General features: G+C 40.4%; 1 protein-coding gene across 1 annotated transcript; it reads left to right on the forward strand.

Annotated features, from left to right (window-relative positions):
- Positions 1-1738: 1738 nt before the first annotated feature.
- On the forward strand, positions 1739-45622 carry TXLNB (taxilin beta). Its single transcript, XM_036097897.2, has 10 exons — positions 1739-1870; positions 4135-4578; positions 12717-12808; positions 17240-17410; positions 24818-25012; positions 26834-26953; positions 30889-30963; positions 37018-37110; positions 43095-43190; positions 44435-45622. Exons 2-10 carry the CDS (start codon positions 4149-4151, stop codon positions 45230-45232), a joined length of 2070 nt encoding a protein of 689 aa, XP_035953790.1. The 5' UTR covers positions 1739-1870; positions 4135-4148; the 3' UTR covers positions 45233-45622.
- The last annotated feature ends 26467 nt before the right edge of the window (positions 45623-72089 follow it).

Here is a 72089-nt window from a genome sequence, read left to right on the forward strand (position 1 = left end):
TTCATTTTGTAGGGTTTTTAAAATAATATATACTTAAAATTTGTATCATATAATAACTATAAGCAGCAGAAGTTTATATCTATTTTTACATTAGTACATATTGGTAAAAATGATAATATAATAACTTATTTCAATCATGGTAAGTTCTTTTTTTTCCTTTAAATTAATTTCAACATTAAATTAAATTTGAGAAGAACTGACTTACTTTTTGTATTCACTGAGAGATCTAACTACACCAGTTTAATGCAGTCCAGTATGCCACCCATTTGTGGCCCTCACCAAGGACATATTAATTTAGAAAGAAGTACTTTTTCTCTCACCCATTTTAATTTACCAACTTTATCATCAAATGATGCAGTAACAGCCTATTGTTGAGAACACTTATCTATATATAACTTATGCCTCCCCTGAACTCAGAGAAAGGCATGAGAAAATGTTTGGGGGCAGAATATTTTAGTTTTCCTTTACTACTGTAGCAATTTACCATGAATCTAATAGCTTTAAAACAACACAAATTTATTATTTTACAGTTTTGGAGGTAAGAACTCCACAATGAGTTTCACTGAGCTAAAATCAGTTGTCAGCAGAATTGCATTCATTTCCCAAATCCCTTGGTTTGTGGCCCCACATCACTCTGACCTCTTTTGGAGTCCTTTTCTGACTCTGACCCTCCTGCTTCCCTCTTTTATTTTTAAGGACCCTTGTGATTACACAGGGCCCACCCAGATAATTCTGGATAATCCCCCCATCTCAAGATCCTTAATTTAATCAAATATGCAAAATCTCAACGTCTCTTTCATCTTGTAAAGTAATGTATTACCAGTTCCTGGGATTAGGATGTGGACGTCTTTCTGGTGGCACTATTCTGCATACCACAATGGGTATCATTATGCCCAGCCAGTCCCAAGAGCAGGAAATCTGATGGACAAACCTGCCTTGGAAAAGTGTGGGAACATGTTTTCTAGAAAGAGAAGGAAAAGGGCATGGATATAAGGTAAGAGAAAGGGGCATTTTGTGGTGAATGAAGAGAAGATTCTTTTTCTGAGGAGGATTAAGGAGCAAGTTGAAGACGTAAGAAGGGTGCAAAAACTTGGAAAAGCAGTTGGTGGAAAAGGCTCCAACTCAGAAAGAAAAAGTGACTGCCTCCCCAAGGGCTGATCTGAGATGTGAAGTTGGTAACATGCTTAAGATGTGGGATCTGAGGCCAATTATGCCAATTACCATGTCCGTGAAGATGCCATCAAACTCAGTGCCAAGACAGCCACCTCCATTTGTATTTCAAATTTTACAAACAAACCAATGACATCAGAATTCAAGTAGTTCTCCCACCTCCTTTTTGTTATGCCGTTGGAATTTCCCCCCATGATTCCTACGAGAAATCTGACGCTAATTAGACTAGCATAAGAAGGGGAAAAAAGATGAATCATGGACCACACTGGAAACAAACTAAGGAATAAGAAAATATGATCTCTGCCCAAAAGAATAACGGTGAAAAATTGCGTTAACAGAGGGGCTTATAGAGAGAGTTTAAATTTTTTAAAGGATAAAACATGGAGAGTCTGATATCTATCAGCTGTTTCTCTTTCCCCAGACACTTGCCCCAGAGACAGCTACTGAAACTTGGGTGTATTTCTCTCTTGCTGTGTCATACACTGTTCCTTTCCCTCCCCACCCCCTCCCTGCTCTCCTGCCGCCTGGGTGCCTGTGTGCGTGTGTGTGTGTGTGTGTGTGTGTGTGTGTGTGTGTGTGTGTGGTTTCTCTCTCCCTTGAAAGAACACAGCTGCCTGTCTCCTGTTGTCGCCGCTCCTCTGACTAGCTTTTTGCAGCCTCTTGCCTCTCCTTCTCTTTCTGCTTAGCTCCTTGTCTTCTGGTAAGTGCGACAAACACTCCCCCAAGCCCTGTGAGAAGGTGTAGGATGCGGTTTGTGGTGTTTGAAACTTGCAACTTTGAGATTGCTGCTGAACTGTGGAAGAACTTTCCATTGTTTTATTTATAATTGAAATGTGTTACTCAGGAAGGGATGTGTGTGATAATCTGCTGGGTTCCCCATACAAGTGAAAAATTCTCAGAGGAGCAAAAAAAAAAAAAAAAGGCAATAAAGTGTATTAAGAAGATAAAATTTAGAAATAATTTCTTGCTGTCAATTCAAACGGAAAGGAACAACTTAAAAGTAGTGAAGTTCTTTGACTTTTTTTCCCCTCTTGTTGATTTATCTTGAGGCTACTTTTAGGAATTGAGTTGTCTTGTGGTTTACAATGACTCAGTTATTCTGTTTTAAAGTAAATGTGGGCTTTGAGTTTAAAGGATATCCGTGGAATTAATATTAAAAACATCAATGGCTGTGGCCTCTGAGGAATGAAGAATAAATCAAATACAACCCAACTTTTGTGTTTAGACTAACCGTACTAAAACTCCTGTGAAAAGTCAGTTTTAAATTCATTGCTTTGAATTTGGGGTTTAACTTTAGATTTTATTCCTTCCTCAGAAGGCTCCCTAACACTTTAAAACCCACATATGTATTTAAGCCAGTACATGTTTACTGCTTTTAGTTCTGATTTTAAAAGGATTCTCTTCCCTTGATTTTTGAAGAAGAAGTGCTAAATGTCATGGCTCCTTTTAGAAGAGCTTAAAATAACTTCTGGCTGGACAGCAGGTGCCATGTATCTTTCTCAGAGTTTAGGGGAGGCATAAGTTATATATAGATGAGTGTGCCCAACAAGTAGGGGTCAGGATAAAGAAATGCCAGTGATGAAAACAATAAGGCTGTTTACTGCATCATTTGATAATAAAGTCGGTGCATTAAAGTGGGTAAGAGAAAAAAAGTACTTCCTTCGAAGTGAACGAGTACTTGATGAGGGCCATCAGTGGGCGGCACTGGCTGTAGGCTGAATTTTCCGTTCTTACTGTGGTCCAAGCACTTGACATCCCCTGCCATGAGAACAAGAGAAAGAAGCTGTGCAGTGCATGGAACAGTATGTTTTTGTTTTTCCTCTTGGGCCACCACAACAGCAAAACTTGTGCATTATGAGAACCCCGTCATATTTTTATGCTGTTAATTAGCAGCATTGCCATTAGATACCATTGACAAATAAAATGCACCATCGCTTAAAAGCCTAAGTCAACTCTATTGCAACCCAAGAAATGGAGATAGCCAGAAATCCTGGTATTCTTTGACTGAGCTTGTACTTCAGCCCCTATTTCCAAAGAGGCCATATTATATGTGGATTATTTCCCAAGTTCATTCCCTTCCTATTCATTAAACATTACTATTTCTTAAAAATTACAAAGTTATCCTAGAGCTTCTTGACTGAGAAAAAAAGGGTTGTAATCTGTTTTTTTTTCCTAAAAGAAAGTCAGTTTTTATATTGGAACAAAAAAGTATTATTGAAATTCAAGAAATTATTATTATGACCATCACCATGGTTCCAAACTAGTTTGTTGGTTAATTTGTACCTTCCTCCATTCTCCGTTTTATTCCAAAAATGAAGCTAGTTTGAAACTCAGAAAATGTATCTTGCTGATGGATAATTATGTGTTGCTCATCTGAGAAAAGGAAAATACCTGAAAAGCAAGAAAGTATTTCCTGTATATAGTATAATAATTCATTTATATCAATGTACTCATATTTATCAAATCTTCACTTATGAATTAGAATAGAGTTTAGGACTGCTGTTGTTATGAGTGATTTTAGTAAGTTCAGTTGCTCTCGTATTAAATGTTTTCACTTAGAAAAAAAATAACAGCACTTTAAACATTTTAAATATAGACATCTATGTACTTCCAATGACCATAAATCTACATAGAATAATGTAAGAGAATGGTAACAGAAGTTGGCTTAAGCAATATGACAAATATAACATGAAAAACAATATCTTGAATTACTCCATTAATGTCAATCATAGGAATTTCTACTGGAATTTAAAGACCAAAACCAAAAATACGCTAATGTTATGACTCGCTTTGGAAAAATGGCTTTCCACTGTTTCTACCTAATTAATTGAAATATCAATGGTTTGTGAAAATACATTCATGCTATGTTAGAAACTGTAATTAGTAGGTGCCCTTTTGGGGATATCCTTACATTTTACATATAACTGGGTTAACTATATAAAATTTGACTATGCTTACCACTAGATACTACTCCCAGTATGGAGACGAATCACTCTGTACAGCACTCAGGAGAAACCCAGTCAACACCTCCAGGGGAAAGTTCATCATTACCCAATCAAAATGGCTTGGAGAAGCAAGATGATAAGGATTCCTCAACCCCACTTCAAGCACCAGAGGGGAAGACAGGTGTGCAGTCTGAACAGGGAGCTCATGATATCTCTGAGGAGTTGAATCGACAATTAGAAGACATAATTAATACCTATGGGTCTGCTACTGAAAAAGAGGGTCCCACCAAGACAAAGGAGCAGCCTGAGAACATAGAACCACCCGACAATGAGGATGGGGACTGTGATGAGGCCACTGAAGAGACAGAGAGAGAACCCATGGCTTCTGGAGAGCCAACCACAGCCAAAGAGCCTGTCAGCAATAAAGAGCAAAAGTTGGAAAAGAAAATCCTAAAAGGATTAGGCAAGTAGATATGTTCTAATGCATGACTTTTCTTTGATGATTCCTAAAAAGGGGCACTTCCTCCAACCTTTACTAAAAGCCACATCTTATTTTTGGATTACTGTAATAGCTTCCTTCAGGGTCTCCCTACACTTTCCTTGCTATACTTGTGTTTAGCCGCTTCCCCTCAAAAGAGAGAAAGTGAACTTTTCAACATGTTACTCACTTACCCTGTCTCCCCAATGGTTTCCCACTGCTCTTAGGACAAAGACTAAAATTCTTAACATGGTCTTTCAGGCCCTAATGGTCTAACCCAAACCAGTCTCTCTAGCTTTATCTCCTATCACTCTACCCCACAATATCTCCTTCCTGAACTCCCTATCCCTATCACCACCACTACTACTACTGCCTAATTGCTCATCATTCTGATCTTCTCTATCAGTTTTTTGAACATAGCATACTCCATCCCCCACAAAGGCCACATACATCCTATTTTCTCTACCTAGAAATCCTTAAAGTTCAGCCCTTTGGGCACTTAACATTTAGCTTACAATTCAAATGGCATTTTCTTAGCCCAACCCTAGATAAGGTCTTCTTGTTTTCTGTTTCTGTTGTACCGTGTATCTTTCCTTCTTTGCATTTAGCAGCTTTTGAGACTGTACATTTACTTTTTGTGATTATTTGGTTAATGCATGTCTTCTTTTAGCTCTTTCAGATCAAGAACAGGGACTGTGTGTGTATTCAGACATCACTGGATGCCTAGTGTCTAAGATAGTGGATGACACCTGCTAGGTGCTCAATAAATATTTGTTATAAAGACGAATGAACAAGGGAATGAAAGGAAAATTACTTAAAGCAAAGCTAGTGGAATCTGGATTTAAGCAAAATATAAATATAGAGACGGTTTTTTTTTAAGATTTTATTTATTTGACAAAGAGACAGAGAGAGGAAACATAAGCAAGGAGAGTGGGAGAGTGGGAGAAGGAGAAGAAGAAGAGGGATCAGGACCTGAGCCAAAGGCAGACGCTTAATGACTGAGCCACGCAGGTGCCCCTAGAGATGGTTTGTATATAAAATGATTGTCAATTAGATCACTGAGTAGTATGTTCTATTACTATATAAAATATTTTTTATTTCACAAAACTTTAAAAATGTATCAATTATAGAATGTCAAAAATTGCACAGAATAATTTTACTCTCATTAGTTTATTGATTCAGCAAATATTTATTAATGCCTCAACTTTATGAGGTACTGTGCTAGGTACATAAAGATAAATAAGTCAGCAAGGCCCTTTGGTTAAGTAGCTCTAAATATGGAGAGAAAAACAGACATGTAATCTAACTGTTATATAGGATAAGTGCTAAGAACAGGCATGGGAAACTTGTTAGGAGACCATGAGGGATTCTACACCAAAAATGGCTGTTAAAGAAGGATGAGAGAGTTATTTTTTTAGCTACTAGTGAAAGCATGTTACTGTACATAGGAGAGCCCCTCTGCCTGTCTTCCTTGGTGAATTTCACTATGACACTCAGTACAAATACCACCTCCTATATGGTACATTCCCAGACATGCCCAGCTAGAGTTAGCATCACCTTCCTTACCTCTCCAACAAATTTTCTGCATCAATCATTTGTTTATACACCTGCCTCCCAAGGGAGGTGGAGAATCTATCAGGGACAGCTATAATGTCTTATTCATTTCTGGAAGATAGTGTGGCAAAGTGAAAGATCATGGGCACTGGAGTCAGAACTGTGTTCAGATTCCAATAACAAGCTATCTATAAATCCCAAAATATGTCTCTGATGGCATGGGATATCACTATGGTACTTAAAACCCATTGCAGGCAATGCTTTCAAGAAGGGCTAGAAGACACATTTAAATAGGACACATGATTCACCCAACATAAAGAATAAAATAACCCAAATAATACTTTAAATATATCTACCAAGTTGCAAAGTGCAAGACTGGAATCACTCAAGTGTTTTGGATCTTTGGGAAAGAGAATAAAGTTGCTCTGTGTTCAAAAGCTGTTTTTCCTTATTTATCCAAGACATCTCAGAAATGTCCCTTTGTATTAGTCATTGTTAAACTTCCCATAAGACAGTACATAATCACAGCGTGGAGGGTTATGATTTCAAGTGTTCCTAACCCAGAAAGTTCTTTTGCTTTATCACTCTACAACTATTTATACAGAGGAATGTGTTATGTGTTGTATTGGGATATGAAAAAATTAGGGGTAAAATTAAAGATGACCAATTATGGTTTCTTCTCTGTCTTCCATGAGTTATTTCAAAATCTATAGTAACCATCTAATCACCAAATAATCAAAATAATTGTAGAGAAAGAAAACATTCCACAACTCTAATTCTGCCACTATCTCCAAGTTACCAGATTTCAACTGAATGTTTGATCAGAACCAATGACTGTGAAGCCGGGTGCCCACTTGTGTCCACCCTAACTACATGTATGTGAATGCTGACCCTCCCATGCCATTCCTCCAAACACCATCAGCATATTCTTCTAAGCACTATAATGTTTCAGCTACATTATGGGACTTAAACACTTTTAGGCTAATCTAAATATGCAACCACCATTTTAAACATGATTTCAGCTGTCTGCAAGTAGCTTTAGCAGGCTACTTAGCTGTTTATTGTCTAGACCAGTAGTTTTCAAACTTAACTGTGCATTAGAATCAAATACAGAATTTATGAAAAATGCTGTTCCTGAGTATAGAAATTCAGAATTGGGAGGACTGGAGTGGAGCCAAAGTACCAAGGGTGATTCTGATACAGATAGATTGTGGAAGCAATGATTTTGTTGTTTCAGAAAGTTCTTCCTCCATCCTTTTGAAGAAAAAGTGAAGTGCTGGCTGTGGTCTTCTGTAGAATCTATTTGGACCTTTTATAGAATTTTAGTAAATCATTTGACCAGTACCTGAAAATATATCCTTAGATTTTGCTTAGGTACTTGATCAAAGACAAGTCTTTCATTATTGCATGTTTATCAGATAATATCTGCTTTATTGGTATTTTTGAGATGCTGAAATGTTCTGGCTCTCTAACCCAAAATTTTCCATAGTATATACTTTGGGATATTTGAGATTTCAGACAAAGTTAAAGTTCCCTTACTGCCAGAATTCTCTGACCTTTAATATATACAATGAAAATCTGCAGTAGAGACGGGCATAGTTTACAACATTTCCTGGACTTACTGGACCAAAGACACCCTTCTTTCATAGAACACCTTTGATTATTTGGGAAATGTCTCTACAACCCAAGTGCCCAGGACTTGTTTTTCCTTTAGAGACTGCATATCCTCCCACAATCGACACACTATACACCAGAACAGTTGGAGGAACATTTTTAAATCTCTTTAGTTGATAGAGTCACTTTCCCCTTGGCATCTGAATTGAAAGAAACAAAAACAGATTCCCCAATAGACAGCACCCTGACACATCCTGTCAACATCTAAAGTAACCCCCTTATCTCCCCCACCCCATCCTCCAGACTCACAAATGTCTTATTAATCACTTCTCTGCCAACAGTACGTGGGCTGCACCAGCACCCCATAGTAATAAGCACAGAACAATGATAAAATATAATATACATTCTGACATTCAGGTTGATAACTGATTGAGTAGGAAATCAGAGGTTTGAAGCATAAGCCTGGGAGGAAAACAAAGCTGATCCACAGGTCCAGTCTGAGTTCAGAATACATCTAGTCAGCCCACTAATTTTATAGACAGGGAAATTGAAGCTTAGAGAGTTTAAGAGTCTACAAAAAAGGTTACTCAACTAGTTGATGCGATCGTGAGATTAGTCATAAAGAAAGCAAGGGGGCAGAACTGAAGTCACTAATATTGCAGGATTGAAGAGACATACAAACTAACTGGTATATTGGTTAAGGAGCATTTACCATAGCTCAGTTAATGGTTTGTCTTTAGTTACAGGTGACTTTCATTTGTACCTTCAGAGGACCTTGACTAGGACAGTGGATTCTGAAATGTCTTTAGAAAGCCATTTACTTACTCTTCCTTAGAATGGGCACTTTCCCAGATGATTTGTTTCTCCATTTTAGCTTGATTGCTAGTTTCACTGTGAAAGGGGGATAAACTGTTGCCTGGATACAGATGCTAAATTTTTGGAAGAGATGGTAGGAGACCAGAAGAATTCAGGGAAAAGAGGAATCAACAGAGACTGCAAGGTTCATGAGTAGAGTCACAGGGAAGCTAGATTTTAGGCCATGTCCTAAACAGAGAGAGAGGTTTAAAAATAGGTCAAATGGGAGAGAAAACTATAACTTGAGCAAAATGATTAGCACTCTCTTCTGATCAGAATTAAGAATAGATGTATTCATTTCCTACCGTTCTTCCTGGTATTTTTCTTTTTCACTAAGGTTTTGCTTTATTTTGTTTTCTCTGGAATAATCTCCTCATCATTAGACTCTTGAAGGTTGTTTTTTTTTTTTCCTTTTAAGAAAGTTTTCTTTATAGTTATAGCCAAGAAATTGCTAATAGTTCAAACATATCATCAACTGACCTAATAAGAAGTCCAGGTCCTCTCCCCAACTGAGTGAGAGGCCAAAGTTCCAAGTACATATACCAAGGTGACTAAAACACAGAAGATATAAAATGTTGGTCAAATAAAAACAATACAGAGTAGGCAGTATTTTCAAAACTGATAAGCCATTAAAACCAAGCAAAACAAACAAAAACCAGACTATGAGAGGTGACAATGAGGGATAAGAGAATCTTGATAAATTTTAAAAGTCTGTTGTTTTTTTTTCCCCAAAACATATTGGGAAGACAAAGATACCATCCAAACATTGTTAATATTGTTGTTGTCTAAATCAAGCTAAAAATGGTTAAAATTATTCCAGTCATGGAATCAACAAATCCTAAATGCTAAACTCAGAACCCATTTAGTCAACTTAATAATTTTATAGACAGGGAAATTTAGGCCCAGAGAGTTGAAGACTCTATAAAAAAGTCACTCAATTAGTCAGGGACACAGTCTGTTCTAGAACCCAGGGTCTAGTCCTTATCCTTAGTCCAGTGTGAATTTAACTACACTGTCCTTTTTATCAACATACACAAATCTTATTTCTCTCAAAAGATACCTATAGATACGCAGGAATTATTTGTATCATAGTCACTATTTTTAAATTGTGTTAGAAAACAAAATTAACATTGAAATATGAATCTGGGTCTAACATTTGAAACAGAACATTCACGATCTTTCCCAGCTTTAAGCTTCTGCCATAACACATGGAAATCAGGAAGGGGAAAGAGAGTCACACTTGTGTGTCCAAGACCAAATTTTAGCCCCAAATTTCTAGAAGATAATTTTGGAAGAGAAAAAGCCAGGTTTTAGACACTCATCGAATCCACATAAACTTAGTATAAACAGTTATCACTATGCTAAAAGTTTAAGAAAAATCCCAGTCCTCATTTATATAGCTGATTTCATTATCTCAATTTAAATGTTTTAATTTCTTTGATGTAAAAATCATTCCTTTGTATTACAATACTCCCTCAGTCTACAGCTGTGCCATTGGCCATAGCCATGTGTGACATGGCTGTTCTTGTTGCTCAGGTGGTCCTACCTCCTTGTAGACTTACTACTAACTGACTATTTTGTGGAGGGATGGCCATATGCCCTTCATGTGCCTTCTCCAGCTTTAATGGGGACTTCAGGTCTGTCCCTTGCTTTCTTTATGACTAATCTCACAATCACACTGCTTTGGAATGACACATTGGGGAAAAGGCAGGTCATTCCCTCCCAATAAAATGTCCCTAAAAAAAGTCAGCTTGTCTCTTCTGTCTGACACTATCACCAAATGACCCCATTTCTGTAGAACTGTAATTACAGCCTTTATTAGAAGATGAGCAATCTCTGTCTATTCCTCTTCTCCTCCATAATCCCACACAGCATTCTAGTCCAGCAAACCAATGGAAGTTTAAAAATTAAGCTCCCTGATGTCACAAATTTATTCATTCTGTACATGCTTATCTCCAATTTCCTGGGTTTTTGTGTTGTTGTTGTTGAAGGGCAAAATCATTTTTGAAGGATAAATTGATGCTTCTGAATGTTGACCTTCTACACAAAATAACAAGGCATGAGAGCAGAAAGATACCTCAGTGAGTGTGCCCCAAACAAAACAGAACAAAATGAAACCCTCTTCTCACAGTTAAAGAAAATAAAAAAGAAAGAAGGTACTTTGTGTGGAGAGAAAAAGAGACCCATTGGACTCACCCAAATGTTTCTATCTCCCCCAAATGAGACACATAATGGTTTTATGTGACCATACCCCTACCGAGAGGTATCCTGAGCATATACTCAGAGGCACAGGTGAGAGTAAGACCTGTCTGTCCTCCAGTCAATCACAGAGTTGTCTTCAGGACAGTGTTCATTTAATTTACGTGCTACTAGTGGGCACAGGTTGGCTTTGCTTTGTTCCACTATTACTGACATTTACTGAGAACTTGCCATGGACCAAACATGATCTGGGTCCTGGGCCAAATCTGATCCACAACGATCTCTTTCTTCTAATAGACGACACTCACTCGGGACAACAGTCTTCATGTGGGACCCTTTCCCAGACTGAAGACAAGGGTGAAGGGATGTCACATCCTTCCCTGTTGCTCGAGAAATAGCTCTGAGCACAGGCACAGGAGAGGTGGGGCAGCACGATAAGCCACAGGCCACAATTGGAGAGCTGGCGGGCACTTCTCACACCCACCTTCTCCCCGTCGTAAGCCATGTCTCTAATCCGAACTGACTCACTGGGCAGAGATGGACAAAACCAGCTGTTAGGAATGAGGTCATGTTTTTTAAGAAAAAGTTTCCTTTTATTTCTCTGGGTTTCCTGGCATCCAAATTCCACATGGGAATGAAGTGATTTAGAGCAAGTAGACAAACCTTGGATCCAAGCCTTGGCTCTGCCAGTACGAATTATGTAACTTTGGCCTTCACTGGGCCTTAGATTTTTAATCTATAAAATTAACCAGTTGTCTGGATACTCTTTAAAGTCCTTCTAGACCTAAAATTCTTTGATGCCATTAGAGTTACCAGATTTAGCAAATAAAAATACAGGATGCCAAGGGGAATTTGAACTTCAGTAAACAATGCAAAAATTTTTTTAGTATAAGCATGTCCCATGTCGTATATTTCATATGGTAAGCCTAATTCCATGATTTATCTGCCTCCCCAGGATAAAAGCAAATATTCTGGCAAAAAGGAAATGCCTGTTCTTGGGGAAAGGTTGTCGAAGTTGTTAATATTCTTACATAGATTTACATCAGGAAACGTGGCCTCTACTGTGTGGCTTGACCTTCCTATTCTAATTAGACAGAGTGGCTGTCACTCTGTTCCACCTTGATCAGACTCTTTGAAAAGATATCATCAGTGGTACATGCAGGCCCCAGGGTCCCTCTCGTCCCCACCAACACTCAGCCCAATGGCTACTTGAAAACAAGATTTCCAGGCCCACAAAAAGGCAAACGGGGAGGCTGAGCTGAAGAAGACAAAAGGAAGAACAATGAGGAAAGAGAAGAATCTGAGATTCACTATCAAATAATCATGAACAGATGAGTCTTAAAATGTAGCATAAACTCCAAGTGGGGTCAGAGAAGGAGACTGCCAACAAAGATTAAGGCCTGGGTGGGAAGAAGGAAGGGCCAGGAAGGCTGAACCCATTGTCACAGAGATACAAAAAGGCCTGTGGGGAAGGCCCTCTGTGTCTTGGCTTGGTTTTCCTTCTATGTTGATTTTATTCTCTGCTAGGTAGGAAATATGAGCAGAACATTCCCACCCAAACTTCATGGAACGCATTCATGCACAGAAACAAGACAGTTGGTTCCCCCCAAAAAGAGAAAAAAGGTACTAAAAGAACAAAACCAAAACCCAAAAATGGCAGACTAAACTGTCAAATTTCAGTGCTTTGGGCTGGAATTCTAGAACCGCATGCGTCAATGTTGGCAGTTTGGTGGGCGTCAGAAGTTTTGATTGGCTGCTCTGCTTCTTTTCTTTTAAATTAATCAATGCGGGGAAGGGGTGATATATAAAGTCAGCATTTTTTATTCTTTTGACTATTTTCAAAAGATTTAAAACATTTTTCTAAATGTCTTTATGGTTTTTGTTTTTGTTTTTTTTTTAAGGCAAAGAAGCCAACCTGCTAATGCAAAATCTGAACAAGTTGCAAACACCTGAAGAAAAACTTGATTTTTTATTCAAGAAGTATGCTGAATTGGTAAGATCTCTGATTAGCTTTTTGTGTCCGAAAGATTCAGGCTCTGGTTAGAGCTGAGAAAAGGCCATTCGTTTTTCAGGTACCTCATTAGAGACCATAGCTGGTTACTTCACACAAGCCAAAGCGAGAATCCATAAAAGCAGAATTTTTTTAAAGGAAAAAGAAACAGAAAAACTGAGGAAAAACAGCACAACAAAGAAAGAGGATAGAGTTGGAGTCTATTCTGCCTTCAGTTATATGTGTAATTTGGGGAATGGAAGAGAGAATTAGAGATCATTGAAAATTGTGGATATTTTAAAGTTCTTTTGGGTTTGTAATAAAACAGAAATATACTCGACCTAAAGGCAAACTTTCATTCAGTTCTTATGCCTAGGTGTTTTGAGGGGTCCCCTCAGGAAGGCAGTTGGATGAGTTTATCCTACCCTCGGCTTGTGACACCTTCTCATTTGGTCTTGAAAACTCTATTTGTTCATTCATTCATTCATTCATTCAACCATTCCTTTGTTCTCTTTGATCTACATTCTTCTCCCCACCCCCCACTGTGGTGGTGTTTGATGTGGATTGCTTTGTGCCTAGTTCTAGGTCCTCGCCAGGCAGGATCCCTCTGGATAAGGCCAGTGGGAGGCAGGGAAGCCACTCAGAGACATCAGAGAGTCCGTGAAGGGCACTGCCTCCCCGCCAGTACTCCCACAACGGGTCAGCTGGGAAAAAGAGGAGGGTTCAGTGAGGCCAGCCTCTCTGCCACAGGACTGCCTTCTGAGGTCTGGGCCACTACTCCCCAGGGTGTGCCACCCGCCGCTGGGATGTGACACCCTCTGCCGTGAGGCTAGCCAACGTGCTTCTCCTTCCCATCTTCTTCCTTTTTTTTTTTTTTTTTTCAGATTTTATTTATTTATTTGTCAGAGAGAGAAGCACAGGCAGGGGAAGCGGCATGCAGAGGGAGAAGCATGCTGAGCAGGGAGCCGGTTGCAGGACTCGATCCCAGGACCCTGGGATCATGACCTGAGCCGAAGGCAGACTAAGCCACCCAGGCATCCCTCTGCTTGCTTTCTTTAAAAAATATGTTTTCACTCACTTATTTCTTTTGGACAAGCAGTGACAGGAGTATGACACTAAGTTCACACAGCAAAACGCTTCCTCCAGGCGGCGGGTTGAAGGCAGATTTACGTTGCCGCTAACGAAGTTTCATTCAGAGCCTCTCACCGGCATGGGCCCCTCTGAGGCCCTGGACGCAATTCTCTTTTCTTAATTTTGGGTTTTTTTGTGGGTTTTGTTTTTAAAAGAGGGCCTCCAAAACTGAACGAGCTTCAGGTGCACAAACCCCTCATCTTATCCCTACTGATGGAGTTTAACAAGTGACTTATTTTCTTTCTTTTTCTCTCTAACTCTCGTCCTGTGGTCCCCATTCGTCCCTTTCTTCCTGTCACGTTGCCGCATCTTCTTGGGCTGAACTGTCCTGCAATAGACCCGGAGGGACTCTGAAACCCTGAGTCACTGGCTGGTTGTTTAACTCTGCCAATACTTTTTAATTGTTTTTTAATCACATAAACCCCACATCACGATGATATGAGAAATGCTGCAGACACAAGCAAACACATCTCTAATCCCATAACCTAAAACACAAACTTTGATTTATCCGTCTTCATTCCCATTCATTCTGCTATGTATGCAGAGATACTTTTTATAACAATTACTTCCATAAGGTACATATATAATTTGGTATCCAGTTCTGTTGGCTCATACGACAGACATTTGCCCATGTAGTTTAGAGTCTTTATAATTATATTTTGTAATAGTTATGTCATTTTCCAGGAAGTGGCCATTATCTCCTGGGTCTCTAATATGGGAACATTAGGTTCTGTCCACTGTTTGCTTTACCAAATAACTGCTGCACTGAACATCGTCGTGCATTAGATCTGTTCCTTCTCCTTCATTTTATGATCTATGATCCCAATCCAAAATGGGGATTACTGAATCAAACAGTATGAATGCCTTTTGTTTGTTTAGGGGTTTTTTAAATGGTCATAGCACTTTCTAAAAGAATGGTAGAAATTTATATAGCGAGTATCAGTGTATCAACTTGTTTTTTCGTAGCTTGCTTAATGTTAGCTATTAACCGTCCATGAGCAATTTCAACGCCATAAAATAAGTAGGTTTCAAAAATATTTTTCCCAAAAGTAAGGCCCCCATTCTCACTGACATGTCCATCCTTGTTCTCTTCTGTATTTTCCACATTGTTATCCCTTCGATTTACCTCCTTCTACCAAAGCCATTCATGTTTCGTTTCTAGTGCCATGCTCCATACTTGGCTGGACTGGGCAGCATTCCAGCCTCGTCCGGAAAGCCACGTGGGGTGCTGCAGCCCACAGCAGCAAACCAGAGAAGCATCACTTCTCCCGTCTGTCTGAGATTTTCTTCCTGGGCCACAGCTGTTCACCCTAGGAAATCCCTCCACCTACTCACCCTCCCAGTCAGGAGTCACCCGACAGAGGTTATCTTTCCAGAGAGCCTACTCAACTCAAGCGTTACTTACTATACTTTGGCATTTATATCATGTCCTATAATAAACTTTAAAACCCAAAAGATCATTCTATAAAAAATGAATAGGAGAAAATTGGCCAAAAACCCATTACATTTCCTTTTCAGAAAGGAAAAATTATGAATAATTTCAATCTTTTACCTGGGGACTAAAACCTATTTCATTGCTCACTGATTTGGACATTAATATAGAAGGTGTCCGACGTGTAAGTATTACCATAGAATAAATCATCAAATTCAAAGCTGTGAATCAAACTGTCACTCTAGCTAACTCACCCTTGCAGATTCTGAATCCTGTAATATTACCTACTATTGTTTTCATTAACAAATAAGGATACATTTATTAATAAAGATACCACATGACCTGGAAGAAATAGTTTTTCTAAGTTTACTCAGTTTTAATGTAGTTACAACAAATCACTAATACTATTCTGATTTAGTAATTGGCATTAATTTTACTTTTTTAACTTAATAATAAAAAAGAGAGAGCAAGAAAAAGAGCAGATAAAAATCCAATATGCCTGTCACAATAGTATAGAAGTGCCATGGTGTCTAAGTGCATCGTTAAATCACTAAGCCAGGAAGTATCTGACTGAAGTTGACTCAGTTGCAATATGTTTGTTTTCATTCATTAAGCAACCATATATGTATTCATAAGCCTGAAGTATTTGAATAAAATTAGCCATGCTCTTAAAAAAATTGTCAGAAAGTTAAGGGCTTTTATTTAGAGCAAAGCAAGATAGACCTAGCTAAATGTGAAACGTATATGACTTTGCAGTAAAACTAGAACATTACATCGTTGATAAGCAAGCAACTTCCAACTTATGAAACACATGTAAAGTATCTTCCTCCTGGCACTCAGGTAGACCCACATGGGGCAATGCTCCCTCATCAGGGCCAATAGTCGATGTATGTCTGGAGATATTATGGATGTTACGATTGTGGGAGGTGATCCTGGCATCCAGTAGGTCAGGGACCTACATCCAGTAGGTAGGCTAAACAGCCTGTGATGCCCAAGATAGCCCTCCACAGCAAGAAATTATGTGGCCCAATATTCTAAGTGCTAAGGTTGAGAAACCCTGACATATGATTTACTCTTCAAAAGATAAAGTCTAAATCATAATGGCAATAACAATAATAACAATATCTAAATTTCAGAAAAAGATAATAGATCATTCAAAATCCAAATATACTCTCTCTTAATGATTTATTGGCCATAAGCATGGAGGCTGGGGGTGGTCAGAGGGCAGGGCATGTTACAGATACTTGCCATTCACGCTGCTGAATTGTGCAGCAGCTACCTCTGAAGCTCTGGTGGAAAATCACCAATGGTAGGTAGTCGAGAGGTCCTTTCTCTCTTCTCTCCCTGTTTCACAAACCACAGACTTCATCCTCCATTTACCAGGAGGTTGTTTTATGCTTTCCTAATTTTAAAAGAATAGTTGCTATAAGATTGTTTTGAGAAAGAACTGTGAGCACAAAATATACACCAAGCAGACACACCGTTGACCATTGCACCAATGCAAGGCATTATCGTGAATTCTGACAGCCTACAGATTCCAAGACATGCCCTTCTCTATTGACCAGTATCACTAGAGAGATTCAAGAGAAAGAAAATGATTTCTAGACCACCAAAAAGAAGATCAGAGTAAGAAGGGATCATTATAATGATAAGGAAAAACCTATAAATGATATGCTCTAAAAGCCATATCTACAAGTATCACAAAGTCCCATTTGTTAAGTTTATTTGATTGCAGAGGGGCGGTGACAATAGCAAAAAATGATTCCAACAACCACAGAGTGATCTTTAGGTATTTCCTGTTTTGCTGCTTTTCTAGCAACTCAAAAGCAATTCCTGCCATTTTCTTTTATGTTTGCACCTCTCGTGTCTAGCTGGATGAACATCGCACTGAGCAAAAGAAGTTAAAGCTCTTACAAAAGAAACAGGTACAAATCCAAAAAGAAAAGGACCAGTTACAAAGTGAACACAGCAGAGCTATCCTTGCTCGAAGCAAACTGGAGAGTCTATGCCGAGAGTTGCAGAGACACAACAAGACACTGAAGGTATGTATCACCACACTCTGAATAACACACTTTCTGGCATGCTGCATAGACAAAGGCTTCTGCCACTCATGGAAAGAGCGTGAGTTTCTGACCTCCAGTAAATTATTTTAATTCCCCAAGCCTGTTTCCTCGTCCCTAAAATGGGGATTACACCTACTTCACCATGTGGCCAGGGAGAAATTAAATGAGGTCATATATGTAGAGTGCTCCGTGGTACCTGACACAGAGCAGGCTCCCAATAAAATGTGTGCCATCCCCCTTGCTTTTTTATTACCTTGAGTTTGTTTTCTTTTTCAAGATAAGACTCAGTTCTACTCTTTAAAATACGAATTTGTAAAAATTCAACAGTTTTTGTATTATAATGAAATCTGCAGGACACGAGAAAAATGGACACAAAGCTAACAGCAAGATTGAGAACCAAAATGTCAATAGTCAGCTGAAAAAGAAGCTGCTTGAAAAAACACTGAAGCTCTTCAGACTTAATCATTCAATCTAAAAATAATAGACGATCACTCCATTCAGTCTGCATGGGTTTCATTAATTACAGCATAAGCCTATAGCAGTATGCCTAATTTGATTACACACAGACACTAGCTCCATTCAATGAAGCAAGATGCAGGCTCTCCAAGAGAATACTGCAGGCATCCACAATCCCCTTTCCAGCCGAAGATCTTAAAGCTTTTGACAAACAATAATTAATTAGACACCAATATTTCTGTGAGATAGTTATTATTACATACGTTTAAAAGGAGATCCTTTAAGAGGCAGAGAGATTAAGATCACTGCTGAGTTTGCACAACAGACTTGGGAAGAAAGCTGGAAGAGAACCATGGCTCTTCATATTCCAGACTGGTTTCAGATATCTGGGAAATGGAAGGCCAGCAGGATGAACTATAACTCTCAGATCACAAGTTGTAGGAGAAGGGCTTCTGGCATGTCTTCAATCATTGCACTAGCGACAATCAGAAATGCCGGTTAAATGGGGGCCTGGGGATGGGAGCAGTATTCGACGTACATACTCAAGTAAACAGCACTGTTTGTTTCCATAAGTAGTGATATATTGTAAGGAGATAAAAACTAAGTCCGATATAGTGGAAAGATTATCAACGAAGATGTTTAAAGAATGGGATGGAACGCCTGGGTGGCTCAGTCGGTTAACTCTGAATTTTGGCTCAGGTGGTGATCTCAGGGTCATGAGATCCAGCCCTGTGTGGGGCTGCAGGCTGGGCATGAAGCCTACTTAAGATTCTCTCTCTCGGGGCGCCTGGGTGGCTCAGTTGTTAAGCGTCTGCCTTCGGCTCAGGTCACGATCCCAGGGTCCTGGGATCGAGCCCCGCATCGGGCTCCCTGCTCGGCGGGAAGCCTGCTTCTCCCTCTCCCACTCCCCCTGCTTGTGTTCCCTCTCTCGCTGTGTCTCTCTCTGTCAAATAAATAAATAAAATCTTTAAAAAAAAAAAAAGATTCTCTCTCTCCCCCTGCCCCTCCCCCCCTAAAATAAATAAAGAAATAAATAAAATAAAGAATGGGATGATGTAGCTTGTGCTCTTTGGATAGCATCCAAAGACAGAATGATGGAAGTGGCAGGAGACCCTATGAGTATAGCCACACAGCCTCACTAATGGCCTCCAGTTATGGACAATGAAGTTAAGTATCATTATTGTGCCAGGACTTGTGCTAAATGCGCTAAATAACATGTTATTTAATCTTCACAACAACCTTGCAAGGGTTAATAGCTCCATTTTATTGCTGAATAAACTGAGACTCAGCAATCCAAATCAGTTGTCCAAGGTCATGCATATATTATCAAAATCAGGCTTCAAATTCAAAACATTTTTCCGGCTTCCTCCTCAGTTTTTCTTTAACCCATGGATTATTTAGAAGTGTTGCTTAATTTTTATAGCCCATCATACATGGTCTATCTTGACAAACATGCTATACACACTTGGAAAGAAGGTGTGTTCTTCAAATGTTAGGTATAATTTTGCATAAGCAACAATTAGCCCTAGATCATTTAGGTTTTTACTGAATTTTTGTCTAGTTGTTCTGTCAATTGTTGAGGAAATCTCCTAGTATAATTTAAAATCTAGTATAATTGGGGAACGGTCTACTTCTTTTAATTATGTAGATGTTTGCTTCGTGTATTTTGAAGTATTAATTTGACAGGTATACACATTTGTGATTGTTATGTCTCTTTGATAAATTGTGTTATCACTATGAAATGTCCTTTGGTAATAATCTTTACTTGATGTCTACATTATCTGATATCAATAAAGCCCCTCCAGTTTTCTTATTCTTATTGTTTGCATGGCATATCTCTTTCCATCCTTATTTCCAAACCTGGGCCTTTATATTTAAAGTGAGCCTCTTGTAGACAGTATATAGTTAGACCTTACTTATTTTCATTCTTATGATATCTATCTGTTAGAGTACTAGTCCATTAACATACAGTGTAATTATCAGTGTGGTTGGATATGCTTCTACTATTTTATTATTTATTCACTATTTGCCATCTCTGTTTTCTGGTCCTCTGTTCTTTTCCCACTTTCCTTTGCATTATTTGAATATTTTAAAAATTCCATTCTAATTTATCTCTTGGTTATACTTCTTTGTATTTTCAGTGGTTGTGCTGTAATTACTTAAACATTCTTAACTTTCCAGTCTACCTGGAGTTAATACCGTCTCACTTTATGTAATGTGTAGAAACACTGCAACCTAAATAGGTCCATTTACTGACCCCTCCCTTCAAACTATAATTGTTATATGTATTACATTTACATACATTTATAAAGCCCATGAGGCAATGTTATAATTTTTACTTTAAATGATCCTATTACATTTCTTTAAAAATTAAAGGCAAAAACTGTCTTCTTTATTTACCCAGATATTTACCATTTCTGACACTTTTTATTCCTCCTGAACCTTCAACTTTCTGTCTGGTGTCATTCCCTTCAGCTTGAAGAACTCCCTTTAGTATTTCTTATACTAGTCTGCTGGCAATTAATTCTCTTATTTCTTTTTTTTTAATCATTAAAATGTCTTTATTTTGCTTTTATTTTTGAAGGCTATAGTCATTGGATATAAAATTCTGGGTTGGCAAGGGTTATTTTTTTCTTTCTCTCTCTCAGCCTTTTATAGGTTCTGCATTCTGTAATCTAACCTCCACAATTTCTGATGAAAATCAACAATAATTTGAATTGTTGTCCCCCAGTATGCAATATGCCATTTAACTCTGGCTACTTTCAAGGTTTTTCTACTGATCTTTGGTTTTCAGAATTTTGACTTCTTTATATTTAGCTGCAGTTTTCTTCATACTTATCCTATTTGGGATTGGCTGAGTTTCTTGTATCTGTAATTTATGTCTTTCACCAATTTTGGTAAAGTTTCAACCATTTTTCTTCAAGTATTTTTTATGTCTCATTCTCTCTCCTTTCCTTCTAAGATTCTAACTTCATGTGTGTTAGGCCTTTTTTTCTTAAGATTTTATTTATTCGTTTATTTATTCAGAGAGAGAACAAGCAGGGGGGAGGGGCAGAGGGAGAAGCAGACTCCCCACTTAGCAGGGAGCCCTAAGCTCAGGGCTTGATCCCAGGACCCTGGGGACTTAACCAACTGAGCCACCCAGACACCCCTGTTAGACCTTTTGCTATTGTCCCATAGGTCCTTTGGTCTCTCATATGTTCTTCACCAATCTTTTTTCTTCTATCTTCAGATTAGATCATTTATATTGGTTTAGCTTCACATTCACTGATTCTTTTCTCTGTCATCTCCATTCTGCTCTAAGTCCACCCAGTGATCTGTAAATTTCATATTTTGTTACTTTAACTCCAGAATTTCCATTTGGTTCTTTCTTATAGATTTTTTTTCTCTCTTGAGATTTCCTATCTTTTCATTCATTAAGATAATACTTTCCTTTATAATCATTAAGCATACTTATAATACCTATTTTAAATTCTCATTTGCTAATTCCACATCTGGGTCAATATGGAATAGGCCTTCTCTGATTATCTTTCCTTATGAGAATGGGTCACATTTTCTTAATTCTTCATACATCAAGTCACTGTAGACTGTATCCTGGATTTTGCAGCTGTTGTGTTGTGGAGCATATGGATTCTACTATACTCCTTGAGAATGTTGTTTTGTTGTTGTTGTTGTTGTTGTTTGTTTTGTTTTTTTTTAATTTGAGAGAGAGAGAATGAGAGACAGAGAGCATGAGAGGGAGGAGGGTCAGAGTTCGGAGAAGCAGACTCCCTGCTGAGCAGGGAGCCCGATGCGGGACTCGATCCTGGGACTCCAGGATCATGACCTGAGCCGAAGGCAGTCGCTTAACCAACTGAGCCACCCAGGCGCCCAAGAATGTTGTTTTTATCATTCTTTTTAAGAAGGCATTTAACTCGATTAGAGTCAAATTGCAAATCCCCTCTCTTGGGCAGCAGCTCAAACTCAGTTCATTTCTTTTTTCTCAATTAGGCTGCTTTGAGCCTGCCCTGCATGTGTGGTTCAGGGTCAGCCAAAGATTTGGGCAGAATTTATCCACAGAATTTAGGGCTCTTTCTCTCCCTCTCTTTTTTGGGAATCTCCCCTCATCTTCCAGGAGCTATAGCTGCCCAGAACCCTTCATTCTTCACATCAGAAAAATGGTAGGTAGGTTTTCTATGAGAGTTTTACCCAACCCATGCAGCTGATAATTTCAGTCTTCATTCAAGCTAAAAGCTAGGAAAAAAGAGAGAGAGAGAGAGAGAAACTTACAGTATACCATTCCCTTTTTACAGGTGTCAACTTCCCTCTAGAATTTGCTTGATTCTATCTCCAGTTCTCCAGTGTTTTTAAGTAGTTGTTCTTGCATTTTGTCCACACCTTATACTTATTATCTGTAGAAGGGTCAAAGTGGTATGAGTGGTATTAGTAAAACAACCTAAGTATATCTGCATCTAAAATCCATGTGCTAGGAGCTTGGGAAGATATAGAAAAAGAATGCGTGCCAGGCTCTTCCACCAAAAAAAAACTTAACTATTACTATTCTTTATTAAAATTGATTCTTCAGTGAGTCAAAAAAAAAAAAAAACCCACAAAAGCTCACAATTTAGGATAATTTAGAAAAAGACCAGTGAAGGTCTGAGACATGGGTTTATTTCAACAAAATACTCATATATTTGAAGCAATAAATGTGAACTTCAAACTATACTGAGAAAGAACTTGCCAGTAAGAGATGGGTAAGTGTTTCAGGGAATATGATTTTAGTAAATGAATAAGTAAGATTTGTTATCAGAATATCACAGAATTTTAACATGGAAAGGACTATAAGACTCACCTAGTCCATGTTACTCATGTCTGTATGTAAATTAATAATTTATTGATTCACTGAATAAACATTTCCTGAATATTTATGAATCGTGGGCCAGGCACAGCACCAGTTCTAAGATGCACAGTGCTGCTTGCACAGCCCATTTTCTTAGTTATTTCAGACTTTGCCATTCAATCTTATTTGCATTATTAATTTCCATTTTGAATAATGTGCTTGATAAGGAAATTTTTTTCTCTGACATCATCCAAATGATTCCAAATTCTTTACCAATAGAATCAAATGTTATAAGACTTTGCTAGATGTCTTTTTCTCTCATTGAGAAACAACGTACTGTGAAGTGCAAAATGCTACTTTGTAGGCCAGGATTCAGCACTATGATGGTTTGACCTGTGTTTAAACCATGCTGACACCTACACCTTCTTTCTGTAGCCAGTTGCCAGTGACAAGTTCAAACCTGCTGACTATCCTGGGATGGTTCTTTCATTTACTCATTCATTCATGGATGGAATAGTTATAAATGCAAATGGCATTCAGATCATGGTCCATAGTTCTACAGCTAGGAACCTGTTGACTTCTAAGCTAAGCTGAAGCAGCAAGGAGACAATCACTATCATATGTATATTCAGTGACTCTTAGCAGATGGTTATAATCATGCTTAGTGAAATATATATAAAGTGAGTGTTAGCATACAAAGATCAGGGAAATAACATCTCAGTTAATGTCTTCAGATTAGGAAGCGTCGCTATTTCCTACAATACCCCTAAGAAATGGTTTTATGACTTAATTATGATTCAGATAGCAGGAGTTTTATTGGAGTAGGAGAATATGTTAATATTGTAGAGGAAAGAGGATACCTAATGATAAATTAATGTATTTTCAGAGCATAATTCTTAGCATCAGTTTTTATTTTGATCACATTATTCTACTATCATAATAAGGATTTGCACAATTACTTCTATTTAAATCATTATTTCTTTTTAAAAATCCTGTTACATAATTTGATCACAGGAGGCAACTAAATTAAGTATAATTTTACTTGCCAAGCATGAAGCAAGCTTTCATAATAATAATTAATCAGAACTGAAAGGCATCCTAAAATGTCTATATCATTTTTCAGCAGTGTCTCTATCTTTGGTATGATATAGCAAGATTAAACCCTTTGATTCTAAATGAATGAGAGGAATCATCACAAAGCAAATAATTCTCAATATAGATATGGGGGAAATTTGGGCACATTGTTGGTAGTTAGCAATGAAGGGAGTGTTTTGATTTAGGAGAAAAGAGAACAGAAATGATATAAAAGTTAATTTCCAATTCTTGAATGTTAACAAAGTGGAAGAGGGAGAAATTAGATGTTTCATTTCAGAGTTAAAGTAAATTTGGAACTTAAAATTGCTTTCAGATTCAAACTTTATATTGAACATTTCAATTACCCTGTGTGACATGTGGGCTGATTGTTCTTTCAGAAATAAAATATACAGCAAATTTTCTAAGATTTCTTTTTACATTCTTGAATTGCTATCATTGATCTATAGCTATCTTCGTTTCCTTTTCAAGCTTGTTGATGAAAGTTCTTCTTACTAAGAAAAAGTTTATATTGTGATCACTTATATTTACTAAACTTGGGTAATACAATTACGTGGTTAACATGCCATAGTTTTTTTTTTTTTTTTAATAGAGGAATATAAGATCTATTATTCTTCTTTCTCTGCCAAACCAAGGAAACACAGGATCTGTCTCATCCATCAGTAAAGCTGAGTGGCATTTTTTCCAGGCCACAGCCAAGAGATCAAAACCCTGTTACTGCATGTTTGTTAGAAAGTGGTAGTGTATGCACTCAGTGGGAGACGACCCGTCATCTTTAAAACAAGCCTATTCATCACCAACTATCAATTTCAAGGCCTTCATTGCACCTGCTCTGAGTAACTGTGTATTTACAACTGAAACTTTTGCTCATACATTTATTTTGGGGCTGAGCAAGGTTAGCTCCAGAGAACTGAGAAAAAAATATCCTACTTAACCCTGCACACTGATCTCCTTTCATTGACCTAACCCTGAGTTGCACGTAAACCAGCCTAACAAAAGACTTTGCTTTTTATACACAGGAGGAAACCCTTCAGCGGGCACGAGAGGAAGAAGAGAAAAGGAAGGATATCACAAGTCATTTCCAGACCACTCTGACGGATATCCAGGCCCAGATTGAACAGCAGAGTGAGCGAAATATGAAGCTGTGTCAGGAGAATACAGAGCTTGCAGAGAAACTGAAAAGCATCATTGACCAGTATGAGCTTAGAGAGGAGGTGAGAACCACATCAAACAACTTAGGGGCACTATATATAGATCCAGATCTGGGCTGTGAAGGTGGGGGACTTGATTAATAAGAAAGTTATGGCCAGCCCTCTCAATTGATTAATATTTAGGATTGGATTTCTTTTACTAGCCAAAATAAAAACAGGTGGTATTGCAAAAGACCTGGCTGAAAGCCATATGGGATTTCTTTGAAACTGGAATCATTGCAAAGCAAAGGCAATAAATAGGAAGTAGTAGGCCGTGAGCACGTTATCCTTGAAAATAGTATTTCTCAGCTTTTTAAAAACACTTTCTACAGAACTAGGAAATATCTCATAGACTCCCTCTTAAGAATCATCATGTCAACTAAATGAACCATCTGTGTTCTATATGCCCCGCAAACCAATAATAGTATTAATAATATAATAATTATAATATTAATGGTATTATTTATTCAGTGCTGAGTTTATGCCAGGAAAGGTGCTGAGTACTGTACTTTACATACAATATGTCACTTCATTGTTTCAACAATCTTATGCATTCGATAATACCATATCCACATTATATGGGTGGGAAGCAGAGGCTGAGATTAAATCACTTACCCATAGTCACAAAAGCCAAAAGAGTTTTGCTTTTAATATTTTACATTAGGGACACTATGAGGATCTTTTATAATTCCAAAATTATATCTTAATATTTAATATATTTTTAAGACTCCAAAAGCCCTCTCAGGGTTTTTATATATCATAATTTACCCCATCCCACCCAAATTTTAAATGTCTGCCTTAAATGTCACAGAACATAATCAGAGTGGCTCTGTTGGCAACATGCTAAGATTTTATCAAGAGAAAAACTGAGCCAATAGCACACGGAAGCAGCAGTTAGGTAAATCAAGACACCCCTCACAGTAAGCCAAAATGCCATAGTATCATTTTATCTTGTCACCAAGATCAATCGTACTCCAGAGTGGAGGTTCAGGCAAAAGCAAAAGGGAAGAAGCTTAAAAAAAAAAAAATGTCCATACTCTTCAGAGAGAGACCAGATAAGAATGGCCTGGTAGACCAGTTGTACATTCTTGAGATTGGTTCTAGATAAGCCCCAAGGCTAGAATCCCATAGGTCCTCTTGCCGATGGGGCCACCTAATGACCAAGAAATTCTCTATGCTGAAGTAGAATTCAAAGCTTCTCTTCACTAAGCTAGTTGAAAGGTCAAAAGATGTAGAGGAGGCAGGAGCACATTTGCATATCAATTCATCAGTGACCCTTGGCCTTTGTTTTGCCCACCAGAGCTACAGAGTTGAAGTAGGGGGGCGTTCTCCCCTGAGTCCCAGACCCTGGGCCACAGGTTGGTCCCCCAGAGCTGCCTCACAACCCTTGAGACAAGAATGTGGAAGAGAATTCACTATGATAAATTGTATGAATATGATTAAAAGCAGTTTTAGACTCATAGAAATCACCAGAATACTGAGTGATGGTGCTGTAGCCCTTGCAATATACATCAGTCTGCCATCTAGCATAATAAGTAGCATCATATCTGGTAGTTACTAAGTTTAGACCACAAAGTTGGGAGCTTCTGGAGCTAACATTACTGAACTCTGGCACCTCTACCTTTTGCAGCCACTACTTTGTATAATGCCAAATGCAGGGGACTTCATCAATTTATGACTTTTATACAAAGTCATAAGTGATGCCAGTGCATTTATTCTCCCTGCTGCCCTTTTCTTTAAATCTCAAAACCTGGAGAACATGTGTGTTGATATTACTTTTTTATCTTACATTTCTCAGCACCAATAATAAGTCAAGCTTGATATGTGCCATTTCTTTTCCCTTAGCATCTGGACAAAATATTTAAACACAGAGAACTGCAACAGAAGCTGGTAGATGCAAAACTGGAACAGGCCCAAGAAATGATGAAGGAAGCCGAGGAGCGACACAAACGCGAGAAGGAATATGTACTTATCAGTGTGCTTGTCTGGTCTGCCTGGGGGTCAGAGAACCTCTGAGAAAGTTGCTTTTGATCAGAATCACAGAACACTAAACTGATGGAGGGATCCTGAGCTTCCCTAGAGAACCACATTGGCCAGCCCATAGAAGGCACTATACCTACATGGTTTTTGACATAAAATAGTCACACATCCATTCAACAGACCTTTTTCAAACACCTGTCTTATGCTAAGCAGCATCCTAGGTGCTGGGGGATAGCAGTGAGCAAGACCAAGAAGGCCATGTCGCAGCACAGAGACTAGAATCTAACTAAGAAAAGACAGACAATAAGCAAGCAAACAAAGAAGGAAAATTTCAGATAATAATCAGTGCTATTAGGGAAATAAGGAGGAACTGAAACGGGGCAGAAGGAGGGGGCTACTGTAGACGGGGTGACCAGGGGCCAAATTGCACAGCTTTGTAGGCTTGGAAAGTAGTTTGGATTTTATCCTAAAGATACTGAGAAAGTCCTGGTAGTTTTAGCTAAGGAAGTGACATGATCTGCCTGGCATCTGTAACAGATGAATTTGGCTCCTGGGTGCAAAATGAACTGAAGAGGGACAAGGAGGCTACTGCAGCAGTCTGGGGGAGGCATGATGGTGGCTTGGGTTGGGGACGTGGCAGTGGACCAGGGGAGCTAGACATGGATAGAAGTTACCTTTTCAGGCAAAACCAACAGTCAGTGCTCTGAACTTAAGATGGTGACAGTGAGGAAAGGGAAGAGTCAGAAACGATTTCTGAGTTTGGGTTTTAAGAAACTGAGTGGTGGCTCTTAATGACATCTCATTAACCCCAAACATTCCAAAAACAGCTGTAGGGCCATTCTCTGTATGCGAGAACTGAGGCTTATAGAAGATCTGTGACTTGTTTAAGGTCACACATGGCTTAGTGACCAAGATGTGTTGGCTCCACTACCAACACATCACATCTCCAGTGTGTCTGTCTCCAAAGCCTAAGCTCTGTGATTGTACATCACACTCAGAGGTGGGTTTCAGAGGCGTGAATCAAAGTGTGTGTCTGCTGCTGGGGAGAGATTTAAAACTCAATCAGTGGACCAATCATTCAAATTTGGCCATTTAACAATTGATCACGCACTCTGCAATTACCTAAAATCAGACTAGAATCATTTCAATTTGTTAGAATAGTAATTTAATCATAACTTCGGTTTCCAAACATGGCAACAAAAGGACAAATTTTGGAGAACATAACCTGATGGACATTGGATAATCTCAAGTAAGAAGTCCACGGGCTCTTAATAAAAAAGATTAAGTTGGGGCGCCTGGGTGGCTCAGTCAGTTAAGTGTCTGCTTTCCATTCAGGTCATGATCCCAGGGTCCTTGGATCGAGTCCCGCATCAGACTCCCTGCTCAGCAGAGAGTCTGCTTCTCCCTCTCCCTCTGTGATCTCTCTTGCTCTCACTCTCACTCAAATAAATAAATAAAATATTTAAAAAAAGAAAAGATTAAGTTGTTAAATCCATCTACAACCTAGCTCTCAAAATAAGAAATAAAGCATTTAATTATTATTCAGAATCCAAGAAGACGGATACTCTACCTTTGGCACAATTATCCTCTTAAGCAAACTATGCTCCCTTCAGGATAGCAGGACCTTTGATATATAACATCAGACATGACAGAATAACTAGGCAGAGCTTCATTTGAAAGAGACGAGGGGCAGTTTTGAGGTGACCCAGCCTTAGCCAGAAACTAGTGTGCTGCCCTATTTTCCTACCCTCGTTTAGCAAAGCAGCAGATTTGAGTCTGAGCCCAAAAAAGTAGCTCCCTCAGTCCTTCAAAGCTGGCCACCTACCCGGGTTCCAGCTGTGATGCTTCTTATTGAAAGTGGTGAAATATCAAGTCAGAGCTGGAGGGTTCCCTCATCCCAAGCAGAACAGACAGCCACCTTCCTCCCACTTGGTCAGGGAACCACCCATCACCACTGGGCTCCTCAGCCTGCTCAGTGGAGCAGGGGCTCAGATGGCCAGAGGGGAGCCCACAGGTCTTGTACTCCACAGCTGCCTCAGCCCTCCATGGGATGGGTTGACTGCACTCCTATAACAATGAACCTTCCCTGCTTGCTGGGAGGCATAGAGGAACAGACATAACCCACTTTACAAATAGAGAGGTTGAGCCACGAGAAAAAGATAAACTTGAATATGAAAAAAGATGCCTCCAAGTTTTTTTAAATGATGACTTTATTGTCTTTTGTTCTGATTACAAAAAGGGGACATTTTTAAAAACAGGAGCAAAGAAAAAGAAAATATAAATCAGCCTATCTTGAAGATAGGCTGATTACTTCTTAAGCTGATGGCCACCTAATTGACTAGCCAGATTAATCCATGATGTCCACCATTCTCTCTGAAAACACACTAAAGATGCCCACAACCTGTTAAATCCTGTGGCTAGACAGCCACTCGAATGTCTATACATGGTTTCCCAAGTTAAGTAAGATGGCACTGACCAAGAATCAGCTTTGTTTTTGTATTATGAAAACCACCAGAATGACACAGAAACTGATGAAATGTAAGTGTGAAAAGAAAGAGCTGTTTCTATGAAAACTATGCTTAATGCTTTGAAAGACTAAATGTAGGCAAATAGCATAAACCAATTGTCAAGTTAGATGGGAGTAGCTGTAAAAGACTGGGAGAAAGCTCTACAACTCCAGAGAATTATCCAATCAAGCTTCTTTGCAAATATCTTTAGGTCTGCAGGTTCTAGTACTATTATTTAAAAAAGTTAAAAAAAAGGATTATAAATCTTATGTGGCACATTATGGACATAATTTTTATAAAAACAGAACAAAATAACAAAAAGCTCCTCTGAATTCCAATCAGAAGACCCATGCCCAAAACAAAGATCATAGCCCTCTATCAAAGCCAATAAATAAACATGCATCTTAAATTAAAATAACGTTTTATTTTTATAAAGATTTTATTTATTTATTTATTTATTTATTTATTTATTTATTGGAGAGAGAGAGCACAAGCAGAGGGAGGGGCAGAGGGAGAAAGAGGAAGCAGACTCCCTGCTGAGTGCAGAGCCCAACTCAGGGCTCCATCTCACAACCCTGAGATCATGATCTGAGCCAAAATCAAAAGTCGGGTACTTAACTGACTGAGCCACCCAGGTGCCCCAAAAATAACATGTCTTACATACGGGTGTGTGATTTTTATGCCTAGAAACAATGTTTTCAATTTAACCTATCAGCTCTCAGTTCTGACTGTCTTTGATATGAGGGCCTTAGTTGTATTTGAAAAGCTGCCTCGTGGAAGAGGGATAAGACTTATTGTGTAAATCTTCTATAAGATTTGGAATAATAGGTCAAATTTCTAACCCAGTGTTTCTCAAAATGTAATCCATGGAACACCAACATCCAAGCTGTCTTGGGGATTTGCTCTCACTATAGACTTTAATCACACTCTGTACTTCCTAGTTTACATTCTTTGAAAGGGATCTGCATTTTAACATTCTAGCAGATTCTGATGCATGTGATGGTGGAGATCCGTGGTCTAGGAGAATAACTTTGAGTTACTATAAAGGAACAGCTGCTCACAACAATGATCCAGGTGGGGTTGTTCTGGAGATGTTCAAGCAGATGCTGAATGATGGTTGAGCAGGACTGCTAGAGAAGGTTCCAGAGTTTGGTGGGAGGTTAAATTTTATGTGATTCATACTTGAGTTGCAGATTATTTTTTCTCTTTTTTATCGATTAGAACCACAAACTTTTAGTGGCGAATCCAACTGTTCAGCTGTTTTCTTAGCTTTCCTAGATACTTTGCGAAGTTCCCAAAAAATTACTTAAGAGGGTTAGTTAGCAAGTCATTAAGTCTTACACACAAATTATTGCCACATGGTGATGTAAAGGGCAATTTGACAGTCTTTCCATGCATTCTCTCTCCTGACAGTTGCTGAACCAGGCAGCAGAGTGGAAACTTCAGGCCAAAGTGCTGAAGGAACAAGAGACAGTCCTGCAGGCTCAGGTGAAGTTGGGGCGGGGGGTGCGGGGGGGGGCAACAATGCATGGGGTGTGCTCTCCTCGCTGTTTCCACCATCTAGAATATCCTTGCTTGTCTGATATTATTTATAACATAAGGAAATTAGAAAACTAAAGCCAGCGCCAAAGTTTTCATGCTGTCAGAGGTCAGCCTTGTCGGTGGTTAATGACTAGAAACAGCGGACAAGGAGGGAACAATTTTGATTTGGCTTTGTGATGTCATGTGTGTGCTCTGAGGAGACCGCAAGAATCCATATTTCAGACTCAAGAATAAAGGCTCAGGCAACAGATGACTGTATCCATCTTTCCCGTGCCCTTGGGGCTCTGCTCCTTCCGGCAAACGTTCCCTGTGGTGTTCCGGGTGAGCATCCCAAGGCTGAGCTGTAGAGGGGCGCTAGCTCCCATGCTGGGAGTCCCAGTGCTACAGGGACTGTAAGTCACAGAGAGCACATAAACTCACAGAAGGTGAGGAAATCACAAGCCTTCCAAGCTGGGCAGCGGTAATTTCAGATTTGGGTAATTCACTTGTAAATGTTTATGTGCGGACTGCTATATGCTTATTCAGAATAAAAAACAAAACCAAAAAACTTGTTCACTACATGAATGAACACGTTCAATGAATACTTGTTCATTTTTAAAGAGACAGATAAGAAAAATAAGAAACTTAAAATCACAAATCATTATCACTGCAGACAAAAATACAGATAACATTTCCATATCTAAACTTCCTAAAGCAGACTTTTCCAATGTGTGAACTGAATGCAATGATAATTGTTTTCCCTCAGTAATATAAAATAACCTATCAAAATCATTTTTAAATACTCACTACATAGGAGTTTGAAGCATAATGTTTCTTACTGTTAATAAAACTAAAGGATCCAGAGTTAAAAGACTAAACTCTAGAGTTACAACTCAAGATCATCCTCTAGGTCATCACAGAGCCACCACATCATGGCTGTGGGGTAGGTGGTAGGCAGTGGTCGCTCTCTAACCAGAGGCGGGCGGGAGGAGAGGAGGTGTGACCTCACAGTCTTGGAGACAGTCCAGAGAATCAGGACAGGGCTGCTGGCCCCATCTCTGCCCCATTCACAGCACAGAGCCTTGAGGGGTACAATAGACAACATTTGAAGCTATTCATTGTTCACATTGTTTGTGACAAGCAATGTCTACTCCTCTATACTAAGTGGTGATAATGAACTTGAGAAGGGTATATTAATACCTTAGACTCTGGGCTAGAGAGTCATGTCTTCAGCTGGCATCAGAATCTAGGCCTTTAAAGACCTGTGGAATAAAACATAAAGGTGTGATCCAATATCCCACCAATACCCCCTTAAATTCGAAAAAGCATCTACCAAGAATTTTAGACTTGCCCATGTTCCTCGTTCAACCCTCAATACTGGACTGAGTCCAGAGACCAAGGTCAGAGTCCTGGCTCTTCTGCTCAGAATTTGTCTGACCCTGTGCAATCCATCTGAACCTCCCTACACCTAAATTTCTTTGTCTATAAAATGCATCAGTGATCCCGAGCTGGAGTTCTCTGACCTCTGGGAGGCTCATCACTTTTCAGTATTTCCAAAACATAACAGCATACAAGGCAGCAGCTACTATCTAAAATATAGCTGCTTTTGACATTATATCAGTTCTCCCTCAGCAGCTATGCATGGCAATTATTCACGTGTTTGGTTAAATTTATAAAAGGAAAATGAGTTAATGAGTATGTAATATATGCAGTTTGTTTTCAAGTTATGCATGCAAAGCACTTAGCTCCATGCCTGGCCCATAAGAAGCGTAATTAATTCAACCAATATTTATTGAGCACCCACTCAGTGCTAGGCAAGGTTCTAGGTGTAGGAGATACACTAATCAATAAGAGAATCAAAAATCCCTACCCAATTAAATTCACAATCTAGTGATAATAATATTAATAAAAATGCTAACAATTAGTGTGTGAGCTAATACAACTATTATTTCATAGGTGAGGATCTACGTAGGGATGTATGAGACAAAAGGAGTCTTTAGTTGCAAAAAAGTTGAAGAACCGCTGGAACAGATGATCTCCAGACCCTGTCCAGCTCTGTTCTTGAATGCAGAGAACTTCCAGAGTTGAAGCCATGTGGCCCGAAGCTGGGTTAACCTAGCCTTCTCCTCTACTGCTTTGTTTTCCATCATGTGGGGCTCTCTGCAAGGACCGTCCCTTGTCTGTCTCTTGTCTTCAAGGCACTTTTCAAAACTCCAATAATAACTTAATCTTCAAGAAGAATATAGAGGCCCCCAAACCCTATGTGTAATCATGTTTAAAGCTCCTCTTCAAAAGTAGCAACATTATATTTTTAAAACCTTTAAACCTGGAGAAACAAAATCTACCACAGGTCAGTGTGCTTAGCCCTTGAACACTTCCTTTGATTTTACAGTTTGTTTGAAGGAGTGGAGTGGTAGGAGACAGAGGTCTTAAGTCCCCGTTTCTACGGTCTGAGCAAGGGAAATAACAAGGACAGATTGTGTTTTACTAGACGAAGTCACTTTCAGCCGTAAGACAACAGCTTGCCAGTGTGGGGCATGGTTTTCACTTAGGGAAGAGATGTCTGGCTCTCAATTATACAAACCAAGGCAACAGAGTAAATGTCAGACATGATCAATGGGATACAATTGTCACTACAAATAGAGTGTTCATTGGATCGATACGGATGAAGATGGTAGATGTGGAAAGTCAGCAGTACAAACAACCCAGCCACGTGGCCACAAAGATACGGCCCGAGGGGAAAGATCATGGAGTAAATTGTTAAAGACAGCAATCATAGCCTTTAAACCCGGAAGTCCTCACCTTCTGTGGAGAGGATGAGAGGAGATTACTCTGCGACTACTACTATAATTGGACTTGTTCCCAAACCAAATCTCACAGGTTTGCTAAGACAATTCCTGGACATGCTTCTGTTTCCTAAATGCTATGAAAGTTTGTAATTAAAATTCAGTGCTCCATTAAAAGAACGTGTGTGTCGCTCACCCACTTAAAACTGAAAATGTTGGGGCAATTGTTGCTATTACTGACCCTAAGAATAGTTTGTTTCTATTTCTGCCTCTGGCAGGAGTGCTGTGGATGACCTCTGGATATCCCTTCCATGGTTCCCTGAAATACCAAAACAAGAGCAGGAATATGACACATGAAACCCAACATGCATCATGTCAGCGTAATAGTGAGAGGGGAGGTACTACCAAGCAAACTGGCATGAAGTAAACAGGCAGTGCCCATTTTTAGTTAGTGTAGGTAAAGTGTTAGAGTTGGTGACCTGAGGAAAGTGTAATCCACACAGATATTGCCACCTACAACAAAGAGGTCAAATAGGAAGAAAAGCTGAGTATGAAAAACAGTTCTAGAAGGGAAATGGGGACTTACCTGTTTCCTGGGTGTCGAGTTTCAGTTTTGCAAGCTGAAACAGTTCTGGAGATTGGTTACACAACCATGTGAACAGAGTTAACAACACTGCACTGTGCACTTAAAATAGTTGAGATGGTAAATCTTACATTACATGCCCTAATTAAAAAGAAAGAAAAAAAGTTGAGGGAAGAAAAAAAACAGTCACTAGAAAAAGGCCAGGAGAAGTGGTAATGAAATGAGACACCGCTTCCTGGCACTCTGGGTGTGTCTGCCTTCTCCATGCCACAAGAAAACATGAGGAAAGGAAACAAAATCTGCCCAACGTATACACCCAAAAGAGCATTTTGCCCAAAGAAAGGGCAGAAGCGGAGCAAGCTGGGTGCGGTTGCCCCCGCTGATGCTGACAAGGTTGTGCCCGGGAGGCGGATGGCGCATGCGCCCCGCGGGCTCCCCCTGTGGGCCTCCTGGGGCTCCAGGGCCGCAAGAGCGGGTGTGGGAGGACTTGCTCAGGAGACCCGAGTATCCGTCACCCTCCTGAAACTCTGCAGCAATTACTGAGAAGTGTGGAAAAGACAGGAGAGAAAGTCAGAAAAAGAGGTTTAACAGAGACCTGACCAGGAATGCAAATGAAATTTGTAATAAAAGGTGAAGAGGATCCGCCCGGAGTAGCTGTTCCTACCCTAGACTGCTAGGTCATGTGCAGTATAGGTAGCCAGTCCCATAGAAGCTTGTGCTCGGATTAAGGAGCTTGACCTACTCATGGGCCCTGAAATCAATTCAGCGGATCCCAGCCAGTACTTTGAAAAAAAAAAAAAAAAAATGAAACAATTAAATAGAACAGGTCAAGAGTGTGTTGCACATAATGAGTTAATGAGTAATAATGTCTTATGCACTGTGTGTGTGTGTGTGTGCGTCTGTGTGTGTAAAACCCTGGGGTACCCTCCTGGCCATGACTTCCCTGATGCTCCTTTACTCCATCTTCTTTAATCTGTGTGCCAAGGAATCACAAGAAACAAATTTTAGGCCACCAGAGTTGCCCTGTCACATATTCACAAAGCTAAGGTGTGATTTCAAGATGATGGCCAGCCATTGTTTGACTTCTCTTTGGAAAATCTATCCTGTGGAAAGATTTTATGTTATCATTTCGTTGTTCTTGTTTACTGTGGTAAAATCTCTGCTATTCTAAAACATTTGAGAATAAGCCATTCTAGATAAGCAGATTTTCTGGGTTCTAGGGGTTGAGTCCCATACTCTCTCTACCTCTCACCCCCAAGACTGAGAACTCTCCAATCTACTGGCTTCCAGTCAGTAGTTTTTTTTCTGCTTTCAAAATGACAGTGTCACAGGTACCACCAGCTAGTCATTCGGTGTCCATTTGAGGAGTTGGAGCTGCTCCAGGCATTCAACAGTACCAAATACTCATTTGAAAATGCAGGCTTGGGGCGCCTGGGTGGCTCAGTCGTTAGGTGTCTGCCTTCGGCTCAGGTCATGATCCCGGGGTCCTGGGATCGAGCCCCTCTTCAGGCTCCCTGCTCCGCGGGAAGCCTGCTTCTCCCTCTCCCACTCCCCCTGCTTGTATTCCCTCTCTCACTGTCTCTCACTCTCTGTCAAATAAATAAATAAAATCTTAAAAAAAGAAAAAAAAAGAAAATGCAGGCTTTACTAACATGTATCATCCATATTAAATCTCCATTCACTCAAAGCATGCTATTCTAAAATCATTTTCAAAAGCAAAATTTTATTATTGCATTCCTGTCACTAGCAACATACTCTCCTTTCCTGCCCTGCTTTATTCCTACCCCAAATGCAACCCTTGGAATAAGGAGGTAGATAGAGGTACAAGGTACTACTCCCATGGTGAGCCACACACTTGCCAATGCTAGCCCATATGATGTTTGATATTCTATGCATATTAGAAAAGGCATTTCTTCCTCAAGACTCATTCTTTCCATCTGTAGAAAATTGGTATAATAAACTGGTTTTGATGAAAAGGGACATTTAACTGCTATTGGCTAGAACACTGTATTCAGAAACATACAAAACCAACTTGACTAAAATGCAAATGGCGGCTGCTCAGTGGGGCAACAGCTGTATAATGGCAGCCACCCATGTCTGGTCCACCTTTCCTACCACTGCTTTTCATTTGTCTACATTCTCACTCCCTTCAAGACCAAGTGCAAGGCTCGCCTTCTCCACAAAAACATGGCTCACATGATCACCTGCCCTGCTCACTTCCTTCTCTGACTGGCACTATCCTTAATGGAGTTGGCACTTTGTATTCACTGTCCCACAACCAAGTAGTCTTTGAGATTATCTTCCTATCAGGAGCAGAAGTCTCTCAAAAACAGTCACGTGTTAAATGCTTTTGTACATAGAGTCAATGCGTATATTCAGTGCTCAATAATAGTTTGTTGGTAAAAGTTTTGATATAATGAAATGGTGATGACGTCATTATTTCATTTTTTCCTTAAAGATGTACTTCACTCATACTCACTGACTTAGGTTGTTCTCATAGTAAATAAAATAACTGAACATATTACTAACGTTGTATTGAGAATTCCCTCAAGTCATTTTTCTTTTCAGATAATGAAAAATGACATGTTGTTTTGTCCTGGAAGCATTCTGAAAGCAGCCCTAAAATAGATCCACTCTTTCCCCTATTTACAGCTTACTCTGTACTCTGGAAGGTTTGAAGAGTTCCAGAACACACTAACAAAAAGCAATGAGGTGTTTGCCACTTTCAAACAGGAAATGGATAAAGTGAGTATTATCCCCCCACAAAATCCTGCATTTTCTGTTTTGACAGGCAATTCTCCTTTGGGTTCATTTTTCTCTCATTAAGATACTTCAGTGCATTTCATGAAGTAATGAAACACTTATACATGCAAATGAGATTTTAGACTGTATTTTTTTTATTGGTAAGTATCTGGTAAATTAATCTCAGGAAGAGTCCAAAAACGCTAGGATACATTTTCACTCTGAGAAAGAATATTTTCCTTTTCTAGTCCATCGAGAGCTAAAAAAACAGAAGAAAGAAAAGGAAAAAAAAAAGACAAGAGCTGGCAATTTAACATTATGTTGTTTATACTAAATTTTTTGAAAAATCTAATTTTTAAAGATTGAAAAAACAACTTTCATACAAATATGCAAGAGGAGAATTTTAGAGTAGAAAAACCATTTCATACAATCCTTCTTAGAAGAGAATATATGTAGTATGTTATAACTGGCAGAGCCTTGAATGAGAAGGAAGCCTGAATTCAAATTCTGGGTGTGTTGTCACTCCTCAAGTAGCACTGGGCAATCCACTTAACTTCCCTCCAATTTTATTTTTCTTATCTATACATTAAGATACCATTTCCCTTGCCTACTTCACAAGATTGTGAAGTTCAAATATAAATTAATGTATTTTTAAAGGGTTTTAAACTTTCTTCTACCCTTTTACAAATATAAGGTGCTAAATATTATTATTGGACATAATGTTTAAATTTTATTCAATCCAATATTTTCCCAAAATAAAATTAGCATCAGAATTGTGTTTCTTAACAGGCACTGGCATTAACCTTTTTTAAGCGCACAAAGAATCCTTTTAAAGCATTTTCTTGGGGTGCCTGGGTGGCACAGTCAATTAAGCATCTGCCTTCAGCTCAGGTCATGATCCCAGAGTCCTGGGATCGAGGCCCATGTCAGGCTTCCTGGTCAGCAGGGAGTCTGCTTCTCCCTCTCCCTCTGCTCGTACTCTCTCACTCTCTCAAATAAATAAATAAAATTTAAAAATTTTTTTCTTAAAATTATATGATAAATTTCACAATTCAATGAACAAACATAAATAGGCCGACACTTGTTAAAATTACTACTTTCCCACTCCAAGATGAATCTATCTATTTTTCAAAAATCTTTTTTCACTATAGTGTGTTAAGATTAGAATAAATATTAGAGCAGAAAAGTGTTTTTACTTATTTCAAAATTAGTTTTGATATTGGAATAAATATTAGAACAGGAATTTTTAATCTGGAATTTATTTATAGACTTTTAAAGTCAACTTGAGAATTAGCACACACACAAAAAACTGATGTGCATATTGCATTTCTTTGAGTGTGGTTCCACAGATTTCATCAAATTCTTAAAGAGGTTGATGACTTTAAAAAGTTTCTAAACCACTAACTTGGTTAAGAAATGATCAAAATTAAAAACCATTCAAAGCTCCCCTAGCTTCTCCATAGAGCCCAGGGGCTGACAGCCTGGGCCCAGCCTCTGGCCTCCAAGCGTACACCACCTCAGACAGCATGGCACAGAGCCAGCAAATGCCCAGGTGTGGTTCATCCAGAGAAACTGCACCCGATTACATGCCTGACCTTCACTTCATCCAAGCAGAGCAGAGATCTAACAAACAGTTTCAGGTTTAAAAAAGATGGGCTGCATTTTATTAACTTCTGTATCCCCTACACCCAGCTCCTTACTGATGACCAGCAGACACTCTGTGTATGTTGCATTAAATGGAATGAAATAACTTTAGTCCCACTCTTCTGCTAATTCACCTGAATATTCTTCCACCTCTCTGAACCTCAGTTTCCCCAGTGATAAAGTGAAGGTAAAAACAGAACCTTCCTTTTGGGACTGTTTCAAGGATGGAATGAATAATGCACATAATCACATTCTATGAATCCCACCACACTCTACAAATGTGATGGCAGAGGGAGCAGGAAGATGGTGGTGGAGTATGAGGACCCTAGACTCACCTCGTCCTACAAACACAACTAGATAGCTATTAAATCACCCTAAATACCCCAAAAATTGACCTGAAGACTGACAGAATGAACTCTACAACTAAAGCAAGAGAAGAGGCCACATCAAAGAAGGTAGGCAGTGCAGAGCCGTGGTTCAGGGGAGAAACAGATCGCAGCTGCTGTGGAGGGGAGGGAGCTGTGGTCGTGGAAAAGGGTGAGAGAGAGAGGAGCACACAGGGAAATGCACAAGGAGAACATTTCCCCAGAGTCATTGGCTTAGAAAATGAGAGGGGCTGAATTTTATGAGTTCTTGCAACCAGTGGGTCTTAAAGCCTGGAGTTTTAAAGGTCAGCAGTCTTGACTGGAGAGAAGCAGGCAAAAATCCCAGGGTAGACAATGTGGAAATGGCGATGTGAAGAGCACCTGGGGCACACGGTGGGGAGATTATTCCCACTTCTCAGAGTGTGTCCCTGAGGGGAGCATTCATGGAAACACCTCTCCAGGAACACAGGAGCTGGCCAGCACCATTTCCCTCCTCTGCCCCTCAGCATAAACATAGAGCCACCTGCGGGAAGCAGTGCAGCACGGACACCGGCCGCCACAGCACACACTGGAAACCTTCCCTGAAGCACCAGGCTCTGGGCACTACATGACCTCTTCTTTATAAGGCCATTATCTTCAGGAGCAGGAGACATAACTGGCCTTTCTAATGCAGAGAAGAAGACAGAGACTTAGACAAAATGTGAAGATAGAGAAATTGATCCAAAATGAAAGAATAAGATGAGACCACAGCCAGAGACCCAAGCGAAACAGATATAAGTAACATGCCTGATGGAGAACTTAAAGCAACAGTCATAAGAATACTCACTGGCCTTGAGAAAAGAATAGAAAACATCAGTGAGACCCTTACCACAGAGATGAAAGAGTTTGAAAAGAATCAATCAGAGATGAAGAATGGAATAAATGAGATTGGAAACAGGCTTGTTGCAATGAGCAGCAGGCTGGGAGAAGCAGAGGAACAAATTAGTGACCTGGAAGACAAAGTCATGGAAAGTAAAGAAGCTGAACAAAAGAGAGAAAGAAGAATTATGCAACATGAGAATCAACTCAGGGAACTCAGTGACTCCATCAAATGTAATAACATTTGTATTGTAGGAGTCCCAGAAGAAGAAGAGAGAAAGGGGAACAGAAAATTTATCTGAGGAAATAATAGCTGAAAACTTCCCTAATCTGAAAATTTCCCTAAGGAAACAGATACCCAGATCCAAGAGACACAGAGAACTCCCATCAAAATCAACAAGAGCAGGCCAACACCAAAACATACTGTAATTATGTTTGCAAAATATAGTGATCAAGACAAAGTCCTTAACTTACAAGGGAAAATCCATAAGGCTAGCTGGAGAGTTCTCAACAGAAACTTGGCAAGACAGAAGGCAGTGGCATGATACATTCAAAGTGCTGAATGGGAACAGAAATCTGTTGCATTTTTATACACCAATAATGAAGAAGCAGAAGGAGAAATTAAGAAAACAATCCCATTTACAAGCACCAAAAACTATACAATACCTAGAAATAAACCTAACCAAAGAGGTAAAAGACCTGTACTCCGAAACTATAAAACACTGATGAAAAAAATTGAAGATGACAGGGGCACCTGGGTGGCTCAGTCGGTTAAGCCTCTGCCTTTGGCTCAGGTCATATCCCAGAGTCCTGAGATCGAGCCCCACATCAGGCTCCCTGCTCAACAGGGAGTCTGCTTCTTCCTCTCCCTCTGCTGCTCCCCCTGCTTGTGCTCTCTTGGGTGCTCTCTCCTCTCTCTCTCTCAAATAAATAAATAAATTCTTTAAAAAAAAAAAAAGAAATTGAAGATGACACAAGAAATGGAAAGACATTCCATGCTCACGGATCAGAAGAACAAATATTGTTAAAATGTCTACCCAAAGCAAACCTACACATTTAAAGCAATCCTTAACAAAATACCAACAGCATTTTTCACAGAGCTAGAACAAACAATCCTAAAATTTATATGGAACCACAAAAGACCTCAGATAGTCAAAGCAATCTTGAAAAAGAAAAACAAAGCTGGAGGAATCACAATTCCAGACTTCAAGTCATATTACAAAGCTGTAGTAATGAAAACAGTATGGTACTGGCACAAAAACAGACACATAGATCAACAGAACAGAAGAGAAAACCCAGAAATAAACACACAATTATACAGTCAATTAATCTTCGACAAAGCAGGAAAGAATATCCAATGGGAAAAAGAATGTCTCTTCAACAAATGGTGCTGGGAAAACCGGACAGCAACATGCAAAAGAATGAAACTAGACCACTTTCTTACACCATACACAAAAATAAATTCAAAATGGATTAAAGACCTAACTGTGAGACCTGAGACCATAACAATCCTAGGAGAGAACACAGGCAGGAACTTTTTTGACACTGGCTGCAGCAGCTTCATACATATGTCTCCTGAGCCAAGGATAACAAAGCAAAAATAAACTATTGGGACTACATCAAAATAAAAAGCTTCTGCACAGTGAAGGAAACAACCAACAAAACTAAAAGATAACCTATGGAATGGGAAAAGATATTTGCAAATGACATATCTGATAAAGGGTTCATATCCAAAATATATAAAGAACTTTTAAAACCCAATACCCAAAAACTGAATAATCCAATTAAAAAATAGGCAGATGACATAAACGACATTTTTGCAAAGAAGACATGCAAATGGCCAACAGATACATGAAAACGTGCTCAATATCACTCATCATTAAGGAAATACAAATCAAAACTACAAGGAGGTATTATCACACTAGTCAGCATGGCTAAAATTAACAACTCAAGAAACAACAGATGTTGGCAAGGATATGGAGAAAGGGGAACCCTCCACACTATTGGTGGGAATGCAAACTGGTGCAGCCACTGTGGAAAACAGTATGGAGTTTCCTCAAAAAGTTAAAAATAGAACTACCCTACAATCCAGCAATTGCACTATTAGGTATTTACCCAAAGAATAGAAACATACTAATTCAAAGGGATACATGCACCCTGATGTTTATAGCAGCATTATCTACAATAGCCAAATTATGGAAACAGCCAAATGTCCATTGACTGATGAATGTATATAGAAGATGTGGTATATTTATATATACAACGGAATATTACTCAGCCATAAAAAAGAATGAAATCTTGCCATTTGCAACAACATGGATGGAACTAAAGAGTATTATGCTAAGTGAAATAAGTCAGTCACAGACATGTGATTTCACACACACGTGGAATGTAAGAAACAAAACAAATGAGCAAAGGGAAAAAGAGAGAGAGAAAGGCAAACCAAGAAATAGACTCTTAACTAGAGAGAGCAAACTGATGGTTACCAGAGGAGAGATGTGTGGGGCGATGGGTGAAATAGGTGATGGGGATGAAGTAGGGCATTTGCTGTCAGGAGCACTGGGTGTTGTATGCAAGTGCTGAACACTATATCATACAACTGAAACTAACATTACACTGTATGATAACTTACTAGTATTTAAATAAGAACTTTTTTAAAAATGTAAAGACTGAGAAAATAGAAAGCTGCCTTTGTGTAGCTACTTCTCAGGTGTGCCCAGATAGTGTCAACATTTTAATGGCTAAAGAGCCCGTCCAGCTTCCTCACTGATAGTCTCCTATTCAATAATGTAAAAAATCTAAACCTCAAGCTTATTCTTGTGACTAAATAAAGCTACTTTTACTTTAAACTAAAGAAAATGCAGTGACAAAACAGGGTGGACCTAAGGAGCTTCCTTCTTCCTGAATTGGCTCTGGTGCAAATAAGTTTGCTCGCCACTGACCTAGATGATTCAGAAATAAATATGACTCTCCCACCCAATCTTCATTCCTCGACATCAGACCTGTTTGCTTCAACAGCTAGTAACAAAAGGACTTTTCTTGGCGTCACATGTGGAACTAATAGCTTTTTTGACATATTAAGTCTTCAGAATTAACATTAAAATACTCAACTTTTTGTAGACAACTAAGAAAATGAAGAAGTTAGAGAAGGACACAGCCACGTGGAAAGCCCGGTTTGAGAACTGTAACAAAGCTCTGCTGGACATGATTGAAGAGGTAAGAAGACTTCCCCCCAGCTTATTTCCCCCCATCTAGTCCAAATAGTCGTACTCAGAAGATAATTATTACCTAATAGTACAAATTATTATCTTTGAAAAAGAGCTGATTTTTTTTTCTGAGACGTGACATATGAAATTATAATAAAAATAGAGCAAAAAAAATAGAATTGGGTCCAGACTCACAAAGAGCTTTGTGACCCTAAGTCACATGCCTACTTGCCGGGTCCAAAGCTGTCCTCAAATCAGCTCCATGCCTGCTCGACTGCATTCCTTAAAGACAGGACAAGTGTCTTACTTGTCTTTGAATTTCCCCAGTGCCTGGCACATAACAGGTGCAGAATATATTAGTGAGTTGATTTGAACATATGAGAGAAGACACCAGCCCGAGCACCCAGGGTATGTACTACTTTATAGACAGGTATGGGGATGTATTGTTTAATTCTTCCAACAGGCATTTAATTACGGTAGTATGTCAGGCTGTAGATGTTGACCCAAAGATACGTGGCCCTGAATCTGAAAGGCAGATTTTACAGGCAAAGGTCTCTCCATGTCAACAAGCAAAAAAAAAAAAAAAAAGAAGTCTTAAAGGGTACAAAGTAGCACAAAGGTGGAGGCAAGGAGTAAGATAATTAGGAACGATTTCACGCACAAACACACCAACATTTCTACAGAAAAGGAGGAGAATGGAACAGGTTGAGCAAGCAGCATCATGAATTAGTGTGTGGGAGTTTCTGTCATTATAATTACTGTTCTAACAATTCATCCCAAATTGCAACCAATTCCAAAGAGATGAGCTTATTATTCACCAACATAAATCAAACAGTTGCTGGATTCCCATCCAGCAGTTTATCTATAGACTAGATGAGCCACTGCTGACAGCCAGGTCCCCCTCCATCTCATTCATTGTGCTACTGGAAGACGTCTAAGTCCTGGAAGCGGAAAATGCATCTAACTTAAGATGTTGGAGGCCTTGGCCTGAAGCAGAGAGAAGTTTTGCCATCTGTCTCTCCCAAAGAAAAGGATACAGTGGTTAAAATTCTACCAGAGTCTCACACACTAATGGAGAAACCGCAGTGATGCCCCTGGCCAGGTGTCTGTTCAGCCACCTCTCTGAGATCAGGCCCCAGAGGCAGGTAGACAGATTCCTGGACAAATGGTTTTGCTTGTCTCCAGACAGCGTCCTGGCAATTTTGCTTTGTTCTTTTATGCTTTTTTGCTTTTTCTATTGTTTTCAAATCACAGAAAGCACTGAGAGCTAAAGAATATGAGTGCTTCGTCACGAAAATCGGGAGGCTGGAGAACCTCTGTCGAGCTTTACAAGAAGAGAGAAATGAACTCTACACGAAAATTAGAGAGGCAAAAATGCCTCCAAAGGATGACCGAAGGCAGCACACCCCCGACGAGGAGCCCGAGTCCGCTGTGTCTGAGGGGGTGGGGGTTGATGCGGAGGAAGCCGAGAGTGTTCACGATGCCGTGAAAAGTCTGGCCACAGCCTTCATGCTCATTCATCAGCCAGAGTCGACCCGTGACCAGGCCAAAGAAATCCAACCAGAATTCGGCAGTCCTCAGGGGGATGGTGACTCGGCCCTCCAGGAGCCGGCACAACCCCCTCTGAGCCCTTTGTGCCATTCAGAGAGTTCCCTGCCTCCCCCAACTCCTCAGGCGGAAGCCGAAAGAGGCCATGAGGCGGTACTGCCCCCCAGGCCCGGGAATCCCCCCCTGGGGTCGGGAGCAGAGGCCCAAGACCGGGGTCCCCTTGCAGCAGCCCAGGCTGATCAGCCGCCCCACAAGCCAGAGGCAGAAGCGTCTAGTCAGGCCCGGCCGTCCCCCGCCGAGGCTTCCCTACCCGCGATGGAGGCAGACGGTGCTGCTCCACCCCCCACCGCAGCGGAGCAGATGCCAGCTGGGGTGCTTGGATGTGGGCCCAGCAGGCCGCCCCCACCCCCACCGGACACAACCGCAGGGGGGCTGCCAGCAGGGGCCTCGGGGGGGCCCCAGCTGCCCCAAGTGGCCGACACCAACCTAGAAGGAGTAGACTAAGCCTCACGGTGCCTTCCGAAGCTCTTCTTCCTGACGTTACATCTCCATCGTAACAGCTTGTCTTCTGAAAAGGCATTAAGGGCTAGGGATGTCTAAGGGAAGAGACTTAATTAGAATCGAGACATTTTCAAATCTTACGCAGAACACATTCAGCCTGTGCTATTTGTTCTCAATCTATAACTGATTTGGAGCTTTTCTATTTAACGCGGGTTGATGGTATACGGTGGCAACAGAACATACAAATAGAAAATTCATATTAGTTTTCCATTGAGATGGTATTTATTTCAACTTCTTAATCAACAGTAAGATTTGGAGTTTCAAGACTTCCACTACAATTTAGAAATACAGAAAATGTGATGTTTCATTTTATTTCCCTATATAGTTTTAATAAGTTCCAAAGTAAGTAATGGATGTCCAGGTTCCATTTAAGCATTATATACATAATATATGCATACATGTGGGTGTGCGTGTGTATATATATACATATATGTATATATGTCTGAATATATACATATGTGTGTGAATATATACATATGTGAGTTTATGCACCTATATATACATGTGTATATTTTATATATATGTATACGTGTGTGTGTATTTTATATATATATATATATATATATAAAATACATACACCTCATCCCTTTTTGGAGTTGTCTCATGCAAAATATTTAGATGGTAATAAAAAAAAAATCTCTTACTTCCTTGGGATGAGAGTAGATTAATCCTCTATGAATCAGAAGTAGGTTCAGAACGCAAGTATTTCGGCCATGTAATGTTGGGCAAAAACAAGTAACTGAATGGTAGATCAATAAATCCAACCCGTTGATCAAATGACCGAACAGCAGTTGGGTCCTATTGCGAGTGCAGAACACACAGACACGCAGGTGCCGCAAGAGGTCGTAAACAGAAAAGGGCAACAGTCGCAGCTGTAGACCGTTCGCCTCCCCCAGCTGCCGCTCGGACACAACTCAGAGCACTGCTTTGCTACCCCGCGTGGTGAGGCAGGCACTCCATGGCTACCTGCACAGAAAGTTCTGGAAGTGGGAAGCAAGCCAGGGCATGGAGATTGAGGGTCCCCAGAGACGAGGCAATGCTCTTACCCCCTGCCCCCTGTGCTACGGGAATCTTGGGAAAGAATATTCACCTGGCCCTGCCAAGTCCCCAGTTCCCTCACTGTCATCTACTGCTCTCTCTCCAGAGGGGCTCCCACCACTTCTTGCTGTCACGGCTTTAACCTATATTCTCAAAGCACCTGCACCTTTTTTCGAAACCCCCACCCCGGACTTCGCAGAAAATTATACCCGGCCTTCATCTCAATTACTGCTAACTAAAAGCTATTATTTTTCCAAAATAGAAGTCCACACAGGGTCTCAATATGAGTAATGAGGCATACAAACCAACACGTTACCTGCTTTGTGGAATTCTCTACCAAGAATAAATGGCGCCCTACTCTAAACATTTTGAAAAATAGGTGAGGACTCAGAAGGCAAAAGCTAGAGACACCTGGGGTTGTCTACATGAGTATTACATTACCATTGCTGGACAAGAACCTCTAACACCGCTGAGAGCATAAATCACTCGACCTAGGGTAGAAGGAGGCTGGAACAAAGAAACAGGAAGCAAGGGAGGACAGGAGGGCAAAGGAGAGAAGAAGGGGCAGAGGAGGGAGAAAAGGAAAAAAAGGTCTAACCCAGCCCTACCTTAAAAGTTGAATTCAAGTAGAAAAATGGATGAAAGCAAGATTCTCTACTGTTCATCCAGAAAACCCTTCTTTAGTGTCGCATGTGGCTTTCTGCCAAGGAACACAAAGTGCTTGTAGGCAGCAACCATATGCTCCAAGAATTGTAAACTGCATAAAATTTGTTTGAAGTAGACAGTGAGGGTAATAACAAAATGCTAATCAGGAAAAAAAGCGTATCACTATTTGAGAACCCACGTATTTTTATTTATTTATTTTTTCCATGGATCTTTAAAGGCTCGAAATACTATAACCACAGACGATCCAGCCAAATTCAACATTACTGGAAATCTTAGAGATTTAAACATTAATTTAATTCACAGCCAAGTACTCAACACAACAATCCAGGAGGGTCTCCTTGCCCACTATTTACAGAAGCTAAACTTCCAAGAATGGAGTAAGATTAGATAATCATAGTAAAGTCTCAGTCTGAATGTTTCGCAAGACAAACAGGCAGGAGAGGAGCCAAAATCTGGTAAATCAAATATTCTAATACCCAAATTCTTTTTTTTTTTTTCATCCGAAAAGCTTTCACAGCAACACATTACGCACTACTGTGTATATCTTGGGCCGAGTTTCAATGCAATACCTTGCCTAAACTTTGCAAAGCTTAATATAGGCTCTGGAAGGATTATTTTAATATTCAAAGAATGTTTTATTATAGTCCTCTGTGTTAAAATTCAGCCTTACTAATTATAACAATAATTCGTAAGACCTGAAAGAGTAAGGAATTTCTATTCTTTATCAAGTTCACATAGCTCTTTCTAGAGATGCCAAGTCTACTTTCCAGAAACACCAGCATTGTTTACGTTTTCTAAATTAAATAACTCTAATTTATGTATCTATTAAAGTTACTTCTCTTCCTGAATGCCTACTTTTGTTACTTCCATGTGTCAATAATACCTAACAAAGAGTATGGCTTTAAATCGTTGTTGGTTACATTTTTGGTCTCTGAGTCGAATGTACATATAATGAACACTTTGAACACCTTGGCGTGTGTGTGTGTGTGTGTGTGTGTGTGTGTGTGTGTGTGTGGTGAGAGAAAGAGAAGGAGGGAAAGAAGGGAGAGAGAACACGAATGCCCAGAACTAGAGAGAGAGCAAAAGCCCAGCTCCTCTGCCTGGCCCTCAGCTGCCCGCAGAGATCACATGGACGATGTTTCTCCTTGGTGCCCGACTCCAGTGAAACTGTTTCCATAGGTTGCTCGGCCATGTGAGCTCTCAGAAACACTCTGAGGAGCAAGGGAGCGGGTGAGGAAGGTGTGTCAGCTCATTGTATCTCTACCTGGTCCTTCTAACTGCTCCAAGAGTTTCCCTAGTAAGACCCCAAGAGTCCCGACTGTTCTGCCTTTTGCTTATTCTCTCTTCCCAGTCGATACAGATCCAGGAAGGGTTTCTTGAACAAACCATTTCCTAGTATGCTTGGAGAAGAGAAATATTTAGCTAAAATGGAAAAAAAAAGATTAAACCCTGCTCTTAAGGCTGTTTTTGCTCCTTTTTGCCTGGTATAAATACACATTTTTTTTAAATGAGCTATTTTTTTAAGCATGTATTTATTTATTTATTTGTCAGAGAGAGAGGGGGGGAGAGAGAGAGAGCACAAGCAGGGAGAGCAGCAGGCAGAAGAAGAAGCAGACTCCCCCCTGAGCAGGGAGCCTGATACAGGACTTGATCCCAGGACCCTGGGACCATGACCCAAGCCGAAGGCAGACGCTTAACCAACTGAGCCACCCAGGTGTCCCTAGATACACATTTTTAAAATAGCTCTCTCATTCTCTCTTTTCTTTTCTTTTCTTTTTTGAAACAATAAAGTATGTATTTGCTCCAAAACTGAAGCTGCTTTTCAGTAAGACTAAGATATAGTTAGAGAGAAATCATTTCAGGAAAATGTCCTCAGCTCCTTCTCCTCTAACCAGCAGCTAAATCCAGTATTTAGGAAAAATAAAAGTAATTTAAAATGTAAAGAATTGGGGTACCTGATGGCTCAGTTGGAACAGCATGAGACTCCTGACCTCAGGGTCATGAGTTCAAGCCCCACATTGCATGTAGAGCTTACATAAAATGTAAAGAATTCCCTAAAAGAAAATAGGAAATAAAAATGATGAGTCTGGTCTCTAAAATTTGTTGCCATCATAAACTGGCAGGTAAGACTTAGGGTACAAGTAGGGTATATGGGTAAATTTTCACAAGGTTTAAACCATTTATATTTCTGTACTTTACAACCTAAAAATTAAAGTTATCATTAGATCAACCATGAGGGCATTCCATTTGAATAGAAGCATTCATAAATGATAGCACTAAAGATTTTTCTTAGTCTTGTGAAGCCATATCGTCCATACTTGAAGTGGTCTCCTTGGTGGTATTCCCAAGAGAAGTTCTACAAATAGCAGTTGCTGCTGTACTTGTGTGTGAATATTCCCACATACACATACACACATGGTGCACATAAACACGTGTGTACAAAATTTGTCCTAGATTTGGTGCTGTTCCTGTCGGTGAGCTTCCACCTGTATTTTCAAAGGTTATTACTATTACCTTTCCTGACAAGGACAAACTATGAGAAGAAATCATTTCCTGTATAAAGAAGGACATTTGATAGAAACACTTCATTAGCAAAATAAACCTACAAGTTCATTGATTCATGACACAAAAAATCATCCACAGAAGCTGATGCACTCTACCAGGAGATAAGAAACAAGATCAATGTTTTACAAAGTGATATATCATAATGTTCAATTACCTCATGTCATAATTAAAACATACCGAGGTATAAAACTCCTTATTTCAGGGCTGACAGTCAGGATGACATTTTATGTCAAATAACACAAAACCACCACAGAAGACATTATGTTAAGAGAGGGAAAGTAGGGAGAAAAAGAGACTTTCAGTCTGAGAGCTCATACAAAAATGAAAAATAAAAAGGATAAAACTTTAAGAGCAATAAAAGGCAGAGGCACATGAGTTGGTGGGCCCTTTTGTGAAAGCAAGATGCCACCGGAGGGCAAGAGCCATAATCCTCCCTGCGGCTTCTTACGGACATGTTTCTCAGCGCAGTTGCTTTAGTGTTTTTCTTCTTGCTTGCCTTTCTTGTAAAATAATAAATGCATTCTTTTCAGTAAAAAAAAATAATAAAATTACATCATGGGACGTGTAGAAAACAGAGAAAAGAGACAATTACCCCTAATTCCATCACCCTAACTTAACCAGGATCAGCATTCACTCTATCATCATATATTTTATATCTCTCTTTCTAATTTAACACGATGTTAGTCTTTGGAGAAGGGAACAGTAGTTCAACTGAGAGTAATAGCTATGAGCTGCTGCCAAATTTGAGTCTTTACACTATGTATTCAAATCGTACACACTTTACCATACAAACATGGAAGCATATTATGTTATTTATAGAATAAACATGATTATGCAAATACAAATATACAGCATTCTCGCACGTTGTTTGGAAAAGTCGTGCTATGCCTTGAACTTGGATGTTCCACCACATGTATACACATTTCCAAGCAAATCTGGATATAGCTAGAGTGAACTTAACGCAGCTCAAAAAAGAAATTAATAAACAACCAACTCTAGAGACATACAAATGCGGTAGCTGAGAAAATAAGAGAAAGGGTCAAACTCTGGTTTATGAAGTGACAAGAAACATATGATAACACCACAAATCATAGCATTGGCTAAATAAAGGTCAACGTTCTAAAATAAATCTACACTCTTCAACATTAACGAGACAGTTAGTGCTTTTGTTGCTCTCATGGGATGACAGTCACCAACATTGGCCATAGTGTATCTATTAAATAGGGCTAGGCTAAAAACCGATGTGAACCTGAGATTGATCTAACATCTGCCAGGCAGATGCAACCAGCCGTGGAGTACTCAGAGGTCCCATATACTAAGAAAATTTGAAAGTCAGGGTTCAAATTTATAGGAATAGCACAACAAGGATGCCTTTCATTGCGCCCAAAGTCATGAGGTTAAACATACGTCAGATATGATATCATAGGCTAAATTTATTAGAATACAGCAAAGCTCTGCCCAAACCAGTGTAATCCCTCACAGACTATTGTAATGCTCTGTGTAAAGAAATTCATGTTCAATCACTTGTTTTCTTCACATTCTTATCAAGGAATTATTTCCTGGAATAATCTGGAATAAAATCGCATAAGTCTAAGCAAGGTGAAAAGTGTGGGATAGCACAAGTCCAGGAATCAGGCCATGGAGTCCCTAGTCCCTGTTCTGCTACCAACTAACTGGATGACTTGGGAAAAATAACTTAACATCTCTGGGCTTCAGTTCATTCACCTATACAATGAGAGCCTTGGACTAGATGATGTCTGAGGGTTTGGGCATCTCTGATTAAATCCTCAAGAGACTTAAGAAGTTATATAGGGCTTTCCACCCCCCAGGGAGAGTTTTATTCTAAGCGATCTGCACATCACCTTGGGCACTTCTATTAGAAGTCAGGGAAGGGAAAAGAGACAAGATATTACCCAAATAAAAGAAATGTTTTTAATTTTAAAAATTAGAAGAAGTATTAAGGAGGAAATCACAAATTCTTGGATTTCTTCAATAAATCCTAAAGACCATCTATGTATAAGGGTCTGTGCTAGCCCCTGGGATGAAGTGGTTACAAGGCTAAATAAAGGATCTCAGGACCATCCATAACTTGACTCTATCTGCTCAGGATGAGAATGCCTGGTTGAGCCTGAGGATTCCTGGGGACTCAGTAGAAGGGAAGGGGCTGCAAGAGATGCTGAGAGGCCCCACGTCCCCCTAAATGTTCTGCAACCCAAAAGCAGGATGGTGACCTCCATCAGCATTTTTATCACAAATGGTACCCAGACCTCCAAGTGGAAAAGTAATGTTCCTGGTCGAGAAGGAGGGTTTTAAGGAAGGTGTGTGTAGTTACTTGTGTGCATGTATATGAGTGCATACTTCTACATGAGGGTACGTATGAGCATATGGGTGTGATAGGTGCCAATCTATGTGCGTAGTTTTGTGTGTGTGCCATATGCATTCAGTTCTATGTGAATGTTCATAATTACATGTGACAGTATTTACGCATAAAAAATTGACATGAGCCTATGTAAGTGTGTGTAGTTGTGTGTGAGTTTATGGCATGCAAGTGAAAAGACTGGGAACTGAAAAGCTCAATGCCACAGATGTGATCAGAGTCGTGTGGCCAGCTTGGTTTTCATAGAATCATGTCTTGTTGCAGACTTTTGTTCGCACGACTAATCCTCTTTTGTTTACAGTGGCATAGGGCTCATTCTTTTTTGGCTGACAGTCTGCCTTCTAAGCAAACAGGCAGTTGGGTGAAGTTGCAGGTGCAGAGGCAGCTAGTCATGAAATAATTGCACACACTCCCAGCCCCGGGTGATGGCCCCCATTGATGCACAACTCTCATCCTCAGGCAAGACTACAATTATGTCTTGAGAAATTCTCATAGACCAGCCACAGCTTGAACAGGGAACACAGGAAGTACTAGAAAAGAGGTCAACTTGATTCTTGTCTTTCTAAGTAAGAGAGGAGCTCCTCACATGACCACTATTTCTAACAAAGGTGGCATCCTTGGAGGCAGAGTCATAGTCTCTGCCACATATGTATATGGCAGACATATATTTTATATATATATCTTTACTAAACTATCATCTAGCTGAAACCAAGCCCCTGAATATTAGGAATGTTTCTCTGAATTAAAAATCAAAGAGAAAGTGTCCAATCCATTTATGTTTTAATCATAAATGAAGGTAGCAAACCAGAGTTGATGGCAGATACTACCAGCCAATCAGTCATGCCCATGACTCATCCTTTGTGCAGAGAGATTTTTTGCTGTGATATAATTCATCTCCCAAAATATCTAGTATTGGTTAGCTGTGTTGTCATAACTGGACCATCTGGCTTCTCCCTTGCCCATTATTAGAAAACTGATCCAGAAATCCTCCAAATCAGTCTGGGAGTAATTTAAAGCAATACCCAAAGGAAGGAGAGTGAAAGCCTTTTATAACAAATTAATTGCCTGCCATACAAGTTAACTGATGATCTTCAAAAGTTAAAGGAAACAAAACAACTAAGCATAAGCAAAATTTGAGGCGAGAACAGAATGGGAAAAAAATAGTCACAACGAATAGAACAAAGCATTAACATCCAGGATACAAATAGAAATCACAGAAAGCAATAAGAGAAGACAAACAACCCAGAAGAAGGTGGGAGAGGCCGGGGGAGCAGCCAACCAGGCTGCAGGTGATGAGGGGCAGGGCAGAGTCTATGGAGAATTTAAAAACAGTAATGAAACCAACTACTAGCCGGTCTGCCTTTTACCACCACCATGCACAGCAATCCTGAATAACACCAGTGCAAAGCTGTCCTCCCTTCCAGAGATGACACTCCCACCATGTATCCCCCATTTACATACCACTGGCATGAGATACGATGGACAGTTCATAGAAAAAGAAATGCAAATGACCAAAACACACAAGGCCAATAAAAAGAAAGGAGCCATTCTATCACTTCTGCCCATTAGACTGACAAAAAATTTAAATATGCGTAATATTCCATTTTAGCAAGGCTGAGGAGCAAATGGATACACTCAAAAACTGTTGGTACAGGGCGCCTGGGTGGCTCAGTCAGTTAGGCATCTGCCTTCAGCTCAGGTCATGACCCCAGCGTCCTGGGACTGAGCCCCAAGTTGGGCTTCCTCGCTCAGTGGGGAGTCTGTTTCTCCCTCCCCCCTCTCCCTGCTCATGCTCTCTCTCTCTCAAATATAAATAAAATCTTTTTAAAAAATTGTTGGTACAATATTGGGTCATCTGTCTTTTTCTTGTTCTTTTGTAGGAGTTCTCTGGAAGGGCAATTTGGCAGTATGTACTCAATTTTTCTAATGTGCAAAAATAAACCTTATTTGGCAAAGAACAGACATATGGCTCTTGCCTACGCTCATTTTTGCCTTGGAGGAAGCCCTGTGCCCCTGATACATATAATCCGGTGGGGCCAACAATCACAGAGTCCTAACCCCCCAACCCAGGCCTGGCCTCAGGGCTGGGCCTAAAGCAACAGAACACTTGATAGGGTATTTACTTCAGCCAGTGGCAGCTCCAGGATTTCCTGCTTGAAAGAGGGGCAGGAGGCCATGTGACTTGTCTTGAAGCTGCACTTGCTGCATGGCAGCCACACTCTTGACTCAGATGTTATCTTGGTGCTTGTGGGCATGGAAACCCTTCCAACCCAGCGTGTCTAAATTCACCACAGAGGGTCCAGTTTAATCGAACAGTTGGTTCTTTCTGTTGGAATTCTGCTGCCCACATGGAGATGGCCTGTGTGCGGGATAAAGTCCAGAGGGAATGAATGGAGTCGAAAGATGAGGAGAAACACCAGCCCAGTAACACTGTTTGGGCCCTGGATCCAGTTGGTCTTTTCAGATCAAATAGTTTTCCTTTTTGTTAAGAGGACGTGAGTCAGGTTGCTGTCATTCGCAATCAAAGAGCTCTGAGTCACAAAGATGAGAAGAAGTTCAAATAGGTGAAGTGTGGCACACCAAGAAGGAAAGAGCTTAAAATTGTAATAACTGAATGTGTATCGAAATGTTTTAAAAATCTCATTTCTCACTGTAAGTTTTCAGCTTCTCTTTAGAAGGTTTTTATCGCAAAAACGATGAACTAGTACAACGTAAATTCTTCCATGTAACCCACCACCCAGGTCAAGAAATAGAACACCGGCCAGCATTTTAGAAGTTTCCCCTTCCCTTCTCGATTGCTACCCGCACCTTCTTCTCCGAGGAAACCACTTCCCTGATGAATAACAACATGGATTTGTTTCTGCCTCTGTGTATGTGTGTGCAGGTGTGTGTGTTGTTTTGTTTTGTTTTTTACTTTATAAAAGTATTATTTTGTGTCTGCCTCCTTTTTTGCTCAAACTGTGTCCGCGAGCTTCATCCATGTTCCGCTGGTAGGAGTAGTTCATTCATTTTCATTGTCAATAGTAATCAATTGTAGGACTACACCACAATTTATCTATCTGTCCTAATGTTCACTGACATTCAAATTGTTTCAAGTTATTGGCTACTACAAATAATGTTGCTGTGACATTTCCAAAGCGTATACTTTGAGAAATTGTGCGGTTATATGGCATATACCAAATAGTTTTCCAAAGAGATTGTACTAATTGTTTCAACTACCAGTGCATGGGAGTTCCAGTTGCTCCTTGTCCTCCTCCTGGGATCATCAGCCATTTTAACTTTAGCTAGTTGGGTGTGTACAGTGTCTCACTGTAGCTTTAATTTGCCTTTCCTGGATAACTAATGGGGTTGAGCCATCTTTTCTTAAAGTTATTGGCCAAGTGGGGAGATCCTCTTTTGTGATATGCACATTCATGATTCCCCCCCCCTTTTTTTTTTCATATTGAGTCATCTGGTTTTTTTCTTGTTCATTTGTAGAGTTCTTTATACTTCTAGAAAGACTTTATTAATTAATGTAATGGCAAATTCTTCTACTCTGTGGCTCTGTGGCTTTTATTCTCATAATGATACAATTTGATAAACAGAATTTGTCAATTTAATGATGTCTAATTTATCAATCTTTACCTTTTTGACAAATACATGTGTTTGCTGCTTAAGAAATCCTTGTCAACCTCAAAATTATGAAGCTGTTCTTTCACGTTATCTTCTAGAAGCTCTGTTCTCTTACCTTTTACATTTAGATCTACAATCTACCCAAAATTAATTTTTGAGGAGAAAGTGACAGAGGGTCAGATTAATTTTTTTCTAAATGGATAGGCGATTCATCAAGCACCACTTATTTAAGCAAAAAATTTTCCTCCACTGCTTTTTTAATGCTCTCTTAGTCATAAACTGAACGTCCATTTGTGGATAGGTCTTTTTCTAGACTCTCCATTCTGTTCCACTGATTTATTTGTTTATCCTTGCACCAATACATTGTTTTAATTACTGTAGCTCTTTTTTAATTTAAATTCAGTTAATTAACATATAGTGTATTATTAGTTTCAGAGGTAGAGTACTGTAGCTTTATAATAAGTCTTTATAGGCAATAATCCAGGTCTTCTACTTTGTTGTTCTTCAAGATAGTGTTGGCTATTCTTAAACTTTTTATTTCCATGTGTAATTTAGAACCAGTTTATCAATCTACACACACACACACACACACACACACACGCTGGGATTTTCATGAGGATTGGATTTAATCAAAAAATCAGTTTGGGAAGAATTGATATTTTTCTAATATTGAGTTTTCCAATCCATGAACGTCGTAAAGATGTCCACTTATTTATTTTCTTTGATTATTTTTTAGTAATGTTTTATCATTTTCTGGTGTGTTTGCTCATTTTCCATTAGGTTTAATTTGGTGTTTTGTGATGATATTTAAAATGGCATTTATTTAAAATGTTCCATTAACTTTGAAATAAACTCAACATGGTCATGAAGTAATACCCTTTCACATTATTGGATTTGGTTTGCTTATATTTTGTTTAGGATTTTTGCATCTATGTTCATGAAAGAGGTTAATTTTAATTAATCTTAATTCTCTTATAATGTCCTTGTCATTATGAGTTGGGAAGTTTCCTTACTTTTCTATTCTTTGGGAGAATTTGAGTATGGTAAATGTTCTTCTTTCCTTAAATGTTTAAAAGAATTCTTTGGTTTTAAGCTATCTGGGATTTAAGTTAGAGATTTAATTTTCTTTAATAGATTTGCCCATTTTTTGTATCAGTTATTGGGTGCCGTATTTTTCAAGAAATTAATCCATTGCATCTAAATTTTCAAATTTATTGGCACAAATTATTCAGGATATCCTTTTAAATTTTTTTAAATTCTGCAGTATCTATAGTATTTGTTACTTCTGATGGTGGTAATTTATGCCTTCTCTCCATGTCTTTTATTAGTCTTACCCGAGTGTTATTAATTATAGTACAGTGTTCACAGAACCAACTATTGCTTTTGGTTTTATCTACTTTACTTTCTCTGTTGTACATTTTGTTTTCTGTTTCATTGATTTGTGTCAATTTCGTGATGTTTAATTGGCTGTTCTTTTTCTAACTCCTTGAGATAGATGTTTAGATCACCAATTTTCTTCCTTTCTTCTTTTCTAACATATGTATTTAAACCTACCTACAAATGGCTTTTCAACTGCATCCCACAAGTTTTGATCTATTGTGTTTATTACCATTCAACATATTTTCTAATTTCCACTATTTTTTCTCTGACATGTTTAAAGGTATATTGATTCATTTCTAAACAGAAAACTTTCTATTTATCTTTACTTTTGAATTAGTAGCTTAATTCTGCTATGATCATAAACCATATTCTAAGTGATTTAATTTATTTGGAATTTGTTGAAACTTTATAGCCCAGCATATGGTCAATTTTGGCAAGTGTTCCAGGCAGTTGTTGAGTGCAATGTTCTATACAGACCAAATAGGTCAGTTTTATTGATCATGTTGTTCAAATATTCATCCTGTTTGATTAACTTACTGATTTTTAGGTCACTAGTTCTATTGGTTACTGAGAGAAGTGTGCTAAAATATCCTACTATAATTGCATATTTTTTTAAGTTTTTATTTAATATAATTACATATTTTTATATTTCTCCAGTTTGTTCTTCAAGTATTGCCTTGTATCTTACTAGGTGTATGATTATGATATCCTTATGTTGGAATGACCACTTCATTATTATGAAATATTTTTTAACTTTAGTAATGTTTGTTGCATTAAAGTCTACTTTGATACATAAGTAACTGAACTTTCATTTGGTTAATATATACATGCTATATCTTTTTCCATCCTTTCATTTTCAACCTTCCTGAATTCTTATAATTTGCACCATGCACTTGTGTACAACATTGATTTGAGTCTTGTTTTGGTTTGGTTTTTTGTTGGTTTATTTTGTTTTGTTCAATCTGACAATTTTTGTCTTTTATTTTTTTTGTTTTGTTTTTTTTATTTTATTTTATTATGTTATGTTAATTACCATACATTACATCATTAGTTTTTGATGTAGTGTTCCATGATTCATTGTTTGCATATAACACCCAGTGCTCCATTCAATACGTGTCCTCTTTAATACCCATCACCAGGCTAACCCATCCCTCACCCCCCAATTTTTGTCTTTTAAAGATAATTTTTATACCTTTACATATAATGTCATAACTGCTATATATAAATTTAAACTCACTATCTTGCTATTTGTTTTAAATTTGTTCCATCTGCTTTGTGTTTCTTCTCCCCCCCCCCCCTTTCTTTTCATATCTTCTTTTGGACTATGAATGTTTATTATTTTTATTATCCCATTTCCCCCCTTGCTTAACTATTTTTAATTATTCAATCTTTCATTAACCTTTTAGTGGTTACCATGGAAATTTCAACATTTACCTTTAACTTAGTCAAGTCTAATGACTAGTATTTCATTACCATTTCCTGGCCAAAGCAAAACCTTAGTACATTTAACTCCATCCAGTCCCTTTCTATGTCCTCTGATTCATCTTCCAGTTTATGATCTCTCTCTTCAACTATATCTAAGCCATGTTAAACCACTCTATTGAGTTCTTAATTATAGATATTAGATATGAATGTTCAAGTTTAGATATTCCATTCGATTTGTTATAGTTTCCTGTGCAATTCTCTATCTCATCATTTAAATTCTTGAACATACTAATCACAATTATTTTAATGTCCTTGCCTGATCATTGCAATATCTGGATCTCTCCAGGGTTTTCTCCCCTCGGTTTTCAATAATTTTGCCTTGAGAGATACTGGATGATTTATGTTTGGATACAGGGCATTTTCTATTAAAATTTTTTGAAAAATAAAGCTCTGGATAGTGTCACCTTCCTGAAGGGAGCTTATTTTTGCCTCTAACAGGCAGTTAAGGTGGCACAGATTACCCCATCCGACCGTAAATTGAAGTGATTTGAAGTTGAACTTCTGCCTTTTTAAAGAGTCATCTATTTCTTATGGCTTGTGGTGTAGTCATTTCAGGGTCCCAACCAAAAGCCTGGAGCATTTGCCAGGGTCCTAAATCATTGGCTGATGCTCAACTGTAATTTTTGTTTCTGATACTTCATAAAACTGCAGGACGCTTTACTTAGCTTCTTAGCCTCTCACCCACAGCTTGGATATTGGCAAGTGCCTGGAAGGGAAAACCAATCTCAATGTCACTTCATTTCTCTGGGGGTTTTGTTTGGTTGGTTGTTGTTGCTGCTGTTGTTGTTGTTTTCCTTTTCTTGGGGACCTTGTCCCCTCAAAATTTTGCTCCCCAGGTAGCTCTCCAGTGCCTTCAAACAGGTGTTACATGCATTTTCCCCAGCGTTTCTAGCTGTTCCTGGAGGGAAGGTCACCCTGCCACAGGTGATTCCACCTTTAACAGAAGTAGAAATCCCACCCAGCTTGTCTTCTGAGCATCAACTTCATTTTCTTGAGATTCTGGAGATTCATCCTATTTCCTTTGAGCACTCAAATTAAATTGATTCCTGATTTCTTTGTCTCCTTCGAGTTTCTGTTTCTTGTAAGAACCAACCATGAGGGATCCGTTCTGTTGTCTTAGCTAATATTTTGACCTTTATTATTATATAATGAAAATACTAAAGATCAACCATGGTTTGAAGTGAGAAAAATAAGTTTTAACCCATGTGCCAGAGATCTGAGGCCACAGCTGATCCAGCAGGAAAGTATGCCTTGAGAAATTAATGATGCCCCCCTGCCCCCCCCACCCCCCGCAGAGAGTGGTGGTGACAGTGTATGTGCCAGGCATTTGTCAGACAATCCACTTGTGGATTCATCTCTCTGAGAAGTTGCTTTGTATCCACTTAAATTTTAAAGAGATTCAGCTAGTGCCTCTCTCTTACAGTGGGTAAGGATTTGCTAACATGAAAGATATTCCTCCCATAAACTAAGAGACTAGCAACAACCAAATCCCAATGACTCGGGGTTTCCCATCACTTTGTATAAGAGTTTAATAGGTTTGAATTAGAGAGAAGTGGGGGGGGAGAACATTGTTGGTTGTCTTAGTCCATTCAGGCTGCTATAAAAATTATCACAGACTGAGTGGCTTATAAACAACAGAAATTTATTTCTCATACTTCCGGCGGCTGGGAAGTCTAAGATCAAGGTGCCGACAGATTCAGTGTCTGCTGAGACCTGCTTCCTGGTGCATAGATGGCTGTCTTCTCATTGTATGGTGGCAAGAAAGCTCTCCCGAGCCTCTTTTCTAAGAGCAGGAATTACATTCATGAGGGCTCCACCCTTATGACCTAATCACCTCCCAAAGGCCCCACCTCCTAAGACCACCGCACTGAGGGTGAGGATCTCACATAGGAATTTTCGGGGAACACAGTCCATAACATTGGTTGGAACTCAGCTGTCAGAAAACAGAGGATAATTATGGTGGCAATATTTCCTAAACCCCAAGTAGAGGCACCGTCTGACAAGAGCTAATACTCTTCTACCAGCAATAAGACAGAACGTTAGAAATCAAGACTGATGGGGAGAAGCCAGCACAAAGATATTAAAAGTACAATTCTGTCAGTGGTACAAGATATTCTTGATTTTCACTAACTGGGTCCAAGATGAGGCTTTAGAGAGGTGGCCATTTTAGATGAGATTTTCCAGAGCCGTTCTGGGAGGGAAGGGCCTTCCCCGGGGTCTGGCCTCGGCCTCCAAGCTGCTCCCAGACCCGACTGTCTGCAGGGAAGCAGATAACTGACTCCTAACTGGCTTCTTCCAGCCAGGGGCTCTGCCAGTCAGCTTCCAGAGGCCTTCACTCGGAAACCGCCTGCGAGCAGGGACAGACGGCAGCATCTGCCACCGCACCGATAATGGGTTTGTACTGCTGCTGGCCCCCAGGAGCGGCTTCGAGGTGACGATGTGCACGCCTGTTTGCCCAAACCCTCAGCCTCCGAGCGGCGGCCAGCTCGGCACAGAGAGAACGGGAGTGCCACCTACTGGAGCACTGGGGATGAAGCCAGCCTCGCGGCCAGCCAGGACTGCGTGTCACCCAGCAACGGGACTAAAAACCACCTTTGTACGGCGATTAAGTAGGCCTCGTCTTCTGCCAACTTTAGTGACTGTTGACCGCAGTTAGGCTGAGAAAGTCTCAAGGAAGTTTATTCTGCTCTGAACAAACGAAACCGAACTGCAGTTGGGATCCAGGCTGTGTTCCACTTCAGTGAGAAGTGGGCGAGCCAGCAAATGCAGAGTTTAACACAGAACACAGTTATTAGGTACTTAACCCCGTCCTGGACACTGGTGAGGCACCAGGATAGAAGGATGAATGGCCTGCACTAAGCAAACAATGCAAAGATGAAGAACCTATATCTGCATTCTACGACTGACAGAATACACGCAAGAAATCCAGCCAGAATTTATTCCACAGAGACTCTCAAAGCATGGAATTTGGGGGATCTGAACTTTCCATTTTTCCCTAAGTTCTATGGCCCGTGTCACAAAGCTTAGATTAAGAAGTCATGATGACTTATTGTTGTTGGGCTTTTTGAGTCATCAATTAACACAGGATATATTTGGAATTTTGTTCTCAAAATAGCTGCTTTGCAGACGCCCTAAGCATCCTCTTGGCTTGCTCTCATAAAATCTTGCCAGGACAACTCTCCAAGGGCTAAATCCTTTCCCTGTATTCACAAACTCTTCTATATGTGTCAACAGCACATTTCTGACAATGATCAATAAAATACATTTGTCGATATTTTCAATGTCTAATGACATCAGAAATCTTACTTGAAATACATGCATACGTACTTACATAAGCTAGTAAATAAACACCCTAGTAAGTCAAGAACCCAACGCAGTGACTGGGTCACACATGCGCAGCTGAGCAGCGAAACTGAACACCCCGAGGGGCCCCTCCCCCGTTGAGAGACTCCTGTACTTCAGCCGGGGTGTGTGCCCACCCTCCGAGCGTATTTTAATGAGCTGTATAGGTGTGCCCCCTCCATTAAGAGGAGATCAGGTAAATATAAATGATAGGAAATGGGCAAAGGGCTGCCACATTGGATGCAAGATATATACATTTATGGCAGAATGCAATATTCACAGACTAAAATTTTTTAAGCTACTACTGTGAGAATTATATTTGAGGCCCTGCTAAAATTTCTGGTATTTTACTCTCATTTTACTCTTGAATACATAATATGTTCTGTATTAAGTATTTATGTTAGCACATCTCTCACCCATAAATAATCAACACATTTCCCACCTACCCAGTCATTCAGCTGCTGACCTGATAGACTTTTCTTTTTTCTTTTTTTTTATTTAAAGATTTTTATTTATTTTTTGACAGAGACAGAGACAGCAGAGAGGGAACACAAGCAGGGGCAGAGGGAGAGGGAGAAGCAGGCTTCCCGTGGAGCAGGGAGCCCGATGCGGGGCTCGATCCCAGGACCCCGGGACCATGACCTGAGCCGAAGGCAGACGCTAAATGACTGAGCCACCCAGGCGCCCCCCTGATAGACTTTTCTTACATGTCTTATTCCTTAGTTCTCACAATTCGGTTCAAAGGGTGCTCCTAGAACTGCTGTTGACCACTACAAATCTGTGTTTGGACATAAAGTGAGCTGCTGGGGGACAGGCACACAACTCCCTGTGCATCCCTCAGAACCTTCCACAAAGCTCTAAGGCCACTGCAGCCCTCATTCCTGTCAGAATATCTGTGCTGTTTTGAGGAAGGGCCTCGTGGTTTATGTCATGTTCCTGAGGTACACAGACCGCTGAGCACTGGGCAGGACACAGAAGCTGATTCTTGACTTTCGTCCACCTCATCTTCCCTCCATTCCTCTCCATCCTGCCTGTCCCTTGCACTCAGCAAGAAGCTATTCGCTGTCACCTGACCAAGGCAAAAATACTCAAGCCTTGGGAGATAGCCTTGGTGAAAATGAACAGGAAATGACACAGAACAAAATAAAATAAAATAAAATAATCATAGATGCTGATATGAGCAGGAACCTCAAAACGCCAATTCAATCTCTGATCTTACTCAGAGCCTCGGGCCCTCTGTACTCCCTGGCAGAAGGTCATCAACACTTTAAAACACTTTAGTGATGGGAACTTCCTCCAAAGCAGCTGACTTGATGTTTAGATGATTCTCCGTTATATCAGCCAGAATACAATGTAATAACAGCCTACATTTATTAGATATTCTGTTTTGTATGTACAATAGCTTATTCTCCTTGGTAATGCTGTGAGGAAGATACTAGTATTATCCTGCTCTGCACATGAGGGACCGAGGCTTAGAGAGGTCAAGAGGCCTGCCCAGGGTCATCCAACAAGCAAGAAATGATGCAAGATTTGAACACGGGTGGTCTGACTCCAGAAGCTCTCTAAATTATGGGTTCTGCATAGCATAATGATTCCCAGCTCCTCTAACTTCCACTAGTGGTCCTCGGTTTACCCCCTTGGGCCACAGGAGCATCTACTTTCTCTTCCACATGTACTGGCTCTTCTCCCAGCTAATCACCCAGGTCCTTCGACATGTCTCATACAACATGGTTTTTATTTCTCTCCTTCTCCAGGCCCTGTAATTTGACATGCTCCATTTGGTCTATGTCCCTGAATATGTTTCCCAGATCCTAACATAACGATATCCTTGATGTGGTTTGACCAGTGCAATGTTGAAAGCATGACCATAGCCTGCATTGTAGACCAGTCCTGTCCAACACAACCTTCTGTGAGGAGAGAAATGTTGTATAGTTGCACGGTGCCACTCAGGAGCCACTAGCCACTCTTGGCTATTCAGTGCTTAAAATGTGGTTACTAAAACTGAGGAACTACATTTTTATTTTATTTCATTTAACTAATATTATTTTTAGTGGGTACATAGTAGAGAATGTAGTTCTAGATTCTGTATTTCTAAATCACCACTGACCCATGTTGAACTGAATGTTCTCAATAAGAATGCCATCCCTGGGGCACCTGGGTCACTCAGTCAGTTAAGCATCGGACCCTTGGTTTTGACTCAGGTTGTGATCTAAGGGTTGTGGGATAGAGCCCAGCATCAGGCTCCCTGCTCAGCACAGAGTCTGCTTAAGATTCTCTCCCTCCCCGCTCTGCTCTCTCCTTTACTCTCTCAACTTAAAAAAAAAAAAAAAAGGTATGCTATCCCCATCCTATCTCAGTTGGCTTTTGGGACCTCTGAGTATATTTTACATTTATCTTTGACAGATGTCACTTCGTGATGATTCCAGTCTTTTAAAATCATCCCCAATCTGATTTTGTCATTCAGAGTATTTAGGGTCTCTCATACTCTGTGTCACCTGCAAGTTGGCTAAATATACTTGCTACATCTTTACAAAACACAGCTAATGACGTGTGAGTAACTATGTAGCTAACACTTACTTGAGGGCTTTCTAAGTGCCAGGAGCTGTGCTGTGCACTCCAGTAATCTATATACAGAGCCGCATGGACACCCTGGACTGACTGGATCCACTGCCCACACTCACCTGACTAGACTGCCTTCCGCAATGAGGAAACACGTTCATATACATGGGCACACACACACACACATACACACACACAACAACACTGGAAAACCTCTTCCACAGAGACATCAGTTGTGAATCTATGTGTTGCACACTGTCACTCAATCACAATTGTCCTTGCTGCCAAGACTATGTTTTTATCATGTTCACAAGAATTCCGTGAGAGTTCTCGTCAAATCCCTTGCTGAAGCGCGTATTCACAATATCTGTAAACGCTGCCCGAACAACCTAACAACCTACTAAGAAATATAATGAGGTCAATCTACTCTGATATTTTCTTGAACTCATCCTGACTCTGGGAACTATCTAAACTATCTAATGGCCATTCCTCACTTAGTAATCCATCAGTCAAGGACACATTCCCCTGTCCATCAAGAAGAATTCAAAAACTGAGACATTAATGAAAATTTTGTTTCAGCAAACTGTCTAGCTTGTCAAACAGCAATAGAGATGCATTCAAAGTTTAGAGAAAAGAACAGTTTGGAATAAAAAGCAAGACTTCAAGGAGAACATTTTTTTTTAAAAGATTTCATTTATTTATTTGACAGAGAGAGACACTGCGAGAAAGGGAACACAAGCAGGGGGAGTGGGAGAGGGAGAAGCAGGCTTCCCGCTGAGCAGGGAGCCCGATGCGGGGCTTGATCCCAGGACCCTGAGATCATGACCTGAGCCGAAGGCAGACACTTAACGACTGAGCCACCCAGGCGCCCCAGAGAACATTTCTTTTATTAAGATTTATTTTTTTGAGGGGGGAGGGGCAGCAGGAGAGGGAGAGAGAGAATCCTTAAGCAGACTCCCCGCTGAGCACAGAGCCCAATGTGGGGCTCAATCCCAGGATCTTAAGATCATGACCTGAGCCAAAACCAAGAGTCGGACACTCAACTGACTGAGCCACCCACGGGCCCCCAAAGAGAAGATTTTTTAAATGATCATATGTCTAATAGCACATTGAGATTTTTTGCCTGTTGCTCAAATTTCAACTAGAGCCCCAAGATGGAGTACAAATGATAAAGCACCCCTCAGTCTTGAATCTGGACTGTCTTTGCAGAACTTTCCTAAGGGGTGGCCTCAAACCCCCATCAGCAGTCTGTCAGCTGTCTGCAGTCTATATATGAGAAAATTAGAATGATACAGAAAGGACACACTGGTGGGTGAGGATGTCTTGGCAGAGTTGTCAGACTGCTGTGCCGTCTCTCTCGCCTCTCTACCACAGGTGATAGTAGGAGAAGACGTTAGAGGTGGGTAGAGAATGTCCGCAAAGCACCTGAAGAGGTAGAAAGAAAATCAGGAGAGTGCATTTCATGGAAACCAAGGGAAGGAACTGTTTCAGGGAGAAAGGGAGCGGGCAGCTACTGAGTACCACTGAGAGTTAAGCCAAGGAGCCAAGGAGCCAAGGTCTGGCTCGTATTTAACAATAATGGGACACCGGCTTCCTTCCTTCCCTTCCAATAATGGGACATTAGAGCAATTTCCTCCAAGTGGTGAGAGTGGAAACGAGATCGTAGTAAGTCAAGTGCTAACGACAGAAAATCCAGACAGTTCTCTGAATTAGGCTGTGAAAGGGGAGAGAGAGAAAGACCGGTCAGTGAAGGTAAATGGAAATTCCAGGGAAGAATGTTTAAGATTTTAAATTATCAGTATAAAGCCCTCCAGAGAAATCAACCTGCAGCTTTATATGTGCTCCATGGAGACCCCACCCTGGAGTGCAGGGAAAGTGATGAGCCTTGAAGACAGCTATATGTATATACACCTAAATAGGCTTTTTTTAAAAGATTTTATTTATTTATTTGCAAGAGAGAGAGAGCTAGAGCAAGAGCACAAGCAGGGAGGAGAAGCAGAGGCAGAGGGAGAAGCAGGTTCCCCGCTGAGCAGGGAGCCCGATATGGGGCTCGATCCCAGGACCCCGGGATCATGACCTGAGCCGAAAGCAGCCACTTAACTGACTGAGCCACCCAGGTGCCCCACCTAAATGTTTTAATAATCTTTAAAACAAAGATCAAAATTCATTTAAGTCCTGCTGCATTAACCAAAATAAAAATAAAATAGAAAAGGAATCAAGGGATCATTCAAAGTTTGAAATTCCTGAAATGTCCAATTTATGCATCTGTGGAAGACTTTATTAAGGTTTCTGAGAAGCCCGGGATGATTTCAGCTAAACCAGAGGCACAAGTTGCACCTGGGAAATGGTCCCAGGTGAGCCCAATAAAATAAAATGTGCCACCACATACACGTGGATCTGATCTTTGCCTACTAGGTTATTCATAAAGTCAGTCTCAGACACATATCTAAACTGACCTGTGTAACTAGATAGGACTGGGAACTTTCAAATGGAAATTTTATATAGTGTCATTTCAATCAAAAGAAAATAACGAAATTAAGAATACATATCACTGGGGGCGCCTGGGTGGCTCAGTTGGTTAAGCGACTGCCTTCGGCTCAGGTCATGATCCTGGAGTCCCGGGATCGAGTCCCGCATCGGGCTCCCTGCTCGGCAGGGAGTCTGCTTCTCCCTCTGACCCTCCTCCCTCTCATGCTCTGTCCCTCGTTCTCTCTCTCTCAAATAAATAAATAAAATCTTTAAAAAAAAAAAAAAAAAAAAGAATACATATCACTGGGGGGCACCTAGCTGGCTCCATCCGTGGAGTGTGCGACTCTTGATCTCGGGATTGTGAGTTCGAGCCCCACGTTGGATGTAGAGATGACTTAAAAATAAAATTAAAAAAAAAATAAAGGAATACGCATCACTGTTGGGAAAGGAAGCAGTGTGCCGTGGTGTGCGTCCTGCAGGAGGGGAGGGGCCTGAGCACACCTGAAAGGATACCTCTCGCTAAGTAGGAAGCATTTGATTTTCTCTGGTGCTTTTTAAGCTCTGGGGCTGGTCTAAGGCCCCTCTCCAGCCTCGATGTCCAGTGTTTATCCCAAAGCGTTTCGGTTAGCCAGTTTGGGAAGGGGGTCGTGCTTTTCGGTTTCGATTCCTTCCTTCACAGGGCCAAACAAATAAATCAACCAAACCTTGAGGAGTCAACAGACAGGGAGATGTGGAAGAATCAGGATCACGAATCTCTGAGGCAGAGGAAGAAAACAGGGAACAGATACTAACATTACAGAGGAAAAGAGCCAACCGTTTAAAGGTAAGAAAGAAGGAATAAAGTTATAGATGCTGTGAAGTTTGGCAACTTGGTGGCAAGAAGTTGAAGGATTTTTCATTTGTTGCCTTGAATTTCAATGTGAAGTCAAAGGCAAGGTCGTCCCCTGTGAACGGGGAGCAGGAGCGGTGGTGGGAGGTGGTTTAAGAGAATAGAGAGGCGATTTTTTTAAAAAATAAAACCTGCCATGGAGTACATAGCAGGGAAAAGAATGAAAAGAGCACAAAATGGTAGAGCTGTTGAGACCTGGACAGAGACCAGGAAGGTGACGTACCCCCAAATGCAGGGGCTTGGGAGGCTCTCCAGCAGCTGCCCAGGCCATGTGAGGCCCCGAGGAGGTGCTCAGGATACGAGGAGTAACTAGGAGAATGTTAGCAAGACAGCAATTGAAGCCCTGGGCCATGAGGTCCAGGCTGGATTAGAGTACCTGTCACTCAGTAAATCCTTGTTAATAGAGAAAGAAGAAAACTAGAAACCCAATAGTTATCCCTCTTCCCACCAAACCTAATCGCCACTTTATGTGGTAAATACCTGACTTTATGTGGTAAATACCCCTCCGTTCTCTCCACTTCTATGATCTCACCACAGGGTCACCAGCATCCCAACATTTCCCACATCCACCATTGTTCAGGCAATGAGAAATCTTTTCTTAAACACCTACACGTGCCTTCTCAACTCACTGTCTTCCGGGAATAGGCCAAAATGACCAACTCAAAGGGGAAGAGCAGAGGCCCCGCTCTTTGTCCTCTGGGCCTCTCAGAAAACATGGAGTTGTTCCTTTGGGCACAGACATGCGAATCTACAAGAAAGGTGATACGATAGACGTCAAGGGAACGGGTACTGTTCAAAAGGCAAGGCCCCACAACTGTTAGCACGGCAAAATGGAAGTCTACAGTGTTACCCAGCATGCTCTTGGCTCCGTTGTAAACAAGCGAGTTAAGGGCAAGATTCTGGCCAAGAGAATTAATGTGCATAGTGAGCATACAGAGCACTCTCAAGGTAGCTTCCAGACACATATGATGAAAAATGATCAGAAAAAGAAAGAAGCCAAAAAGGAAGCTACTTGGGTTCAACAGCAGCGCCGGCCTACTCCACCCAGAGCAGCACACTTTTATGAGAACCAACGGAAAGGAACCCATTCGCTATGAATTCGGGGCATAATGGGTGTTCAAAACAAAACAAAAACTCTGAACTGTTAAAACAAAAACAAAACCCTAAACTTACCTTGCTTTTTCCTGCTCAGACTCCTTCAGTCGTGTGTGAGAAGGGTTTTAGCTGAAGATCAAGGTACTTCAACCACACAGCTGCTGAGATGGTTTTCTATTTCTCCCACCCTACAAACCCTCTAATCTGACATGCCCCAGTTAGTAAATGTCCCTCTCAAAGGTGCTGCCCATATCCTAGACAAGATGGGACTAAACATGCAAGGATGTTATCAGGGAAAATGCCTGCGAGAGAAAATTAAGGAGACCGAGGAGGCTGGGGGAGCTGGGGGACCGGAATGCGGTCAGATGCCCAGGGGAGGACAGAGGGGAGCGGGGGGGGGAGCACCTGGACTTACATGCAGTCTCAGGAAGGTGGGGCTGGCTGCAGGGGAGTCCGTGAGCTGCAGATGGCCTTTCAGGCATCCTGTGCCTCCCAGGGAAGGCCCCGCCATGATCACCACGCTGTGCTCAGCCACTGGCTGGGAGCAACCTGTGCAAGCATGGCTCAGAGCAAACACGGGCAGGAATTTCAACTCATGGCAGCTGGACCCTTGGTTTCTCTCCCTGTCACTGGAGGGCTGTGAAGCACATTCTTAGGACCACCTTGACCTAGTCTCAAATCCTTAATAAGTGTCACAGGTGCTATAAATTCTGACCTTCACCCACTACTCCAGCCTTACCCAGCCCTGGTTTTTTTGCTCCAACTGTATCAGACCTCTCTCAAGTCCAGAACACACCATGCTACTCTTTATCAAGGCTTTATATGTTCTGTATCTGCTAAGGAGAAAGCTCATCCTGATCCCACCCCCACCTTGGCTTAGCTACCTTCTTTACTTAGGCTTTACTCTCGTCAGCACCATCTCCTCAACTCCCCTGCCGTTAGCCCTCAGACTGGATTAAATGCCCCGTGACGTGCTCCTGTGACTGTCAGTTCTCCAATATAGAGGAGGCCAGATGAGTAAGCATCTGTCTAGTGTCTGACTTTGCTGCCAGATGAAGCAGCTGCATGACAGGTGGACCCATCTGTCTCACTCGCCCCTGGACCCCAGGGCCTAACACATGGCCGATGCTCAAGAGATGTAATCAACCAGCTTGATTACCTGCCCAGTAAAAGAGATCAGGTAGAAGGTGGCTGCTAGCAAGACATCAGGGCAATCACAGTCCTAGAGTGCCAGAAGGTTGAGGTTTAGGAGAAAAATTTAGTGAGCGACCTAAAGCAGGACGATTAGAATAGAAAGTCAAATAAAATGGTTTGTTTTGTAAAGAAAAATTTAGGCAAAGATCATACTAACAATGTGACCGTTTTGCTGAACTGAGTGTGAATCTAAGATACAACTATAGATATTTTTCAAACAACATGGCACCTGAAGGCTGTATCAGTCAGGATTAAATTCAGCTGTGGATAGCAGGGAAACCAAACATGAAGCTCTAGCCATCAGGGATCCTAGCATGAAATAGACGGCACATTCAGAGGGGTTTAACCAGAACAAAATTTAAGGAAGGCACTATTACAGAGATGTGGCCAGATTTAGGAAACCAATAAAGAATGGGTGGGGAAGCTCCCTGGGGTTAGCAACAGCGGGAAGCCATTACCACCTCTAGGCTGAAGGGACAGTGGAAGAATGGTGCTACTGGAGCCCATCAAGAGCTGGAGCCAGGGAGAAGGGGCCACTGGGCAGGAGCTCTGGCCACAGAGGAACAGAGCCTCCGATAGAACTGAAACAATGCAAGCAGGATGAGAACAGAAAAAAATCATCATTCTCTTCTCCCCATGGATCTGCCAAGGGCCTCAATGGGCCAAACCCAGCCAGAAGCCAAAGGGCAAGGGAGCCTCTTAGGGTACAGATCATGGAAGACAGAGTGGAGAATGGATGTGGGGGAGAGGGCTGCAAAGGGAAAATAACCAACACAACAGCTTGTTGATCTCGCATTACAGCAGATCCTGATGGAGGTGCCCAGGACTAGGATGCCAGCTCCATGGTCTTCAGGCACTCAGGCTCCTTCTAACTTTCTGATCCATCATCTTTAACAGATGGCTTCCTTCCTTACTTTCATGTCATGGTAAAGATGGCTTCTGATGCTTCTGAGAACCATTCTTATTCCAGGAAGGAAGAGGGAGGAAAGGTGGAAGGTCAAAAGGGACCTTCTGGTTGAGCAGCGCCTCCCTGAAGGAGTTCCCCAGTAGCCAACCCAAGACCTCCACAGATAGCTCATTAGCTACCCACAGCTGCAAGGGAGCCTGGAAAGGGTATGCAGTACTTTGGTTCCCTGAAGAAAATCATGGGCTTTTGTAAAGAAAGGGTTGAATGAATATTAAGTAGGCCCTCCTTGGAACAATGATTAAAGAAACACTGCCAGAGATGGACTTACTGAGATATGGTATGAATTTTCAGAAGAGAAAAATTTTTTGCCTCATATAACAACTTTACCACCTAATATCTATTAAGGTTCCCACAGGTTCCTGTGATTCATAATCTTCCTAAACCACAGAGACCATTTGCTTTACATTTTCTTATTGACATAATTCTCAAGGAATATCTGTCAATTAGTGATTGGCTGATTTCCTTAGTTGAGTGTAATGAGTCATACTTCCAGCTGATGAAAGATGAAAACTCTTCATTCATTCACTCAATAAATATTTATTGTGTGCTAACTATGTGCCAGGTACTATTCTAGATGCTGAGATACAGCAGTGAACAAAATAGAAGAACAAAATCTCTGTCTTCATGGAGCTTACATGCTAGCGGGGAAAACATTCAATATGATACATCAGTACAAGTCAGTTGGTTCTAAGTGCTTTGAAGGGAAATAAAGTTGGAAAGCGAAAAGGAGTGTTAGATAGGAGTTGCAGTTTTCTGTAGTCAGCAAAGACCTGAGAAGACAACATACAAGTACAACCCTACAAGAGGGCATGATTTGCAGGTAACTGAGAGGAGAGTAGCTCAGGCTGAAAATAGCAACAGGTAGAAGAAGAGGTAGTTCCCTGGGGCTCCTGGGTGGCTCAGTCGGTTAAGCATCTGCCTTCAGCTCAGGTCATGATCCCAGGGTGCTGGGATCGAGTCCTGCATCTGGCTCTCTGCTCAGTGGGGAGCCTGCTTCTCCCTCTCCCTCTGCCCCTCCCCCATGCTGTGCTTTCTCGTTTGTCTCTCTCTCAAATAAATAATTAAATCTTAAGGGAAAAAAAGAAGAGGTAGTTCCCTGAGGGGTATGGTCAGGGGGTATGGTAGCTAAGATAATAGCTCCCCAAAGATGTCCAAGTCCTAA

The sequence above is a fragment of the Halichoerus grypus genome, chromosome 9 (assembly GCF_964656455.1).
Source record: "Halichoerus grypus chromosome 9, mHalGry1.hap1.1, whole genome shotgun sequence".
Taxonomy (NCBI): Eukaryota; Metazoa; Chordata; class Mammalia; order Carnivora; family Phocidae; genus Halichoerus; species Halichoerus grypus.

Excerpts from the sequence above, each read along its gene's own strand:
- TXLNB (XM_036097897.2), top strand. The coding sequence starts at position 4,149 with ATGGAGACGAATCACTCTGTACAGCACTCAGGAGAAACCCAGTCAACA. Across the intron at positions 12,809-17,239 it reads TCAAGAAGTATGCTGAATTG|CTGGATGAACATCGCACTGA; the intron begins GTAAGATCTCTG and ends TCTCGTGTCTAG. Across the intron at positions 26,954-30,888 it reads ACAAACGCGAGAAGGAATAT|TTGCTGAACCAGGCAGCAGA; the intron begins GTACTTATCAGT and ends CTCTCCTGACAG.